This window comes from Mesocricetus auratus, unplaced genomic scaffold (assembly GCF_017639785.1).
Source record: "Mesocricetus auratus isolate SY011 unplaced genomic scaffold, BCM_Maur_2.0 Super-Scaffold_4256, whole genome shotgun sequence".
NCBI classification, from domain to species: Eukaryota; Metazoa; Chordata; class Mammalia; order Rodentia; family Cricetidae; genus Mesocricetus; species Mesocricetus auratus.
Window position 1 is genome coordinate 73929826 of NW_024429182.1, and position 71569 is coordinate 74001394.

The window sequence follows — 71569 nt, forward strand, 5'->3', positions numbered from 1 at the left end:
TGATGAGTCATCAGGAAGACTCCCTTAAGCGAATCGCATGAGTCTCTGCTTGTCGCTAGCAAAACAGAGCCCACCTGAGAAAATGCTGCTACCAAAAATCTTTGCTTCTCTCTGTTCTTTTGTTTCTAAAACTCCTTTAAAGCTTTTGTCATTCTGCATGGAAATTCATGATCCCACTCCTGATCACCATTTTGTAAAGGGAAGCCTTTTCCTTGAGAGAAGCCTTCCTGCCAGCCTGGTTCTAGAGACGCATCAGTCCCAAATAAACACACAGGAGGCTATATTAATTATGAAGCTGTTGGCCTTGATTGTTTCTTACTGGCTAGTTCTGACTTAAGTAATTACCCCATAATTGTTAATCTAAGTATGCCTCTTACCAGAGAAGTTTCCGGGCTTCCTACCCCATGGCGTTACATCTCGACTCTCCTGGATAGACTTTTTGATGCTTATATCTAGATGGTTCATCCCAGAGTGTTTATTATTAAGTACCTGCTGAATGCAAGGCATGCTATCAGTGCTGAGGACACAATGTCACCCCTGCTGGGAACAGGTGTTATTTTAGTTTCTGGGGATACAACCATGACCATACACAGTCCCTCATGGAGTTAAAGGTTCACTGGGGAAGACAGATTTGTCAACTCACAGTTCTGACAGTATATACAGGCAAACGAGTTGAATATATATAGTCTGGGAGAGGAGACCTTCACAGGGCAGAGATACCTGAGCTGATCTCTGAAGGAGGCATAGGAAGTGACCAGGGAGAGAGAGCAGAGCATATCCCAGTTAGGGTCACTGGTTCTGCAAAGGCCCTGGGATGGGGTGTGTGCAGTTGAGGAAGAGAATGTTCTGTAGAGAGCAAGGATATGGAATTGAGATCACAGTGGTTAGAAGGACAGGCCTGTGGTAGTCATGACGTGAATCCTATCTTGAGATGGAGGGAAAATTGGAGAATGGTCACATCAGCTCCAGCTTTGTAACAGTGACACACACCTGCCTCTTCTGCAGCTCAGAGTTCTGCCGGTTGGCAGTAGGACTGGGCTCTGCTTGTGGCTTTCTGCTCTGACTGGGGCTCAGCTCACCTTCATGAGGCTTGTGCTCATCATTCAGGTCCCATCTGGAGTGTGATGGGCTCAAGAATGAGAAGGAGAGGGCTCCCAGGGAATCGGAGCTACTGCACCACCTAGGTTGCTGGTGCCTCCTAGATACCCCTTCTTTGGATTGCTGCTCTTTGCAGGATGGGGAACATTTCACCTTTGTATTGATAATTGTGTGTGTGTGTGTGTGTGTGTGTGTGTGTGTGTGTGTGTTTGTGTGTGTTACTGTGACCACATACTTGACAGAAGCAAATCAAGGGGAAAGGTTTATTTTGGCTAATGGTTTCAGATGATTTGGTCCATCATGGTTGGGGAAGGCATTACAGATTGGCTCCATCTGTGCTGATGGGAGTGTGTGGCATAGACTGTTCACATCATGGTTAACTAGGAAGCAGAGAGCCCAGCCGGGACTATGGGGAGGATATAACCTCCAAAGGCCTACCCCTAATGGCTTGCTTCTACCAGCCAGAACCTGCTTCCCAAAGGGCCACAGCCTTTAAGATTTTACCACTTGCCGAGGGCAGAGCGTTTGACACATAAACTGAGGGAACATGCAGATTCACACTATGCACACATTCAAGGTAGGAGAGGCTGGAGGCGGGCAGGCTCTGTGATGCGGGCATCACGCCAGGGTCCCAGTGTCTCAAGGCTGAGTCAGTCTAAGACAAGACACAGTTACTTATTCTCTCCCCGTTTCCAACAGTCTTCCCTCATCACTGCCTCCCTTGGGATTCATCCCAGAGAGCTCCCACAGGAGGACACAGCCTGAGATGTTGTCTTCTCCCTTCCCACGTGACCCAAGTTTCTGGCTCAGGAACTTGAAGAGGAGCAGGAGTGTGAATCCAGAGAGGTTGGTACTTCAGCAAGGAAGAAAGGCACGGTACCATTAGGGCTGCAGGCTGAGGCCAGCATGAACTTCGGAAGTGAGGCCCTGCTGAGCAGGCCTGTGAGGTCTGCTGGTCGGATGCCTTTCCCGCCTACACGGAGTCTGAGAGTCTCCTTAGTCTGCTAGCCAGCCAGAACTGGCAAACATCTCTCTTCCCAGCTTAGGTAATAATTTAGGAGCCAGCACCCGTGACCACCCATTGCTCTAAGTCCACTGACACCCTCAATCCTGGGACAGAGGGCAGGGAAGGAAAAGTTACCTACTTAATAGGCCTCCCCCCACATTTCTGCTTGGTCCCTATGCCGGGGTGGAAGGAAATCCCTCAGACACATCTGTTGGACACATGTGAGGAAGGATGGGGTGGCCCTATGCATGTGCATTCAGTACTATTTTACTCGGATCCCGAGCCACCCATGACATCACACTGCCCTCCAGACCTCCAGTGATGCTGAAGACAAGGAAGTGGCTGTTGGAGACTGAGAGATGAAGGATCCTCTCGTGGGCTGCCACCCCACATGCCTCAGGCAGGAAGGAGAGAGAGGTGCTGTGCTCAGAGTTCCCAAGAAGTGGTACACTCAGCTCTGTTCATCGGTGGCCCTCTACCAGGGACACTGGAGTCTGTAAATGTCTTTAGAGCAGAGCCAGGGTAGAGAGCTCAATGGTTGTCACGGACTCCAGAGCTAGAGTCTGTGTTCAGACCCCAGTTCCTCCACTTACACAGAGACATCTTATTTGTCACAGCTGCACACTGACCAGGTGGGGTTTGCTGCGTCTAAGTTATGGCGGGCCACCAGCAGGCGAGTGCCCGGGTGCTGGGGAAGTGCTGGATGGCCCTCTGCAGTTGGACAGAAGCAGATCACTGTGTCTTCTTAGGACTCCCCCCCCCCCCCCCGCTCAGTCGACTCCTGTCTTCTCTATGCAGGACACACACTATTCAGCCTGCCCCCTCCCATTACCTCCCTGGCCCTGCAGAGTTAAAGGCATGGGAGGAGAAGACCCAGGACAGCCTAACCCCCAGTAGTCCTGGCTTGAACACAGACACAGTCTGGTGCTGTGATTTAGATTTCGAGTATCCCCTAAAGGCTCAGCGGGGGCACTGTTAGGAGGTAGTTGCATCCCTAGACCACCCTAGAGGGTGATACTGGAGTCACAGCTCCTTCCCCCTCTTTCCTGGCTGCAATGCTGTGAACAGGCCTCCTCTCCTACATGCTTTCCCATAGTGCACTGTGCCGCCAGAGGCCCAAAAAGGCAGGGCCCATGACCACGGACTGGACACTCTGGAACAAGTTGCCTCCACAAGCCTCGTCTCTTTGCTGATTACTGTATTTTGCCACCAATGCAAGGCTGACACAGTCTGGGGACTTTAAAGCCAACTGACTTGCAGTTCACAGAGTGGGGCAGCCTGGGCGGTGCAGTTTTAAACGTTTCCCAGTAATTCTGATGAGCAGGTGTAGGGGACCCATGGGTGTAGGGGAAGATGAAGCTGTGGATTGGGTGTCTCAGTGGATAGGAGGTATCAGGGACTGTGGGACAGTGCCTCACACAGGGACCTGCTATGCCAGTTGGGTTTGAAGAAGCATCTGTGGTGAAGGACATGAAAGCTTGTTACATGGAGAGACAGGCTTGGTCTTGGTGTCATTGTGCCTAAGAAGCCTGTGGCTTCCATGATGAGATGCAGTGTGCTGTAGGCCCCCCCTTCTCAATCTGTGTGCTCATTTTTCTAACGGGGGAGGGGTGGTCAAGCTTCCCTCAGAGTTAAGTGGGGGCTCAATGCTGCAGCTGCGTCTGTGCCCCCCTCAACATTTGTGTGTGTGCATATGTGTTTGCGTGTATATGTGGTACATGTGCAGGCACATGCTCATGCGCGTTTGCAGGAGTGTGTGTGGGCCGGAGGTTGATGTGGGGTGTCTTCCTCAAGATCTTTCACAGGATTAGGAGTTTGCTGGCAGGCAAAGTGGCTGGCTGGTAAACTTCGGGGATCCTCTTGCTCTCCATCTCCCCAGGACTAGGATTGCAGGTGTGTACTACATGGATCCTGGGGGATCAAGCTCAGATATCCATGCTTGTACAACACCACCTTGCTAGCTAACCCATCTCTGAAGCTCCTGACTCCTACATTGAAATGGATTCTCCCAACCCCAGGTACTAGGAGGTGGAGATAACATGAGGTGTTTGGACCACAGGGGTGAAGCCCTCATGAACAGGATTAGCATCTTGGTGAATTATGCCACAGAAAGTGTCCTTGCCCTTCCTCCCTGTGACATTACGGGGCAAAGGCAGCCATCTATGATCAAGTGGCCCCTCCTGTCAGTGCCTTGGACCTTAGACTTTGAAGCCTTTAGGAAACAGTGGCCCAGGTGATTGGCTTGGCAGCAGTCCATGTGGAAGCTATAGTTGGTTCTTCAGTGAGTTTGGGCTGCTTTCCCCGTAGCCTGGCTAGGAAGACACACACAGACCCAAGCATGTGTGACCTCTCCAGACACTGTTTATTGTCTTTCGGGCCCCCTCAACTTTCCTTCTGGTGCCTCCTAGATGTTTTGCTGCCTCTGGCCTCTTTGTGCACCCAGTTGTCCCCCAGATCTACAAGTTTAGCTCGGGGAAGGGTTCCACTGTTCTGAGAAGGGAAGGGGCCAGGGTCTCAGGCCTCCAACCCTCTTAGGTAACATTCATCCATGGCCTGGAGTTGCCACTCCAGCAGTTCCTGGTGGGCTGGTCTCTGAGTCTATGTAGCAGTAACCACATCATTGTGCCACCATAGGGAGCATGGTCCAACCATCTGCACAAAGGGCTGTCCCTAGCTTCCCACTTTTGCTTTTCTAAGACCCACATAGGAACACAAACAGTGCTCCCAGCCTTTGCTCTTGGATGGAACATGGTTTGTAGCTGTCTTCAAAGAACTAGAGAGGGAAGTACAACTCTCCCATGGGTGATGCTCTTTGGGGACATGGGTTCTTTGGCATATCACAAGTTCTCTATGAGCTAGTGGTACTCCCAGATGGGCTGAGCTGCTGGGAGTTGTGAGGGCATTCTCTGTGTACCGTGTCCCCAGGTTGGTGCTTTTGTGGGCAATGCCTGCTATGACAGAGCTCAGCAGGAATGAATTCCCCAAGTTTCTTGACTTGGGCCACTTGTTTCTTCAGAGCACATGGTGGTTGTAGATGGTGTTCATTGCTTGTAATGGGTTCATCATGGAAGGTTCTACCTTCCAACAGTTCTTAAAGCAGGTGTCAGTTGTCGCTGCTTTTCTTGGAGCTGATGGATTTGATGGATCTTATGGATAACCTGCGCCGAGGTTCACGGTACTTGATGCTCTTCCCACAGGTGGTTTTGATACAGTTGGCCCAGCATGGAGGCTTCTTGCTCCAGTTCTTCTTATAACCACTTCCCATGTAGATGGTCACATCGCCTACTTCTCAGCAGATGGTGCTGTGTGTGACTTGTCTGTTGATGGTCATTGCTATTGAAGATACAGCGCCCACTTCTTCAGCTCTTTCTACGTTACCAATGATTGTCCCAGGTCAATCCGGGCTTGTTGGGTCCTCATGTTTGCGTATTAGCAGGAGCTGAAGAGTCTCCTCTTAAAGTCATGGGCTCCTGGGTGGAATTCTCAGCCTGGGCGGGCTTCTCAGCCTGGGTGGGCTGGCTGCTGCTTTCTTCTGTGTCCTTGGCCTTGTCCTCCTGGAGATTTGTGTTGCTTCTTGGCTCACCCTGCTCACTGCAGTCCACCCTGATGTTCTGGACACTGTTAGCCTTGCTGGAAGGCCTGCTGTTGGTGGAACTGAGAAGTCCACTGCTCACCTGGTAGGATAGGAAGCTGCTGCCTGGGCTAAGGAAGCTGATGCTACTCAGGCTGTTGATCCTGCCACTAGGCAGACTGGTGTTGCTTTTCCCCTCCAGCCTGCTGGGTGTCCTGACCTTGGCTCTTCAGTCTTCGAATCTTTAATGCACCTGGAGAGGACTTGATGGACTGCTCACTGCTCTGGGTGCTGTTTACTTGGGTGGTGAGCCTCTTAGTTAGCCGCACAGTTTGCTTGCTCTTAACCAGACTGGCCTTGCTGCTTTCCTCATCGGCTGAGTAGCCACTACTTGACAGGGTAGAGATACTGCATGCCTCTGTCTTAAGGTGTTGTGTGCTCTTCTTGAGGCTCTCAAGGCTGTGGGGTGTTCCCAAGGTGCTGTAGACAATCCTTAGGGGTTTCTGGATGGTTGCTGAATTGCTAGACTCCACATGTGGCTGGAACTCTAATTTGGGTAACGATGGGCTTGGCCTTTGCTCTTGAGCATTCCAGACAGAAGACCCCCCTTTTTCCACCTTAATGGTGGGGGGCAGTGGGATTGGTTTATCCAGGAGGGGGGCCTGGAGGCCTCTGAATGTTCTTTGTGGTCTCTCTAGGGAGAGGCAGCTTAGTGTTTGTTCTCATTGGCCAGTTTGGTTTCCATGGTGATGGCACTTATGAGGCGGGGGTGGGGGGGAGGGAAAACAGTGTTTCGTTGGCAGTAGTTAGTCACATCAGTGGCAATGACCAGGTTGGGCAGAAAACAGGTTCATGGCCATAGCGGGTGTGTTAATCATTGTGACAGAAGACCCTGGAGAAGCTCAACAATTTAGTCTACTATCCTGGAGGTTTCAGTCCATCGTGGTGGTCAGTACTCAGAGGCTGGGAGAACACCTGAGTGGCTTTATCCTTGCCCGTTATGCCCTTCAGGCACCCAAAGGGATGGTGCTGACACTGAGGGCAATTTCCACCTTGGGAACACATGTGCACACACACTTCATTGATATCCTACGGGCTTCTCCATTGAGAAGACTATCCAGGGTGTGGGAACCATCTTTCAGGGACAATTCTGAGGGGGCTTAGGGCCTGCTTTGCCTCTGTCTCCTTGCTGAGGGGTTATGAGGACTGTAGAGAATTCAGTCAGGTTGAGCTCTGAATTCCTTGCCAGACCTCCAAGGTTCTGCCGAGTCAGGCTCTCCCAGCACTATCCCAGGGATTCCTTCCTTGTTCTCATGCACCCAGTCATGCTGGCCACTGCTTTCTTTCATTCTCTTGAAAGAGATGGCTCAGCTGGTAATCTGAGTGATGTAGGGGAGTGGAGACAGGAGGACCGATGGTGTTGGATGGCGACCAGCCTAGCTTCAAGTTCAGTGAGAGACCCTGTCTCTAAGGAGCAAATTTATAGAGCAGGACATGGAGAGTTATAGAGCAGGACATCTTGGCTTCTCCCTGCAACACACACACACACACACACACACACACACACACACACACACACACACACTGTACATACATAGTATTTATTGGTATATAGTTATGCATAACGTCGGGTTTCAGGTGTGTCATTTATTTGACCATGTTCACCCCCTTACTTCCCTCCCCCGCCCTGTCACCACCTCACTCCTTGCAAGTCTCCTTCGCTCTCAGCTCCACTTCCACTTCCATATAAGCTCAGATACACATACACACACAAAGTTTTATGTGTATGTGTAAAGTTTTATTTATCTCTAAAAGTCTTTTTGAGACTGGCTTATTTTGTTTCTTATGATGATCTCTGGTTGCAAACAATACAACTTCACTCTTTATGGCTGAACTCCTCTGTGCACATAGATCAGTATCAGGTTTTCTTTGTCTTTGTCTCTTGATGGGCATCCAGGCTGATTTCATAACTTGGCTGTTGTGGGTAGTGCTGAAATAAACATGAATGTGCAGGTCACCATGATGTCTGTTAAACTTGCCAAAATTTCATGTCACTCTAGTCAGAATGGTTATCACAAAGAAAATAACATGCTGTCAAAGATATAGAGACAGGGGGATCTTCATATACTGCAAAAAATGGAAGTATTACAGTAGAATGTTTGCTTAGTATGATTCCCTGGGCTTGATTGCAACACTGCATGAAGAGCTGACCACCCACACCCAGCTACAGCCCCTCTCCCCTTCCAGCACTCAAAAGAAAACCAAGTTCCTCTCTCCCCTGGAACAGGAGCCTCCAGATAGCAAAGCCCTAAATGGAGAAGGGTGATAGGTGGGACAAGTGACCACAGTCACTTCACAATGCAAATTGGGATTGCAAATTCGACAAGCCACCATAGAAATCAGTCATTCCTTAAAAAACAAAAGCAAAAGCAAAAGCAAAGCACTGAAAATTGAACTATCGCATGACCCTGCTATAGCACTTTTCTTACTTCCAACCCTTCCCTGCTGCAGGGTACACAGCTGTCCCCATGACTCCCTGCTTTTCCTTTTGCCCCCTTTCCTCCTGGCTTCACACTTTCCAGGAAATCTCTCTAGCCTGCCCAAGAAGAGTTCCTAGAGGCCCTCGCATTCTTTATACCTCCTTCTAATCTATATTTGAAGGACATGATGAACTACATTGTTATTCATGGCCAGTTCCCTCCACAGTGTAACGGCTCTGAGGAGGCAGCACCTGCCATCAAAGGACACACAGTGGGATGATTATTAGTGAACACTCATAGTTCTTTATTGAGTAGCCAATAAGATTAAGAAATACATCGAGGGAATTGAGGCAGTCATTAAGTGTTGGGGAGGAATGGGCCTTCCTTCAAGTGAGGACATTATCCTCCCAGCAGGCAGCATGGGCAGGGTCTGAAGCCAAATCCCCAGACTGTACAGAGAGCATCTTTGCTTTTTTTTAAGGGTCTGTGCTGGCTAGTTTTATGTCAGCTTGACACAAGATAGTCATCTGAAGGAGTGAACCTCAATTGAGAAAATACCTCCATAAGATCAGGCTGTAGGCAAGACTGTAGAGCATTCCCTTAATTAGTGACTAATGTGGGAGGGCCCAGCAGGGCCCAGCCCATTGTGGGAGGGGCTTCCCCTGGGCTGGTAGTCCTGAGCAAGCCACAAAGAGCAAGCCAGCATCAGCACCTGCCTCCAGGTTCTTGCCTAGCTTGAAGTTTTGACTTGGCTCCTCTCAGTGAACTGTGAGTCAGGATTTGAAAGTCAAATAAATCCTTTCTTTCCTTTTTAAAATTTTTGTTTTTGATTGCGTTTGGTCATGGTTTTTCATCACAGCAATAGTGACCCTAACTAAGGCAGGTTGTTTGTAAAGGAGTAGGGAGGCAGGAGGTACTGTGTTATGAGGAGATGGTCTGCTAACATTGCCAAACTAGACTAAGGTGCTATATTGTTCCATAGCTCAGGCTGAGGTAGGTGCTTGAAGAGTCCCACAAACATTTCTGACTTAGGGGTGTCTGTAAAAACAATGGATCTCGATAGTATGTGAAATGCCGTAACCACTTGTCCAGCATGTAACCCTTTTCTATTTAGGGCTTTGCTCTCTGGAATGGCCTGTTTCAAGGAGAGAGACCTTGACTTTTTTGGATGCTGTGATGGGAGAGAGGCTGCAACAGGGTATGATGAATCAGCTCTTCATAGCAGACATGAGAGAAGGAGACTACACGCAGAGGGTCTGGGTTCTAACAATAGTGGTTGCTAAGTAGCTTTTAAAGGTGTTGACAATAAATCAAATTTATATGTACAACTTTCAGCACACTACTGCTACACACTTGCTTTCATCAACAGAAGAAAGATGCAAGGCAACTCCAGCCTTAACATGTGTGAGATGGATGACCCCTCTGCTTTGCCTAAATCTAATAGGTCTGGAGCAGGCTGGCTTGCTGTGTTTGCATCACAGGGAGAAGAAAAGTTCTCCTTGGAGAGAGGAGCCTTTAGCATCTTGATAGCCATCAACACAGTCACTGCTAATTGTCACTGTCATCCCTGTGCTGTTTCTGGGAGCTGAGTAGCTTCCATGTTCTGTACAGAGGCATCCAGAAATGATAAGCTTCCCCGGGGAAAGGAGAAGAGAGGGGATGGTCTTCTAGTTGATTGACTTCAGCCTTGTGCTCCCTCCGAAGGGCTGGGAAGTAGAGTCACTTTGTGCCTTCGGTGGTGAAGCTCAGTGTAAGGGACATGGTGGACTGATGAACCAGCCTGCCTTCATCTGAGGCTTGAAAGCCATCTTACAGTAAAGACAAACTAGGTTTATTTCTGTTTATGATTAAGTCTGTTTCTCCAGGATTGGGCCATGCCCCACCTGTAACCTTAACTACAAATGGTTCTGTACTACCTGTTCCAGAAAACAGCAACCATGCCTTAGTTTGAAACGGTTATTATGTCCACCTTGCAACTATGTCTCTGTTTCAGGTTGTTATGACCAACTATGTTCTGCTTCTGCAATCTTGCCTATTTGTCTGCCAAATTCACCATTTGGAAACCCCTACTACTGAACTATAAAAACCCTTATCTACCCTATGGCCAATACTGATCTCTTGATAAGACAGCTGTATACATAAACAAAAAGGGTATGTTTAATTAATTTGTCCATGATGATTTGAGTCAGAGGTCTTCCTCCTTGTGTCTGTGTGATTAACAGAATCCAACAATGTAGACAGTGAGAGTGAGATCCAGCTCTTCCAGGAGCTCATCTGTGAGAAACAGGGGAGAGCACTACATAGATGGTTTAGGGATTCCCTCCTCCCCTTCCCCAACCTCTTTCCTTTCTTTTTTGACAGGTCTCCTTTATCCCAGACTGGCTTCAAGCTCCCTAACCAAACTTAAGCTTTACCTGTTACTCCTGCCTCTGACTCCTGAGAGCATTACAGGAGAGCATCACCATGCTTGGTTTTTATATGGTATTGGAATCAAGCCCAGGGATTCACGTTGGCCAAATATTCTACGGAGCTACCCCCAGCCTCTCACAGTTGCCTTTCCATAGATGAATAACCAAGAGTGCAGACACTGCCAGTGTATGTTCTACGGGGTTTAGTTTTATCCCAAAGGTTCTTATGTTTTCTTATCCTGCTTACTCCTACATTAAAAGCCTCAGTGTAAGGTATCTGGATTGGACACTACCATTTCTCATATTCTGGGGAAGAGAACAGCACTCAAGAGAACTTCAGAAAACTGATCCTCGGCAGCAGCCTTCTAATGAAACACCCATCCCCAACACTGCCACAGAAACACCTGCTGTGTCAGGCACCAGCGTCCCAAGCTTGTTCACTAATCTGCAATAACATCTAGACCCTTATTCCATATTTCTTTACACAGGCATTTATGGGGCTTTCTCAGTGTTAGTGCATTATCTCCTGCCTTTTGTGATCTGACAGTCATGGAGGGAGTGAGCAGATGTGTTATGGGAGAATATAAATGTTAGGACAATAAGGTAGAATTAGTGAGGTGTGTGTGTGTGTAAATGCTTGCATCCATTCCTGCAATCAGAGCAAGAAAGTTGTAGAAGTGGACGTCATATGTAGGCTACAAGGAGGGTGGCAGTGTGTTCTGAAAGGGCTTTGGAATTTCTTCTGAGTGTTCTGGGAACTGCTGAAACATTCCAGCAGAAGATCTGGCTCAGGATGTCCTGTGAAGGACAGTGTGGAGGGCCAGGGAGAGGAGTCAGGAGCTGGGCAAGACTGACATGATCATTTTGGGGCTATAAGAGCTGGGTACCCAGAGTGGCTTTTGCAGTAATCTTGGGCACGAGGTTGCTTGGGGAAGGGCAGTAGAGACAGAAATGGTGAGTCACTGGCCTGCTTTGGTTCAAAACCTGTGACCACCATTGAGGTGACATTTCAGGATCCGCTTAACTTCACCAAACCTCAGCTCCCACACATGGAAAATGAGTGGTAACAGGGGTGTTACCTCTCACAGGGGTGATGTGATTGACACAGCAGTCAGGACCAGCCTGCTCCTTCAGGCTTTACCAAAGATGCTTCAGTTATCATGGAACCGTCTGCTTTAAAGCAGAGTATATGTGTGTGCATATGAATAACACACAGTCGTGTGTGGACATGGAAGTATGTGTACAGGAATACATGTGAGTGTACATGTATCCGAATATTCAATGTTTTATTTTTTACAATTTAGTGAATGTACACATGAACTTTGGGCCATTTTTTACTCCATTATTCTCTCAGGCTCTCACTGAAACCCCTATTCTTCACAACGGTCCCACTCATCCTTTGATCTGTCTTTTTTCTTTTCTTTGGGTCCTTCAGCATGGGAGACAGGTTTCTGAATACCTTCTTCATGCATGATGATGAAATGGTGATGGGACTGATCTCGTGCAGTCTGTCCGGACAGCCATATCTGCAGTGGGTCAATTAATTTTAATTTATTTCTTGATAAATTCAGATATGAGTGCAACGTATTTAGGTTATATCTACCCCCTTCTCTTCCTCTCCAACTCCTCCTGGACTCCTGTATATTCTCTCCCTTCTTCTTTAAAAAAATAGCTCACAGAGTCAAATCAGTGCTGCTTATATGTGAATGTGTTCAGGGCACCATTCACTGGAGTGTGGGAAACCTATCATGATCACTTGGCTTAAGAAAACTGGCTCTCCCTTCCCTAGAAGCCATCAGTTGCCAATAGCACCTCAGTTATGTGTTGGGCCTCGTGAACTCCATCCATACTCAAGTCTTGAGTGGCTTGATCTCGTGCAGGTCTTGTGCTGGCAATAGTGCTGCTCTGAGTTCATGAATGAAGTGACTCTGCCTTTCCCATAAGACATAATATTCCAAAGCAATCTTCCTTACCTTTGGTTCTTACAAGATTTCTGCTCCTTCCCCTGTGATGTCCCCTGAGTCTTGGTCAGAGTGTTATGGAACCTTTCAAACGATAAATCTTTCCTTCAGCACCCACTAATGGGGGTATCTCCCCACCACCAAGTTCTCTACAGAGTGGTCATATACAAGATTCTCTCCTGTCTTCCCCTGATGCACATCCTTCTCTCTCAGCAAGCCCCTCCTGTCCAGCCTCAGTCTGGGCAAGCAACTTCAGCACTTCCTTATCAAATACTAAACATATCCTATGCTCTCCTGTGTGTTCGCTTCAGGTGCTCAGCTAAGAGTAGCTCTGCACACAGTAGGTCAGCCAAGAGTAGCCCTGCACACACTGGGTCAGCATAGGACTGGTACCTAACCCCAGCCTTGGGGTTCCTCCAGTATCACAGCTGGAATTACAAGATGGCTTGGAGGTCTGGCTTTGTGATAGGCACTGTTTACTCCTTCTCTGTGCTGTTTTGTTTGTTCCTCCAAAAGCTTTATGAGGTGCTAGGATTGGCGGCTCCATTTTGTAGGGCAAACAATAAACAGAGAGATTTGGCTGCTTGCTCAAAGCCACACAGCTGATAATTCTGCCCTGTCTGTTTTAGTTTGGATTCCTATCAAGATAAGGCACCAACACCAAAAGCAACCTGGGGAGGAAAGAGTTTATTTCAACTTATATTTTTACACTACAGTCTTGTCATTGAAGGAAGTCAGGGCACAAACTGAAGGCAGGAACCTGGAGGCAGGAACTGAAACAGAGGCCATGGAGAAACATTGCTTACTGGCTTGCTCAGTGTGCTTTCTTATAGCACCCAGGACCACTTTTCCAGGGATGGCACTACCCTCAGAGGCTAGGCCCTCCCGCATCAATCATTAATCAAGAAAATGCTCCACAGACTTGCCTACAGGCAAACAACTCTAGCTTGTGTCAAGATGATGAAGTACTAGCCATAAGTCTTCAGTGCAGTCCACACTCCTAGATAATTTTACTGGGCTACAAGATGTCTTGTCAGAGCATTACAAGTGCCATCTTTGAACCAAAGCAGTGGTTGCCTCTCAGGTGTGCTTGGCACTGAAGAGTCAGCAAGTGGGTTCTGAACTGACTTGGGCCCCTCCCTGCTCCATTTAATTTCTTAGTCCTTTTCAGAAGTAAAAGGAGCAATACCACAAAGACCCACCATGTACTCATGCCTCAGGTCGAGAAAAGGGCATTCTGATACACCTCAGTGTGGTTTGGATTCTGGATGTCTCCAGAGGCCCATGTGTCAAAGGCTTGGTTGTCAGCCACCACGAGTGCTACTGGAAAACTAGAGTCTTCAGGAGCTAGGCCTGGTGATTGTGTGGGAGGCGTGCCCTTGAAGGGGCTGTTGCAACTTAGTCCTTTCTTCTATTTTTAATTCTTTGCAGCTGTGAGCTGAACAGGTCTTCATGTGCTCCTATCATAGTGTATGGTGCAGCAACAGGCCCAAAACAGATGGATCATGGATGGAAACCATGAACCAAGGAAGCCTTTTCCCTTTGAGGGTACATTTTTCTCAGGCATTTTGTCACAATAGCAGAAATCTAACACATACTGCAAATCTGTTTACCCCTTTATATTGCGTGTCTCCATGGAAGACCTGAATGCAATGTTCAGTATTATCATGCACATCTTTATACCTGGAATATGAAAGGAAACCCCCAAATCCACAGGGAAAAGCTTTGCCTGCCATTCATCTTGATGTAAGTGGCGTCCTTTGCATACCCTCCTGCAAATTGCATTCAATATCACACTTATGTGATCATCAGTGGTTATACATGCATCTTAAACTCACTTTCACTGCAGTATCCTGTTGATGAATGCTATCATTTACTCATTCCACTGATGAGCATTTAGCTACTTCCCTCCTTCATGATAAACAAATAACCCTTTCAGTGTCCCCTTTCCACAATGTTCTTCCTGAGGATTTCTAAGAATGTGCTTCCTAACAGAATAGGAAGCTTCAGTTTGCTTTAATTGTACCTAATGCACACAGCACACATGTCTCCACACTCCTTGGGACTAATCTCCTGAGTCTTCAGGAGGTCCAGCTTCAGGATTGGAGGGAAGAACAGGATGTCTGTTGCCCCGTATTTGCTCATAAAATATGGACATTCCAGGATGTCCATGCTTAACTTTGGCTAAATGAGAGGTCACAGAGCTAACTTACTTGGTCAGGGGTGGGAATGGGGTGGGGGAAGCAGTAGCTGGTAGGAAGTCAAAGGTGAAAAGCCACCAGGGATGTCCTTGTTCCTCTTTAAGGACCATCTCACAGCTTCCCATGCCTGGAGCCTTGTAGCTTTTGCATGCTCTCAATCATGGATTCTCTTTAGCGATGGAGGCGGGAAGAGGGAAAGGGAATAGAATTATTGGATGGGAAGTAGCTATAAGGAAAAAGCTATAAGGAAAGGGAACAAGGAGTTGGGAGGGTCAAGGTGTGATGATCTCTAAGGATAATGGTGAGGCCTGCCCATACAGCAGGGTAAATGGGAGCTTGCTTATATGAGGCCACAGGTTCAAGTTCAACTGGAGATTCTGACACTTAGTAGACATGTAATTCTGGGCAAGTTTCCCACTCTTTTTGGTCTCAGTTTGGATTCACGAAAAGGCAGTGCTTGGAAGAAGGATTAGGATCGAGCAGTTTGTCTGGGAGTTGATCCCAAGAGGTTAAGAGCAAGGCACAGCAAGCAAGGCAGGGGAGGAGAGCCAGGCTGGGACCCTAGTGAGGAGAATATGCCACACAAGTCTGGTCTGTGGAGCCTCAGAGAACTACAGGATGTGCCTCATCGACCTGGATGCTGTTCACTGCTGCTGTCCCCATGGAGGAACCAACGGTACTTCTGACTTTTCCTGAGTATGCTTGATGACATCAGAGGAGGTCTGGAGTCAGATACAGGTTAGTTGAGAAGCCGTCAGTAGGAACCCTGAAGATCACAGGACACCAGAGGACTCTGCTCGAGTTGTTTCTTTGTAAATGGGGTGCTGATTGTTGTAGGATGTAGTGAGGGGTTCACTGAGGCCAGTCATAATATACTGAAGATACTCAATAAGTACCAAATGTAGGGCTCTGTACTGTACTACTTCAAGGCCACAGCAAGACCTGTTGAGGTCCTCCAAGGAAACTCTGCCTACCATCGCTGGGTTTGGGATCCAGACCCAGAGAGGCTACACCTTCAGTAGATGGATATAGTGTGTCTGCCTCCCATGTCCACTCAGGCAAGACATATGTACTGACCCAGTGTGTCAGAGGACTGGAGAAAGAGCAGTGCCCCTGCCAGGCAGAGCAGCCACTCTGGCCAGCTGATAGTCTAGCACAGAACACACAGAGAGTGAGCATTTAGGGTCAGGTTAATTTTTCCATTTAGCACATTTGGGAGGCTTCTAAGACATGGATCTTGAAGTTATAAAGCCAGACAGTTCTGAGCAAAGCCGAAAGCCACACACCTGACATGAGTGAGGTCGTGTGTACACAAGATGCCTCTGATGAACTAGCGTATCTGTTGGTTCTCCTCACACTGAGCCACACAGAAGTTTGAAAACCATTAGTTAGACCAAACAACGAGAGAAGCTACTTTGTCTTTTAAGGACTCTTAGTTCCTTGGGGGCAGATGGAGGCCCCAGTGTCCCTGTTCCCGGCAGGCTTTGCAGCAGGCTCCACAGTGTGGAGTTTAGTGTGAAAATTTAGGGTTAAATCCAGTCTGTGTCTCCTGCTAACTGTGCCATAAAATTCTCCATCCATCTCAGCTCTAGTTTCTTCTTTGTGAGACAGGTAGGCTCAGTGTGAGTTGTGACACTCTTGAGCCTGGAGATGTGCATCCTGTCCCTGCTGTGTCCCACATACCTAGGAGAGGCCCCAGCCTTCTGTGACTTCTGTGACATTAGCTGAGTGGATAACATGTGGATGGCTGGGCTGCCCTTGTTTTTATCACTGTTTGTGAGCAGTCTAGGGCAAACTGGACTTGTTCATTTGGGGTGGACTGAATGAGAAAGCAGGGCTGCCCTTTACCTGAGTACCGTGTCTGTGGCCTGGGTGCAGCAGGTTTAGGGTTCAGCCCCACACTAGTGACCCTGTTGAGGGTGCACAGGTTGAAGAGATTCTCAGAGACATGGAGAGGTGCAGCCTGGTCAGGCAATGTCCAGCAATGGCAGTTATTGAGGAAAGACCACAGTGTTGGGGTGGGTAGCTGATTACTCAGACACTATAGGTATCTGAGATTCCACTACCCAGAATCCCTCCTTTGTAAGAGACAAGTTACCTTTGGGGTGCAGATGGGGAGCATCCCTGATCACCTGTAGAGGGGAAGACATCTCCAGGGGACAGTTAATCATCACAGTTCCCTGGCTCCCTTGGCTATCTACTCCGTGTTTCCACCTTGCTCTGTGCCCCCCCTTTGTGTCCATGCCCATACTTCTCAAGGGCTTCAAACCCCCTGCTGTGGCCTGTCCTGCTATCTAGGAGCTCAAGGAGCCATTTCATCAAATTATCCCTCTGGGTTTGCAAAGACATAGAATTCTTGGCAGAAAATGAGCTTTTTGGGGGTGCTAGACACAGAGTGCTTGGATGATTTCCAGCACACCGGTTCCTTTTTTAATGGTCCAGGATGATAGTTCAGCTATTTAATTCAGATGAGGTGACATAATGTCTTTTCTTTGGTCTTACTACCGGCAAGGCGGCCATCAGGCTCCTTGAACCCTCCCTGCAGGACATTCTGTCTTTAGGGTCTGTTTTCTGTCTTTGGATAAATTGACAAGTCCTAGGAAGAGCTGTAGCCTCCAAAAGGAGAAATTGACTGAGAACAGGTCACAACGAGCATTAAGGAATGAAAACGAATCTGTTCTTTTCTCCATTGGATAAGTAGCTGTGCTTGCATCTGTCTCTGTGATCTATGAAATCGGCTGTCAGGGAAAGTCGAAAGTGAACTTCAGCAGAGTCTAGACAGTTTGGGGACAGCGGTGCTGGCCTGGGCAGGGTCAGCAGGAGAGTGGTGCACACTCTCTGGGTGCCTGACCTAGCAGGGACACCTGCACCTCACAGTAGAGTGGGAACCATGTTTCATTCCCATTTCCCAGATGAGGACAACAAAGTTCAGAAAGATCCAGAAACTTAGTTCAGGTCCGTTGGGATGGAACCTGACTTCAGCATGAGGTATGGAGCATATGGCTGGGAGTTTGTGTTGAATGATCTCAAAGTTTTGGTCTCTCCATGCACAGGTCCTTTTATCCAAAGTCAGCTTCTCACACCGCAGAAGTCCCCTCCTCCCTGTGAGGCATCCTCCCTGCGTGGCATCCAAATGCTTAGGCTCAGAGGAGGGAGCACACAAATTTATATACATGCATGTACAGCAGCAGGGTGAGTTGTTACCACTATTTCCATATCTCACACCACATTGTCAGAGCATGGGATAGAGTGCAACCAGCGGACAGTGGGAATCTCTGCCGCCAGGGTCCTCGTTTGCATGGCTTGAATCTGCGCTCAGGTTTTGAACATTTGTTTCCATCTGGTGGCATTGTTTGGGGAGGGGCCTGGCAGGTAGAAGTGAGTCAAGACCCATGAGGAACTTGAGCCAAATAAGCGAACGAGCCCCCCTTTCAGAAATGGTTTCAGGCTTTTGATTGTACATTGGAGAAAACACCACAAATCCTTTCTTTACAATAGATGTCTGGGCTGGAGAAGGGGTTGCAGATGTCAGTATGGCCACCTCTCCTGCTGCTTCCCATGACTCATTCTGGAGCACTTCCCAGCTCCCTCATGCTTTTTCCTCATATCTCCTTCTCGTTTTCTCCTCTTAGACCTGGAATTGTGGGGACAGGCTACTTAGTTCCCTGCTTTATCCTTGGTGCTTGGGCCTGGAGCTGGGAGGGAGAGGGTGTATGTGGATCTCACAAATGTGGGCCCATGTGTCAGAGTGCCAAGTTTTGCAGCTTGTTCATTGTGAATGTATATGTCTAATTTTGAGACAGAGTCTCATTATGTAATCCAGTGGGACCAGGACAGTCTTGAGCCCACTATGTAGTCCAGGCTACCCCAAGCTCAGGATCCTCCTGCCTCTGTTTCCTGAGTGTTGGGTTCACAGGTGTATGCCACTCCACTAGCATCATGGAGATTTAAAATTGACTTTCATTGTTAATAGTCCTATACTAAAGTATCAATTATTTTGGTTGCTAGATTTTTGGTGCTCTCTGAAAAATTTCCTTTCTTGCTTCACCCTACCCCTTCCCTGTGCACACCACACAGTGCCATGGAGCAACAGTCAATACAGATTTGTACAATGAATGCACTCTATGGACATATGGAGACTCATTTCTAGAAAACAGAGATCCCTACACCCTATGGCTGTTCAGATACTCTCTTTGTATCTCAAGGAAGCCAGAGCACCAAGCTGAGCATTATAATTTGGGGACAGCTGTGATTTCTGATGCTGGCAAGTGGGGAGCAAGTGGGTGTCTTGCCCACACCTAATGTTGGAACGTATTTGAACTTGAATATTGAATGTAGATAACAGAGAGAGGGTGTAAGAGACCCACAGCCCCGAAGCCTCCAGGTCCCATCACTTAACCGCAAGAGTACCTCCCCTCTACCGATGACTCTTGCAGTTAAGAGCCACTTGGGTTTAGTGACAGTCGCTAGCTTAACGAGTCCCAGTTGTGTGACCTGACATGCCACGCTCCCACCTTGGTGGGTACCCTGGGCCTACTAGCAGCTTTCCTGTCCTGCTGCCTTGGATGCTTCACTTCAGAGATACATCAGATCTCACTGCTACCTTTGGCTTTATTTCCCTCCAAAGCTGATGTTTTGTTGAGACACATTCTTATAATTAAGGCAAGAGTGAGAAATAACCTCCTATATAATTTAAAACAGTAAAATTATCGATACCTTTTCCAGCCTTGGCTTTAAATCTTTGCCACCAACGACTCCCCTATTAACGGGCCTAATTAAATCCATTTTTCAGCACGTCTTTGGCAAATTCCATTTTAGCAAAACTGTAGGAAGTTCAGTTTGATTTGTCTCTATTCCCCTAGAGCTTGCCTATAAAAGTGAGGGCTGGTGGATGCTTGACTCTGGCCTCTCTGTATTAATTCACTCAATAAATGTTTATTGAGCATTTACTATACGCTGGGGCACCAAAATAGAGAAAGCAGATAGGGAAATGCAAAGATGACAAAGTTCACACGGTCATGGCTGGAGGGGAACAGAGATAATTCATTCACTCAACAAACCTGTACTGGAGTTTAAGGCAGGCTACACTGTGTTGGGTGCCAAGGCTGTGGGGATGAAAGACGGTGATCCTTTAGGTTAGGGAGTGCTCTCAGCCTGGGCTCCTGCTAGTCTCACATGAGGACTGAAAGAGTGCAAATGTCTGTCTCCATAGCTGATCCTATAAATTATCATTTTGTGAAAGGAGTGCTCCTGGGTAGTTGTGATGTTCGGCTAAAGTAGAGAGATTGTCCAGTATGGGAGAAATGACGCTGGCCAGCACAGCATGCTAGACTGGGGATGTGTGTCACAGAAGCCTGGGGATGCCAGTGAGCACAGACTACATCAGGAGCAGGAACTAGCTGCTCACACCTGTGCCATAGCAGCATTGACTGTGGAGGATGGGATATGGCCCTGGGGGCAAAAGAACAGTAAAACAGTGGCCGGGCTTGATCGTGGTGGCTGTGTCAGTGCTGGTGGACAGGAGAGGCCTGCAGGGGGTGATATGGAAAAGTCTTGAGGGTGAAATGTGGTGTTAGCTTTATCATCCTCATGACCCCAATACCTGAGAGAACTCCTTGAAGGAGGGAAGACTTACTTTGGCTCCTAGTTTTGGAGGGTTCTATGATTGCTCAGCTCCATCCACTTGGCAGAACATCATGGCTACAGGCTTGTGTGGCCAAGGAATTTCTTTGTTTCATGGTAGACTGAAAGCAAACAGAGGGAAAAGTACTGGGTTACAAATTTAAGCTGTGCCTCATGTGGCCTAATCCCTCCAGCTGGGTTCTTGAAGTTTCCAGAACCTTCCCAAATAGCACAGCTATCCAGGCTTCAAGCATTTAACACATGGGCCCATGAGGGAACATTCAAATCGTTGTGTGTGCTGGTCAAGGTGGGGAGTGGGGTTGCTTGAGTGACTGGGTGGGTGGTTGGGACATTAGTCAGAGAAGAGCAAGAGAGAAGATTTGATTGACAGCTAGAATCAAGATCTGGTGGGTGGGACCCTGCTCAAAATGGACAAGGTGGTGGGGAGCCACCTGTGACTCATGATGGTAAGGCAGCAACCTTAAGGAGGGTATAAACTCAGAAGAGGAGAAGGTCAGGGTGGGGAGCTTTTAGGAGCATCAGCATTTAAAGGGAGGTTTATAGTATGTGGGGGAGGAATGGCAGGTGGAAGGAAGAGCAGGGGGTGACGTGAAGTCAGGGATGAGAGCGGCACATGTTGATCACTGTAGAGAAACAAACAAAAGGAAAGACTGTATTCTCATAGTTAAGTCAGTTTGGGCGAAGGTGGAGGGCTTCAGCACACTGGAGAGAGGGCAAGGGCGTGAAGCCAGTGGAACACACATAGCGGTCCAGACGAGGGGAGAAGGTGTACCCAGAGAGGACGAGGCCCTGAGGGCATTCTGAGCCTTCACAATCAGAACCTGGAACAGGATGACCCCGAAATCACCACAGGGGGTTGGGAGAAGGAAAACAGAAAAGGAAATCTATGAGATGTAGGATGGTCAGCTAGGGAGCAGTATGCAGAAGCGGAGATGCAGCTTCTTGGGTGACTCCTCCAGATGTGTGGAATATGTACTCAAAGCTGTTCCCCAGGTCCCAGCAGCTGCCATGAATATCAGCAGGATGGGGTCTGGGAGAAAGGCAAGCCCTCAGGTGTGGTGTGCTGTTTATTTGAACTGAGAGAGAAGAAAGGCTCAGGAAACGCAAGACACTTGAAGAACTTATTCTGGAAGCTCAGGAAGTCACAGGACACTCAAGTCCCCTCCCCAAAGTGATCCACAGAAGCAGAGGAGACTCTCAGGTGGAGCTGTCTTTTCACACTTAGTAGGTAGATTTATTGGTTTACCAAGCTAGGTGAAGTTATTTCTATGCTCTGTTGTCAGTGCCTGATCTGGGGTGAGCAGAGATGCTCATTCACATCTCCACAGGGAAAGCACCAGATAAAAGAAATAAAGCTAATGTACATGTAAAGGAGGGTCAGAGGAACTTGGAAAAACAAGGATTGGCCCCTTTAAGAAGGGCTGCTCCTTGGTTATTTTCCTACCCTGGAGGAGATTGTAACTGTTGCGAAGTCTAAGGCTAGGGTATATGATGAGGTAAGACACGGGAAGGCCCTGGAGCCTATGAACAACCAAACCCAGAGCCCCCAGGTCAAGCCCTAATCCTGGGGTATCACTAATTAAGGGGCTGGGAGCTGTTTGTTCTTATAATTTTTTTTCTGTGCCTGGTGCTTTCATTCTGTCCGTTGCCCCCAGGTCTGTAAGGCCCTCGAGTCTGTAACTGCCCTCAGATGGGAGTTCTAACCGTTATTTTGTGTCAGAACCCTGCTGTCTCTGCTACTTTCGCCCTGGTTGACTTCGAGACATCAGATCTCTAGGTGTCTCACCTACAGACCCCTCTGCCTCTCCCGTCTGAGGGAGACTTTTCTAAGACCTACAATTTATTGCCTGTCCCCTTGGTATGACTTCAGCGCTAACGCTACATGACCCCTCCTCACTCAAGACCCCTGTAACACTTAGAAGCTGGATGAAGTGATGAAATGGTAAGAGCCTAGGGAGATGTCTGGGGTGTGGAGGGTGCCAGCTGAAGCAGGGCTTAGCGTGTGCTTTCTGGAGGAGTTGGCTCCTTAGGATTGAGTGGGGAGGGTGGGTGAGAGAGGACGGAGATAGAAATGACATGGACACGGCTCGGGAAGCGGCAGGCTGAGCATGGAATTTGTGACCTTGGGGGAAATGATAGGTTTTTGTTGGTAAGCAGAGGCTGGGGTCCAAGCTCATGCAGAAGTTGATCAGACTTGGTCCCCAGTCCCTTCTTCATCCTCTCCATTTAGTCTGCCATGATAGGGAGAGCGTCTTACACACACCCACAACCAGGATGTTCTGTTTCACTGAGGACCCAGAATCTGCGACCCCAAGGACTGCACTTCGAAATCTTGGAAACACCCAAACAGCCTCTTCCTACTTTTCTCCTTTAAAATATTTGTTTGAGACAGGGTCTCATTCTGTCGCTTAGGCTAGCCTGGAGTTCTCCCTTCCCCAGTGTCCTAAGCAGTGAGCCAGGCTAAATCCTTAGTTACTAAGTTTTTCTTTAAACATTTTGGTTATGGCTGTGCAACAGTAACTGCCAGACCTGAGTGTACCAAAGATGTGGGCTCACCATTAGCTTCCCTTCGGAGAATCCAAGTTGGATTATCTGGAGGGGATATTTTCTTCTTTGTGTGTGTGTAGTGGATGTGTGAGTGTGAGTGTGTTCGTCCATCCATGTGTGAACACGTCTGTGGAAGTCGGGTTGATGTTGGGTGTCTTCCCCAGTCACTCTCCACCTTATTTTTGAGTCAGGGTCTCTCACTGAACCTGGAGCCCACTGACTGGATAGACCGACTGATCAATAAGCCCTGGGTATCCTCCTGTCTCCACCGTCCTCTCAGCTCTATGCCTATGGGGATTCTCTTGACTAGGTACATTGAGGTCAGAAGGTCTGCCCACTGTGGGGAACACATCCTCTGGGCTGAGCTCCTCCAAGTGTATAAAACAGATAGTAAACCAAGAACAAGCATTCAGCGTTTTCCCCATTCTCCACTTCATGATTGTGGTGGTGGTGTGGCCATGTCACACACATCCTTCTGGAAGAACTCCTCTGCCACAGTGGACCTCTGACTGTGAGCCACAAGAAACCCTCTTGGTTTCTGTTGTTTTTGTCAGTCTTTTGTCATAGTACCAGAAAAAGAAACTAAGACCCAGAGTGTTCTACAAACCAAGGGGAGAGAGTTTCAGAAAAAGGCCAAGCCACAGAGTGTGGCACTCCTGAAATGTCAGGCAAAGGCAGACTAAAGCTTCTAACTCTCCTGTTTTTCTGATGAGGAATGGACAGAAGAAATTCTTCTTGAGTGCCACTGCAAGTGAGCAGCATAGCCTCTGTGCCAGCTAGCTATTGCTGTGCAAGGGGGACCGCCACAGTGAAGTGACTCAAACCCACTGAGATTTATGTTCTCTTGTAAGCCCATCACTTGGTTGGGGGTATTCTGCTGACATGGGACAGGCTTGGATGATCTTGCCTGAACTTACTGAAGCCACTGGGTGGACTGGCTGGGGTTTGGCTGGCCCAGGATAGTCTCTGTTTCTGCTCCACGTGCCTCTCAGAATCTAGGCAGAGGGAACAGATGGACAAGGACTCTGAAGTGAGCTTGGCTGTGTGAGGAAGAGGACAGAGGTCCAGTGTATCTGGGACAGTGTGTGTGTGGGGATAGCTCAAGAAATTAGGAGTGGAGAGTGGGTTAGGGGTGGGTGAAGCATAGAGGGGGAGGTGGGACTGGAGAGAGACCAGGAGTCCCTTGTAGAGACTTACACTTTGCCTCTGGTGTTAGAGTTCTTCTTCATGTCTGCCCTTAGTGACTCCAGGTTGGCTTTCTGCTCCTTGGCATTTCTCTTGGCTCTGCTTGGCGGGGAGACTTTGTCCCTGCCATACCTCCCTGATAGTCCCTAATTCTGTGGAAAAGAGAAAGAGGGCCTTTTTTTGTGTGTGTGTGAAATTACCTATGTTAACATGTAATGATTTATTTTATATGAATTTAAACATCTCATGTTTAACAGATAATGTTACACATTTCCATAGCTTAAAAAATATAAAACTCAAGGACAGCTTTTTAGGGTTTAAGAGAAAAACAAACCCTTCCATATATATATATATGTATATATATATATATGTGTGTGTGTGTGTGTGTGTGTGTGTCAGAGAGAGACAGAGACAGAGACAGAGACAGAGAGGAAGTAGATGTGAAAATGTCCAGGGGATAAAGGGAGGGGGTGTCTTGAAAGGGAAGGGTAGTGGGGCATGGGAGGATAGCTCCAAGTACAGTCATACTTGCATGAAAATGGCCCTATGTAACCTGATATAATAAAATGTAAAACATCTAAAATCCAAGAGCAGAGATGGAGAGAGGGAAGGAGGGAAAATGAAGTATCTCAAAGTCCCTGCCTTTCGATTTCCTTCCTTGAGTGGTGCAGGGCAAGTCAGCACTCCTGGCTCAGGTCAGTCAGCCTCATGCCTAAAAGCCCATCTTGCTGAATAGGGGATATGACCCATGCCAGTTCAGCTCATCTCCTGCTTTTAAATAAAGTTTTACTGGGACACAGTTCTACTCATCAACTGTAGTTGATGGTCCCTCTGTGCCACTTGGAAAGAATTCCTTAAGTTTTTATCAGTTGCTCCTTTGAGAGACAGTTAAACCTAGGGCAGAGCAGGAACACGCTCAAGGGAGATGACTGTGCTCCTCCATGAGTTCTCTCACATGGGGTCTTTCCTTCTTTTAACTTATTATTGTTTTGACTTTTATTTGTGTATGTTTGTGCAGTGTGTGTGTGTGTGTGTGTACAGGTAAATATACATGTGTGTTGGCATTTGTGTGACAGCCAGAGGTGGAGAGGTGGACGTTGGGTATCTTCCGAGATGAACCCTCACACTGGCTTTTGAGGTAGTTCCTCACTGAACCCAGAGTTCACTGGTGGCTCAACAGCTGCTGGCCAGTGATCTCTAAGGCTCTGTGGGTCTCACTTCTCCTTTCTCCTCCCCCACTCCCAGCGCTAGGGTTACAGGTGTAACCCACCACACCTGGCTTCTATGTGACTGCTGGGGACAGGACTCAGGTCCCCATGATTGTAATGTCAGGCACTTTATCAAGTAGGCTACCTCAGCAGGTCCTCCCCTCTTGTTTGAAAGACACTAATTGCACCTTGAAGGAGCCACCCTTATGGCTTCAGCTTCATTGGAAAGCCCAACTTATGGGTAACACACGATTTTAGAAAACCAGAAAAATATTCAAGTTTCTGGAAGTCTGTAGCCTATAAAACATCACCTTATGAATGCTGAGGAAGCACACATAAGCCTCTAGAACATCTGACATCTCTGTGGGTGGCTGGCTGGGAGGCCTGAGAGTCCTGGTGAGGACCTCAGTGTGAAACTATAGGCCTTAACTGGAAGCTCTCCAGAAAGATGCTGTGGTGTAGGGTGTGGGTGGGGTCACTGGGTAAGAATTCAGATCTCGTTTCAGTAGTTTCTGCAACTGTGGACAATATACCTGCTTTTAGAAATGCAGAAGAGAAAAAAATCAATATTGCAACTCTCACGGCCAATCACGCCACAGAAGTGGCAATTCTGTCCCCAGCATGTCTGCACGAGTCTCTAAACAGGGCGGCGGAGTCTGGGGTAAGGGAGGCTCGTAAAAATGACCGATGCAGATATTAATGATTTAATCTGCTAACGTGGTGTGGCTGCCTCAGAGAACCCCATTCGTCAGCGCTCAGGACCCACAGAGGAGCCGTGCAAGGGGCTGGTGCAGGAGGTGGCAGGAACGAAGATGAATCACAGAGTGCAATATTGATTTGCCCCGCCTGCAGCCACCTCTGTTTGGAAATATGGAAAGCAAATTAATGAATAAATGAGCTGGCTTGGTGAACCGTGCCCCACTGGGAGCGCTGGTATTTAAGCTGTATACGCCAAACAGTGTCTAAGCAGGGGCTGGGCGCGTGGGTTGGGGGATGGATACATGCAGCTCTGGACGACAGTAAGGCCCGGGGACATTGCCCGTCAGGAGACAGAGTCTAGCTATCTTGCTGCATCCCAGGCTGGCCTGGAACTTACCAGTCTCCTGCGTCAGTTTCTCGAGTGGTGTATGCTGCCAGCCGCAGCTGGTCCTCTCAGTTCCTACCTCAGAGGAAAGGCCTGAATGGGAGGATTCAACTAGATAGTGGATATCTTTCCTGAAGTCACTGCTTAAATAAAATTCCTCCTCGTTTTAAAGACTGTGTGCATGCGTGGGTCGCATGCACACGAATGGACAGGGACGTGTGCCGCTGCCCACACCCTTGCAGACCCAGGGAGGATGTTTTCCTCTCCCACTCTCTCCCATCCAAGCTGGTTGGCCATCGAGCTCCCTGTCTGTACTGCAGTCACATCCACACCCAGCTTTTATTTACTTTTTTATTTTAGAGATTATCATATAATTATTACACATACATCATTTCCTCCCCTTATTCCAAATGTTCCCTTGTACCCTTCTTTGCTCTCTTTCAAATTCATGGCCTTTCCCCCCATTAATAATTGTTACACACACACACACACACACACACACACACACACACACACACACACACACACACACTCCTAAATAGAACATGCCCAGTTTGTACAATGTTACTTGTATGCATGTTTCCAGGGCTGGCCATTAGGCACTGGACAGCTAAGTGGTGTGTTCTTCCCTGGGGAAGGTGATTTGTCACATCCTCAGCATTCCTTAATAGTTTGTAGTTTTTTGCATAGGTTGAGGCCACAGAGCTTTAGGCCCCCCCCCACATTAGTGTATCTGTTGTTCTTGTTCAGCTCACATTTGGGCAGTCATGCTGGTGAGGTCTTGTGAGTGCAGTTTCTAACATTGCTAGGAGACATTGTCTCATAGTAAATTCCCTGATCCTCTAGCTCTTACAGTCTTTCTGCCCTGACTTGCACAATGTCCCCTGAGCCTTAGGTGTGGGGTTATATTGTGACTGAGATATACAATTCTGCATTTTGATTGGTTGTGGGTTTCTGTAATGGTCTCTTGTCTGTTGCAAAGAGGAGTTTCCTCGATGAAGGAGGGTGAGGACTACTCTTACATCTAAAGATTTGGAACTTTTTATGTAGGTGAGGGGATTCGAATTTAGATCGTTTGGCTTGTACAGTTAAGTACTCTTACCCATTGAGTTCTCTCCCTGTCGTAGCACCACTTCATTTAATTCATACACTATATTATGATAATGCTTTTCTCTCCCCAAAGCCCCCCAGACCCTCCCCACCTCCCTTTCACCCAACTTTGAGTTCTTTCTCTTTAAAACCCAAACAACCAACCAACTAAAAAACAAAACAAACCAGAACAACACAAAAACAAAACCACAGAGACCACCCCTTACACACAAAAACCAGAAGCCAAAATATACAAGTAAAGATCAATAAAACAATAACAGCAAAAAAAAAGCCCAAACAACATGAGACAAAAAGTGTACAAAAATGCCGTTGAGCTTGTGTTGTGTTAGCGAACTACTCCTGGGAATGTGGCCTACTCTGAATGTGGTTAATATATCCAGTGACACCAGTGGAAACAAGCTTACAAGTGGGTATCAATTGCAGATAGCTTTTTGGTTAGGGGTAGGAGCCCATGTGTAGCTTGAACCTGTGCAGGCCCTGTTGGCACTACTTTCTAAATGCTGGGAGATACTGGGAAATAATGGCCTTCAAATTTCCTTGTATCAGGCTGGAAGGATGATAACATCTATCTGATTGGGTTAAAGTTAGCTACGTGAGATATTTAGGGCTCTCTGTGGCACATCGTGCCAAAAAGTGATAGTCCACAAAATTTAAAATAGCCATGTCAGACCTGGCACATATTAAATGCCTCTCACTGCTGCTGGTGCTCAGTGTGGGGCTGTGGACAAAGTAAGGTCTCTTGTCTCTCAGAACTTCCCTTTGCCTTTTGCCTATAGGCCTCCAAATGGTGACAGAAGGCACTGTCTTCCCTCCAGTGACCTCTGCATCTTTGTCAGCAGTCAGTGACCGGGCTGGGGTGTGGCCCAATGGCAGAGAGCTTGCCTGATGTGCACGAGGCCACAGGTTCCTGCACAGTAGAAAAAATTCCTCTGGCTTCACTTGTGGGTGTGTGTTTGTGGGTTTACCACATCTCTCTGTCTGTTCAACTGTTCTGTGTGTCGGTCCCTCTGTCTGTGCCACACTGTCTTGATAATGTGTCTCTCTAGTAAGTCTCAAAATTGGGTGGCATGACATGTTCCTGTGTTTTCCTTTCTCGTGTTCCTGCAAGCATTTAGAAACCATCTCAGTGTCTTGCTGGGTTTGGGTAGGGATTGCTATAGATCCGAGTATCCAGGTGGGGAGAGCAGACATCTGTACTGTGTCACATCCTCCTATCTGTGGGCATGGCATACCTTTCCAGACCTTAAGGTAGTTTTCTCCTGTTGCTTAGTTTCCAGCATAGAAGCAGCCCTGGGATATTTTGCTAGATTCATTCCCAAGTATTTCAAAAAGCAATTGAATATGACATTCACATTTTAGTTTATATTTGTTCGCCATTAATAGATGAGGACACAGTTGACCTTTGTGTGTAGATCTCACATCCTGTCATCTTGCTGGACTCACTCATTAGTTGTGTGTGTGCATTTTCAGGCACTTCTGTGTGTGTATATGTGCAGTTTCAATTAGGATTCCCAACATTTACACTCATGTTACCTGCAAAGAGAAAGGATTCCGCTTCCTCCTTTCCAATTTGTACAGGTGGCTATCTGGAGTTTATTATTATTATTATTGCATCAGAATTCCTACATGTAAATGCCAGATTGGGCAACTTGGTGGCGAATAGGAATTGAGGCAAGTTGGAAGGGGCTGCCTCTGGCAGGCTGCATAGAAGCATGGGTTTACATGTTCTTGTATTAAAGGTGATTCTGGTGTGACATTTCCTGTTGCTTGAATGTGAATTATTTAAATATTTAGATACCTTCTAGGCTGGGCGAATCCACCGTGGGCAAGGCTGGCTTCGTGCCACTCTTGTCATGGAAGCCACTTCTGTGTTGGAGGCTCCAGGCAAGCAGTGCCCACGGGGTGTGCCGCAAATGGAGATTTTGAGTTGGCTGCAGGTTTCCAGGCTCATGGGAGGAAGATCACACTGCATCTGGAAGGCCATCTCTGGGACTGTATGTCCCCAGATCATCTGGCAAAGTAGCCCTGTCTCTGGTGGGCTGGCTGTGTGGCTGCTGAGCAGGGGTGGGGTCAGGGCTGCACAGATTCATTCTTCCCTCCTTTTCTCCCCCTCCCTCCATGCTGCACATATGTAATCATGCCACACTGCCATTAACTGTGCCAGGCACTCACCTCTCACATGTTCTCTACACATGCGGCATGGGAGGGGTGTCATAACCTGAGCCTTGGTCTATCAATTTCTACTTTCGTGTGTGTGTGTGTGTGTGTGTGCGCACGCGTGCATGTGTGTGTGTGTGTGTGTGTGCATACCAATTAGTTTCACTATGGTTGCTTACAAGAACATGAATCGGGTTATTTACAGGAGCACAAGCACCTTAGCACTGGCTGCAGCAGTGGAAAAATGCCTCCTTCCCCAGCAAGGTGCTCAGGGAAGGGTGGGGTCTTGTGAGGATCCTGGGCAGGGAAGTCTTCAGGGAAGCTGGTTTAGCCTGGTGGTGGTAGTAGTTTTGCTAATCATGAGCGGTTCAGGTGCAGCTTGGTGATTCAGGTTGGGCTCACAGAGGCAGGATTTCTGTGAGCATAGACTGCCAAGATCTCCTCTGGGTACATGGAAGATTCAGCCTGGCCTAGCCAGACTCTCCCTGTTGAAGAGATGGTCCGAGCAATGCCTCAGGTTTGGTTCACAGCATTGGCTGGAAATGTACCTACAACTTGAAGACCCAGGGCTTGGAGGAGCTGGCACAGATCCAGAACCTGGCATCTCTCTTCATAAGTGGCCAGCGGCACAGGAACACTGCAGATGAATTGTTGCCTCCCAGGATCTTCTGCAACCTGGGTGGGAAGTGAATGGACAGTCAGGTCTCCATTGTGGTGTCTGGATTGCTATGCAACTCCCACTAGCACAGCTAATCACTGGCAAGAAAGTGACATTAATGGCCTTTTCATTCTGTCTCTTTCTCCTGCCTGGGCATCTGTATGTGCAATTATGGAAAGACAATTTAATGCAGACCAATTAATTGCATTTGCCAAATGGGCTTGAAACACTGTACAGGCAGTTTTCCCTGTCGGCACAATGGGTTATGGTGTGCAGAGACGAATGCTCGTGACTGTTGGCACACTGGCCCTGGCTGTCGGTCAACTGTTTGCTTTGGACAGTCAGGCTGGAGAGCTTGCTATACAGTTGACAGTCGTGGTGGGGCTAGGGAGAGACTGCTGCTTCCTTGTTTGCCCACCTCTCATTCCCAGCTTCATCTCTAATGGTGCTAGCTGTGTACTTCTGAGCGCTTGTCGTGGTCCAGGTAAGTGGCAGGGTACACTACTTCTAATCTTCATGTTTGTGTGAGGGAAGGGTTAGTATCCTCATTTCGCCACGGGGAAACTAAGCCACAGAACTGACTACCCATCAGAAATTTGTGCCCCCCCATAGCTCCCCACCCTGTTATGCGTACTACTCAATGTCTCCGGAGGTAAAACGGGGATCCTTGGGCCTGGGGGTGAAGGGTGCTGCTGCTGGTTAGTGTCTCAGATATTACTTACAGCTGTGCTGGGTTCACATCCTGGCTTTGGTAGTAGCTGAATTAGCTTTGAAAAAGCTATGCTATCTTTCTGTGCCTCAGTTTCCTAACCTGTAATGTGGAGGGATGCAGTTAAAATTTCCCTTCTAGAATGTGGCCATAAAGGTGGTGTTGGGATGCATGGCCAGTGCTTGGTAAGGACAACTCACCACTGAGCTGGGTGGTGCTGAGCTTGCATCAGGAAGGCTTTACCTAGAGCAGAAGCTGAGAGTAGAGACTGGGAGAGACTGAGGACTGTGGTAGGTTAGACAGTTGCTAAGAAAGCATTCATGTCCTGGTCTCTTGTGGACCCAGATGACAGTGTTATGAATGCAGACCCGAGAGACAGCTTGCTGGCCAGCTTCTGGTGTTGAGAACAAACCCCTGACTGGAAACTGCTAAGGGGTGAAGCGCTGGTTTTAACTCACAGCTTCAGAACATTCAGCATTGTGGAGTGGAGCATGTGCTGGGGCAGTGCCTCATAGTGCACAGAAAATAACCTGTAGCAGAAAGCAGCTGAGACAAGATACAACCTCCAGAGACAGGTGGCCAGTAACCTACTTCCTCCAGCCAGGCCCCGCCTTCCCCTTTCTCACATGAGTCAGCGTGTTCAGGAGCCGCTTGATGCTCAGTCTCTCACTGTCCTTGAGATTTGCATCTTGGTGCGGGCCCTGACTCAAGCACCTGGTGTTTCTGATCCCATACTGACTCCTCTCCTTCCTTAGGGTGTTCTGGGTCTGTGAGGACTTCTGGCTTGCTCCTTATGCTGCATAAACCTGGTTCCTTTGGTCAGTTACCCTCTATCCTGAGATGACCGCTGAGTCACCAGACATTCTCTGTTTCAGCTCTTTTCTGAGCTTCAGCCTCCAGTCTCCACCACAGCTACATGGCATTGCTATCCTTCCACTGCCGTTCCCCAAACCAAGCCTAGAAGAAACTTCAGCCAAATCAAAGCCTCACTCTCCCACAACTTTGCCTGCATGATCCTCCTGGGTTCTTCTTTGCCTTTCAGTGGGTCAGCCATCAGACTCTGCACTGTAGGAAATGAGGCACCTCGTGGAGAGCCTCAACTGTGAGCCCTGGAGGAGAGGCTAGAGAGATGGGGTCTATAGAGGGCCTGCCGAGGAGTTGGAATATCATGTGGAGGATGTGACTTCTGTCTTGCCAGGGCCTTCAGAGGAGGTGGTGGATCAACTTGACATCCAAGAGCAGGAGCAGTGTACAAGGGGAGATCCTGACCTGCCCCCAAGAACCCTGAACATCCAGGGACCAGACAAGAGCTCGAAGCCCGTGAGACAGTACACAGTTTAATGGGGAGAGCTTTAGTAGGGTTCCTATGTTCCTAAAATGGAAGAGTTCAGATGAAGTTGAATATTAAGCACCCAGAATTTAAGGGGAGCAAGCATGGAAGATACTATAAAACAAGATGACCTTAACAGTTTGCATTCACAGGTCATCAGTTTCCATTTTTCCTGCCCGGTTCCTTCCTCAGGGGAACATATCCAGGAGCGAAAGTTCTCTCTTTTTTTTTCCAGTTTATATTTAGATAAGAAACGAGGTTGCTTCACAAGTCAGTTCCAGGTCCCTCTCCCATTCCCTCCCCTCCTCCCGTGCCCTCCCCCAAACCCCCCCCCCCCGTTATCCCCTCATTCCCCCAGGGAGGGTGGGGCCCTCCATGGGGGTGTACATAGTCTGTCATTTCATATAGGGCAGGGCCTAGACCCTTCCCCAAGAGTTCAGGGTGAGAGTGCACCTCACATTGTTCTATGGGAGTCCAAAGTCCGTGTGTATACTTGGGATGGGTACTGATCTGCTGCCCAAGGCTCAATAGATTCCCTAGGCCTCTTCACTGACATCCAGATTCAGGGGGTCTTGATCAGTTCCATGCTGGATTCCCAGGCTGAGGCCTGGAATTCAAGAGTTAACCTTTGTCTGGTCAGCTGTTTCTGGGGGTTAAACCAGCCCAGTCTTAATCCCTTTGATCATCAGTCCTCCCTCTCTGTTACTGGCTTTCTTGAGTTCAGCTCAGTACTTAACCAAGGGAGTCTGCCTCTTCTTCGATCAGCCACTAAATGAAGTTTCTGTTTCCCAGACTCTCTGGCCATAGGATTGTAGGCTGGCACTCCCCAGATCTATGTCTAAAATCCATATATGAGAGAGTACATGCCATGTTTCTCTTTTTGTGACTGGGTTATCTCACTCAGGATGGTTTCTTCTAGTGTCATCCATTTGCCTGTGAATCTCATGATTCCATTATTTTTTTCTGCTGAATAGTACTCCATTGTGTAGATGTACCACATTTTCTCTATCCACTCTTCGGGTGAGGGACATCTAGGTTGCTTCCAAGTTCTGGCTATTACAAATAAAGCTGCTATGAACATAGTGGAGCAGACATCTTTGTTGTATGAATGGGCATCTTTTGGATATATGCCTAAGAGTGGAGTTGCTGGGTCTTGTGGTAGGTTTATTCCCATTTTTCTGAGGAATCTCCATACTGATTTCCAAAGTGGCTGAACCAGTTGGCACTCCCACCAGCAATGGAGGAGTGTCCCCCTTTCACCACATCCTCTCCAGCATAAATTGTCATTGGTGTTTTTGATTTTAGCCATTCTGACAGGAGTGAGATGATATCTCAGAGTTGTTTTGATTTGCATTTCCCGGATGGCTAAGGATGTTGAGCACTCTCTCAAGTGCCTCTCAGCCATTTTAGACTCCTCTATTGAAAACTCTCTATTTAGTTCTGCAGCCCACTTTTTAATAGGGTCCTTTGGTGTTTTGGAGACTTGCTTCTTGAGTTCTTTGTAAATTTTGGAGATCAACCCTCTGTCAGATGTGGGATTAGTGAATATTTTTTCCCATTCTGTGGGCTGCCTTTTTGTCTTGCTGACTGTGTCCTTTGCCTTACAGAACCTTCTCAGTTTCAGTAGGTCCCATTTATTAATTGTTGATCTCACTGTCTGTGCTACTGGTGTTATGTTCAGGAAGCTGTCTCCTGTACCAATTCCTTCAAGGGTACCGCCCACTTTCTCTTCTAAGAGGTTCAGTGTGGCTGGATTTATGTTGAGGTCTTTGATCCATTTGGACTTAAGTTTTGTGCATGGCGATAAACATGGATCGATCTGCATTCTTCTACATGCCAGTCTCCAGTTATGCCAGCACCATTTGTTGAAGATGCTTTCTTTATTCCATTGTATATTTTTAGCTTCTTTGTCAAAGATCAGATGTTCATACCTGTGTGGGTTAATACCCGGGTTTTCAATTCGATTCCATTGGTCTACCTGTCTATTTTTGTGCCATTACCAAGCTGTTTTCAGGACTATAGCTCTGTAATAGAGCTTGAGGTCAGGGATGGTGATGCCTCCGGACGTTGCCTTGTTGAACAGGGTTGTTTTGGCTATCCTGGGTCTTTTGTTTTTCATGCCAAATTGATTATTGTTCTTTCAAGTTCTGTGAAGAATTGTGCTGGGATTTTAATGGGGATTGCATTGAATCTGTAGATTGCTTTTGGCAGGATTGCCATTTTTACTACATTGATCCTACCTATCCAAGAGCATGGGAGATCTTTCCATTTTCTGAGGGCTTCTTTAATTTCTTTCTTTAAAGATTCAAAGTTCTTACGATACAGGTCTTTCACTTGTTTGGTTAGCGTTACCCCAAGGTATTTTATGTTGTTTGTGGCAATTGTAAAGGGCGATGTTTCTCTGATTTCTCTTTCAGCCCTTTTATCATCTGTATATAGTAGGACTACTGATTTTCTTGAGTTGATCTTGTAGCCTGCCACTTTGCTGAAGGTGTTAATCAGCTGTAAGAGTTCCCTGGTAGAGTTCTTTGGGTCATTGATGTAAACTATCATATCGTCTGCAAACAGTGAAAGTTTGACCTCTTCCTTCCCAATTTGTATCCCCTTGATCCCCCTTTGTTGTCGTATGGCAATAGCTAGAACTTCAAGTACCATGTTGAAAAGGTATGGAGAGAGTGGACAGCCTTGTTTTGTTCCTGATTTTAGAGGAATTGCGTTGAGTTTCTGTCCATTTAGTTTGATGTTAGCTGTTGGTTTACTGTATATAGCTTTTATTATGTTTAAGTATGTCCCTGTTATCCCAGATCTCTCCAAGACCTTTATCATGAAGGGGTGTTGGATTTTGTCAAAGGCTTTTTCAGCATCTAGTGAGATGATCATGTGATTTTTGCTTTTCAGCTTGTTTATATGGTGGATTACGTTGATGGATTTTCATATGTTGAAACATCCCTGCATCCCTGGGATGAAACCTACTTGATCGTGGTGAATGATTGTTTTGATGTGTTCTTGGATCCGATTTGCCAGTATTTTATTGAGTATTTTTGCATCAATGATCATGAGGGATATTGGTCTGAAGTTCTCTTTCTTAGTTGTATCTTTGTGTGGCTTGGGGATCAAGGTTATTGAAGCCTCATAGAAAGAGTTTGGCAAAGACCCTTCTGCTTCTATTGTGTGGAACACTTTGAGAAGAATTGGTATAAGCTGTTCTTTGAAATTCTGGTAGAATTCTGCACTGAGGCCATCTGGACCTGGACTTTTTTGGTTGGGAGACTTTTGATGACAGCTTCTATTTCCATAGGGGTTATAGGTCTATTTAAATTGCTTATCTGTTCTTGATTTAGTTTTGGCAAATGATAGCTGTCCAGGAAGTCATCCATTTCCTTTAAATTTTCGAATTTTGTGGAGTACAGGTTTTCAAAGTATGACCTAATGATTCTCTGGATTTCCTCAGAGTCTGTTGTTATGTCCCCCTTTTCATTTCTGATTTTGTTAATTTGCGTGTTCACTCTCTGCTGTTTGGTAAGTTTGGACAAAGGTTTGTCTATCTTGTTGATTTTCTCAAAGAACCAACTCTTCGTTGCATTGATTCTTTGTATTGTTTTCCTGGTTTCTACTTTGTTGATTTCAGCCCTCAATTTGATTATTTCCTGGAGTCTACTCCTCCTGGGGGAGTTTGCTTCTTTGTGTTCTAGAGCTTTCAGCTGTGATGTTAATTCTCTGGTATAACTGTTCTCCTGTTTCTTCATGTGAGCACTTAGTGCTATGAACTTCCCCCGTAGCACTGCTTTCAAAGTGTCCCATAGGTTTGGGTATGTTGTGTCTTCATTCTCATTGAATTCGAGGAAGTCTTTAATTTCTTTTTTTATTTCCTCTTTGACCCAGGGATGGTGCAGTTGAGCATTATTCAATTTCCATGAGTTTGTAGGTTTTCTGCAATTTGTGTTGTTGTTGAATTCTAATTTTAAAGCATGGTGGTCTGATAAGATGCATGGAGTTATTCCAATTTTTTTTGTAACTCTTGAGGTTTGACATGTTGCCAAGTATGTGGTCGATTTTTGAGAAGGTTCCATGTGGTGGTGAGAAGAAGGTATATTCTTTTTTATGTGGATGAAATGTTCTATAGATATCTGTTAATCCCAGTTGGGTCATTACTTCTATTAGACCCTTTGCTTCTTTGTTGAGTTTCTGTCTGGTATTCCTGTCTAGTGGTGAGAGTGGTGTGTTGAAATCTCCCACTATAACTGTGTGGGGCTTTAGATGAGATTTAAGTTCTAATAATGTTTCTTTAACGAATGTGGATGCCTTTGTATTTGGGGCATAGATGTTCAGGATAGACACTTCATCTTGGTGGGTTTCACCTGTGATGAGTATGTAATGCCCTCCTTCATCTCTTTTGATTGATTTTATTTTAAAGTCTAGTTTGTTAGATATTAGGGTTGCTACCCCTGCTTGTTTCTTGGGTCCATTTGATTGAAAATTTTTTCCCAACCTTTAACTCTCAGGTAATGTCTGTCTTTGAGGGTGAGGTGTGTTTCTTGTATGCAGCAGAAGGAAGGGTTCTGTCTTCGAATCCATTCTGCTAGTCTGTGTCTTTTTATGGGTGAGTTAAGGCCATTAATATTGAGGGATATTAATGACCATTGATTGCTCATCCTTCTTCGATTTGCGATGGTTGTTGTTGGTGGAATTATGTGTGGTATTTCACCCCTTTGTTCTTTTGGATGTTGGTAGAGAGGGATTCTCTAATGCTTATGTTTTTCTGGTTGCAGTTAGCTTCCTTGGGTTGGAGTTTTCCTTCCAAAATTTTCTGTAGGGCTGGGTTAGTGGACACATATTGCTTGAATCTAGTTTTGTCATGGAATATCTTGTTTTCTCCGTCTATAGTGATTGAGAGCTTTGCCGGGTATAGTAGTCTGGGCTGGCATCCATGGTCTCTTAGCTTCTGGCTTTCAGAGTTTCCATGGAGAAATCAGGTGTAATTCTGATAGGTCTGCCTTTATATGTTACTTGACCTTTTTCCTTAGCTGCTCTTAATATTCTTTCTTTATTCTGTATGTTTGGGGTCTTGATTATTATGTGGCGAGGGGATTTTTTTTGTGGTCCACTCTATTTGGTGTTCTGTAGGCTTCTTGTACCTTCATTGGCATGTCTTTCTTAAGGTTGGGAAAGTTTTCTTCTATGATTTTGTTGAATATGCCTTCTGCCCCTTTGAGGTGGGTTTCTTCTCCTTCTTCTATACCTATTATTCTTAGGTTTGGTCTTTTCATGGTGTCCCATATTTCCTGGATGTTTTGTGTTAAGGATTTGTTGGATTTAAGGTTTTCTTTGGTTGATAAATCCATTTCTCCTAGTGTATCTTCAACACTTGAGATTCTCTCTTCCATCTCTTCTATTCTGTTGGTAATGCTTGTATTGGTAGTGCCTGACTGTTTGTCCAGCTTTTCTATTTTCTGCCTTTCTTCAGATTGTGTTTTTTTAATGTCTCTATTTCAGTTTTCAACCCTTGCAGTGTTTGCATTGCTTCTTGCAATTTTCTGTTTATCCTTTCGTCCGTTTGTTGCCTTATATGAATTTTTTGGTTTGTTCTTTCTTCCATTTCTTGCATTTTTTGGTTTGCTTTTTGTTCCATTTCTCGCATTTTGTGCTTTGTTTCTTCTTCCATTTCCTGCCTTTTTTGGTTTGTTTCTTCTTCCATTTTTTCATTTTTTGCTTTGTTTTTTCTACCATTTCTTGCATTTTTTGCTTTGTTTCTTCTTCCATTTCCTGCCTTTTTTGGTATGTTTCTTCTTCCATTTCTTGAATTTTTTGCTTTGTTTTTTCTTCTATTTCTTGCATTTTTTGCTTCATTTCTTCTTACATTTCCTGCCTCTTTTGGTTTGTTTTTTCTTCCAATTCTTGCATTTTTTGGTTTGTTTTTTTCCATTTCTTGCATTTTTTGGTTTGTTTTTTTTCCATTTCTTTGAGGGATTTTCCTATATCCTCTTTTAGGGCCTCTATCATTTTCATGAAGGTGCTTTTAAGGTCATTCTCTTCTGCTTCGTTCGCATTGGAATGTTGGGGTCTTGCTGGTGTGGAGTCTCTAGAATCTGGCGGTGTCATATTTGTTTTTCTGTTGCTGAGTGTGTTTTTGTATTGTCTCTTTCCCATCTCTTCTTCTAGTGGGTGCAGAAAGAGCCCCTTACTGGTCTGGGGACCTGAGTTCCCTTTTGGTGGGTGCTAGCAAGTCCAATAATCTGGTGGTTCTTCTATTCCTTGTCCAAATGCTGGTCCCGTGGGTGGAGAAGAAGAATAGGAATCTGGGGCACTTAGCCTCCTACCTGGTCCCCTGGACCCTATGCTGGGTCCTGTTGTACCTGACCTGAACAGCTACTCCCCTGGACTCCCTGTCTCCTCTGGTTTCTTGGTCTCGTTGGTGGGAGAGAAGATCTGGAGTCTGGGGTGCTTGGCTCCCGCCGGGATTGGGAGCTCTGTGCAGTTCCCAGGCGATCTGCAGGCACTGGAACACAGGCCGGGAAGCTGGCCTGTTTACCTGCTGCTGCTGGAGGAACAGCTCGCGAAAGTTCTCTTGAAAGCCTGCTTTACAACTAATTCAATTTAAGTAGATACTTACAAGACCATGCACAGTCATTTATATGTCCCACAGTTGACTAGTTAGTAGAGAAGGTAGTAGCAGTTTTGTGCCCCCCTGTCTAGGAATTTCCTGAAGAGAGTTGAAGTTGCTCCAGTTCATTGACCAATGACTCTTTTTCTGACCCTGTTCCACGGGCCACCACCATCTCTGCATCCTGGCTCTGGATGGAGTGAGCCACCAGTACCATCTTTATATCTTAGTCACCAGTCCACCACCATGATCTTTTCACTCAATTTCCCGGCTCTGAGGAGGCCAGTTATTGTTTTATGTCCTATTTTTGGGGGTCTCTTTGGCAGATCCTCCTGGAACTAATATTCTAATATAATGACAGTGTCTCTCTCACAATAACTACGGAAAGGTCGTTGTGTCTGAAGCATGAGCCCCCACATGTAGCAGTGCAGTTCACAGAGGATGAGGGCTCAGTGAGCCTCATGTCTGTAGACTAGGGACATGGTCATTTGACTCTGGGACTGGGGGAAGGAGCTGTGAAGGAGTAGGAGCAAACTCCTCAGGAGAATGGAATTGGAGGATGAAGAACAAACACAACTCTCACATGTCCCCAGAAGAGCTGCAGAGGATCAGAGACCAGACACAAAGAGGAACACAACTGGCTGGTGTGTTGTCTTCCCTTTCATGCAGGGCTTCTTGGCATGTGTAACTGTATTTTGTCTTGAGTGAGTGATGTGGGCACAGATCACCAGTAGTTTTTGGATATGAATTCTAGAAGTAGCTGCCTGTGCTCCAGCATCTCACTGTGAACCTTGTGCCCCAGAGGGAGCAGCTCTCCCCTGGTACCCGCTGTGCGGGTGTCAGCTACCAAGTGAGGCAGGAACCTCTCTGGGCAGATTCCTGCAACAGCATTCCTTCTCAGAGTCCCTCCTACAGTTTGCAAACTGAGCACACCCATAGGTATTTCTGTCCATCACTTCAGTCTTTTAAACATATGCCCCATAACCTTAAACTGAGATGTTTAATAACGTAGTGAATACACCACTTGGCAAGCTCAGCAATGGATTCACCCGTCCATGAATATGCTGAGACTCTCTGAAGAAACCCTAATGTTTTCCATGTTCAAGGAAGACATTGTAGTCTGACTGAGGTCAATACCCTCCTTACCTGCTGCAGGTTCTAAATCTTAAATCTTCTTCACTCTTTTAGGGTTCCATCTCTGCTTCATTTGGCCTTGAATTTACCCTAGATGTTTAGTTACAGTGTTTTGTAAATAGGGCAGGCATGAACAATGCCATTTTAACCCGGCTTTGTCTCTTTCAGGGCAGAGGCAATCCTTCAGACTGAATGAGGAAGAAACATAGATGGTCTATCTGGATAAGAAAAAGAGGAACAAGATTCTAGAGAAATGGACAGCTGGCATAAAGTTTCATGCCACCTCTTCAGACAACAACAGAACTTATTTTGGCTGGAGTTTAGGGGCTCCTTTCCTTGTGACCTGTCCTGTTCTGCTGCAGAACTGAGTTAGGCTTACTGCCCTACTGCTGTTCTGGCTGCAGAATCCAGAAACACACCCAGCAGCAGCTCCTCACCAACACGCCCAATCATGGGTCCTCAGAAGCCTACCTTACTCACAGACCTCACAGAATACAATATTTCAAGAGAACCAAAGAAAGAAAAGATGGTCCCAAGAGTTCTGCTATTGACCTCTGGCTATAAAGGGTGTTGTGCCTGGGACCAAGAGACTGACGATAAAGTGATAAGATTCTCCAATGAAACTTTTTGTGACTAAAATAAACTACTTAGAGTCTCTTAAGGTACACAATGTGTGTGGTCTCCATGTGAGGTGACATCTTGTGGGCTCCACAAAGAGGATGAATGTCAAAATCCTAGCTCCTTGTGAGTGCATCTTCTCCCACTGGAAAAGTGCGAAACAGTATAGGTGAGCAAATGAGCTAGCTGAATGGTGTGGGTTCATCATCTATTTCACTTGAGTAAGAGGCCAACAGGGAAAGGAACATGTCCTGAGCAGTATGAATGTAGCTTTGCCATGGAAAACTTCCTCAGACTTTCGGTGCACATCTCTGCATTTCAAAGACTCAGTCAGTACTACATTGCCTGATTGACTGGGTTTGCCCCTGACATAGTAACAGCAAGCACATGCCTTCCCCTTCATTATATACTGGAGGCCAGACTTAGTAGTCACCTACTGACTTAACCCTGGCCTCACTTTATAAGCAAGATGCTTGGTTCTCTGACCCTGTTTCTTATGGAAGGACTTGTAGGACTCACCTGCTTGTCGTTGTCGATTGTGATGCAAAATGCAGTGGCTACCTGTGACAGCACAACCTTCTTGCTACTTGGACATTTCCTTCAATTTGATCTGGTGCTCAACAACGCTCTGGGTTTAGAGGGTCACAGTGGACACCCAGTGCCTGGAACAATAGACACCAGGACCCTTCCCAAAGCACACCTCTCTAGTCTCTTGGTTGTCCTTTGGTCTTCAACAAGGAAATACCAATGACACCTGGAAGTTTTGGAGGCTGAGTACAGCTGTCAAGACCATGAATTGGAATCTTGTCTTCTACCAGGGACTAGTATTCTGTGACCTCAACGTACCCCCAGCAGTGCAGCCACAGAGATTAAACCCCTGGCATCAGGACAGGGTGTCACCCTGCTCATTCCAGGAGGTGCTCCTTCACACTCAAATTTCTCACCCAGTAGGGCCTTGCAAAAAAACTTACTGGCTGTCAGCCCCATGGCTATCAGAGCTTGCTCTGCCTGTGACCTTCAAATGGAAGCACCAGGAACTCCTCTGTGGAAGCTCAGGATGGGAGGAGACACCACCAAACAGTGGTGGAGTAAGGAGGCTGTAGAGACAAACACAGATGATGGCAGAGCTGCTGAAGTGTTGATCAGGCAGGAGGAGGAGGGTGAGATGGTGCTCCACAGGAGGATGGAGATTCCCTTCATCCTGCCTGGAACAGCTTGCTTCTCTGTCTTTCCCCACGAGTTGATTTCCAAGGCAGCATCCCACATTTTCCCTTTGGTACAAACTGGGCCTCCAATGGGACTAGGTTCTCTCTTCTTGTGGCAGGCTATGTCCTGCATCCTCTGCAGAGAAGTATGGCCCTGCTCCTGCTAGCTCAAGGCTCCTGCCCTGTCCAGCACACTCACCCCTTTTCCTCATCTTGGTGACTAGGACACCTCATTTTACCCCTTCTCTCCCCTCAAATCTTCCCCACACTTTCTCTCTTTTACATTGTTTCACCCCCTTTTCTTTTTGACATTCTTCCTCCTGGGCATACAGTTTGTGTACTTCTGTCCAGCTCATCAAAGAAACAGTGTGGATGAGGGGACTAGCTGGTAAAGACTCTGAGCTCAGTTCTGTGTGAGTGTTCAGTCATACATGTAGAGCCATAAGGGGGAAGCCATGTGGACCATATCTCTCTCTAGAAAGGGATGCTTGGGTCCCAGTGAACTGAAGGAGGATGTAACTGTTAGTTCAACCCTTGCTGTTAGAGGAGGGGGTATAGGAGTTTGTGCCATGCTTCTTGTTGGTGTCTGATGGTCCACGGGTGTTTGAGTGCCCAACCTCTAGACGTTCTAGCCTGTGTCCCTCCTGTGGCTCTAAGTCTGCACCAGGTAGAAATCAGCCCCAGTTTTTAGCAAACAGATATTTTTGTCTGTTCTTCATTATTTAAATGAAGATGAAAAAGATGCTGTTAGTGATTTTGGACATAGACAGGACTTACTCAGCACTGAGCTAGCCCTACTGTACCATGACTCTCCCCTGATTTCACCCTTCTGAATCCATTCACCTCATACTAAACCCTCCTCCTTCTTCCACAGACTCTGGCTATAACAACTGTCTGTTTCTGGCTCAACTTTCCCAGATAAGGCGGATGCTGTGAGACATGTTAAGGTTCATAATATTCTATGAGTGGATACCGTCAGTCAGTGCCAGAATGCATTGTAAAGGAAATGCAATGCAGAAGTGGATATTGGTGGCCATGCCTGCCAGATTTCCTCTGGAACTCAATTCTTCTTTTTTGTAGCCCCTTTCCATGGGTGTGTGCTGCTGCTTTTCTTTTGGGTAAGGAGGTAACAACATAACCTTGGAAACATGTTAAGAGTCCACCTCCACACCCACTTCTACCCCTTCTTCTATTGTTTTTGGAGTCTGTGGGTTCAACCTGGGGTTGGCCACTGCTGATGATCCAGGTTATATCAGGCAAGCTATACCCTGTGCAGCCCCTGTCCTTTCTCAACACTCCTTGCAGTTGGTTCTTTCTAGATGAGATAGTGCTAGGAAGGGCAGGTTCACTCCCTCTCCTCTTCACAGGGGAAGGGAGGTTAGAAGGACATGCAGGGCTTGTGTTGTGTGGATGGGTCTTCACAAGTGTCCATGTTTGCTGATAGATGTACTCGTCACTGAATTGATGATAGAATATACTGTAAGTAGCCATGATATCATTATGCCTTTTCTTTCCTATAGTTTCCATGATTTCTTGAACCTTGTAGCCAAAGTAATAACATAGCTTACCCAGTCTGGTGCCTGGGTTCAGGCACACTAATATTATTGAAGGCAAGAATGAGACTTCATCACAGGTATCTCATGAATGTTTCATGTTTGTCCATTACCTTGTGCCCCGGATCTAAAACTCAAGAGGTATTAAATGAAGTCTTCCAAATGAAGGTTTTTGAAAGGTTTCATCAACTCCGATATATATTTGTGGCTGTGATCAGCTGGTGCAGAGTTAAAGAGGCTGAGGCCTTGTATGCTGTGGACCAAATGACCATAGTGTAAATCAGAATGCCAAAGCTCCACCTGACTCTGGAAAGTCCATGATAGCCTCAGTCCTCCAACATCTCTGGTGCTAAATAAGAAAGTGTGCCAATGACAACATCTGACCAGTGGTGACTTTTATGGCCATCAGGACATCTAGAGTATGTGTTTCTGTCTACATCAAAGAGAACATTCTCTGCTTTTATGTCACAATGGGCAATGTTTTTGTCACAGTCGGCAATATTTCTTTTATGGAGGTTCTGAACTGCAGATGCCACCTTATGGGAAATGGGCCACACCTTCTCCTCACTCATACATCTGCATGCCTCTGTGAGGTTGACCATATCTTCCCCCTTCCATACATTCCATGATCAAATCTCTTTTTTGTTTGTCAAATAACTGGAAGAATCTCACAATGTTCTGGTTTAGGACAGCTTCCATGATGTCCATCTCAGTGGTGATATCAGAGGCTTTGATGATGGCCTTGCCCAAGATCCTCACAGCTACTCTGGTATTGGTGGGTACATGGCATGTTGCTTAACCTTTGGAAATGAGCGGTAGGCCAGGTTCTTTAAGATGTAGTTAATTCTAAGGATGTCCTCATCAGAGGGGCTGCCTCCAAACTCTTCCTCTGTTTGCTACCTTCACTGATGGAAAATGGTACTACTTTGCAATGCTTAAAAAATTAAAGGGCCACAAATTCCTACATCTTAAAAAAACCTAATATACTCTTCAAGGTTGCATACAAATAAGAGCAACTGAAACCCCAGAGTAGCAGATGAAAAAGCATAATGAATATCAGAGCTGGGATTGAGTGGACACCAAAGTGACAAAAGAAAGACCAAGATCAAGAAAACTGATAAATCCTTATTTCAACTAACAGACATAATAAAATTAAAGGCAAAAGATGATATCTCAATAGATAAAATGAAACCCCAGGGGACATTTTTGGCAAACTTATACTTCAGAGAGATGACAATACTGGGAGAAATGGGAAAGTTTCTAGACTCATGTAGCCAACACTAAGATTGAACTAAGATATTTAAAAACACTTCAAGACATCAATATATGGAACATGATTGAAGTAAACATATACTCCAACAATGAATAGTTCAAGGATAGTGATTATCACTGAAGAACTCTGTTGACCATTAGAGAAGACCCCGTGCTCCTGAAACTACTTCACCAAATAGCAATGGAAGGAACACCTACCTCTAAAGACATTACCCTTATTCCTAAACCACAGACACGCCAAAACGAGAAAGAGTAAGCTGATTTTCTTGATGAACTTGTGAAAATTGTTATGAGAGTACCAAGTTAAACAACACGTTAAGAAGTGGATGTCTCATGGTCAAGGTGGGTTCAGCAAGGCATGCTGGGAATTCTACACACACAAGTATCCAAGAAGATTCAAGAGAAGAGTCCTATGCTCAGCCACCAAAACAGAATGTTGCCATTTGCTGAGACATAGATGGGCAATTGGCTTATGTTATTTGTAACATGGCATGGATGGGTGGATGGGACCTTAATGTAAAACATATTTTAGGCATATGCAGGGGTCTGATAAGAATTCACAGAACAAGGGAAAATGATCCAATTTTATATGTATGCAATATGTATGCATGGAAGTGTCAGAATAAAGTTCCTCATTTTGCACAGCTAACATGTTTCACAATAAACAAGATGAAACTGTGAAAGAAATCACAATGAAGGAAAATGAACACACAACCCAAAGCAAAAGCGGTAAGAGGGTGAATATGAAAAGAAGACCTAAACAATAAAGCACCATCAGGTGTCTGTCATTTCAATGTTTTGTGATGTCACAAAAGAGTGGACCAATAGCCGCAGGGAAAAAAACCCAATTTGGTTTCATTGACTCCAAGAACTGTATCAGATACTTTTCCCCATGCCTGTGTCCAAGTCTGACAAGCAACTTAAAGGAGGCTGGATTTAATTCACCTCAGGCTTTCAGAGAACAGGGAAGGGACTGTCCTGGGAGGAGCTGGTAGTTACAAAGGTATGTCTGAAGCAGCTGGCTGTGTGGCTTTTGGAAGCCTCCATTTCCTCTGTTGACCCAATTCTTTCTAATAGGTACTAATCCCCCACCCATGGTTTCACTATCTCTTAGCACTGCTACACATTCAGTCACATGACAGGCTGTGAGCCTTTCATAAAGGAGGGCATCTGGACTTTAATAAAAAGAGCATCATAGGCAATGAGGACAGATGAAATCTTTGTTTTCCCTTGGGCTATGCAAGTGGGGATCAACTCACTAGAGTGAATGTGTAGGCTGCTTCAATGACTTTTGCACTCTTTTACATCATATCTATATACATATATATTTTATTTTAGAAACACTCTTATTTACGTATCATTCCCTCACCCTCCCATCCTTTACATCATATAGCTCAATCTCATTTATTTCCCTGCCCGTGCACCCCTCAAAATTTAAAAGAAAAAAATTTTTATCTTGCAAGCCGCAGCATGGCACAGTGAGTCATGCAATAAACTCCTTTGTCCATCTTCACATGTTCGTTGCAAAGAGTCATTGTCTGGTTTGAGGCCTCTGGTTTCTATTATGCTATCAATGCTGGGCCCTCACTAGGACTCTTCTTGGATATCCTGTTGCCCCGTGTTGTGGAGATCCTGCAGCTTTTCATCTGTGGGTCAGCTCCCTTCACGTGCTCCAGCAGACCAGAGATGGGGTGAATGCTGGGATGGGCCAAGCCACAACCCTGGTTCTGGGACAAGGCAACTGCAGGGTTGGTCCTCCTGCCTGTTCTTCCCTGTCCTCACCACCAGGGCGAGCTCTAGCTTTGCCCTAGCTAATTTACCTCTTGCAGCAATGAGTGAGGGGCAGGGCCAGTTCTGCTTTCACATCCTCGGGGTCAGTTCTCCCACACCTAAGCCTTCAGGGCCGGCTCCATTGTGCTGTCCAGGCAAGGTACAGGGGGCCACTCTCCAGCTGGTGAGGAACAGGGACCCCCCCCCCCAATCTTATGACCCCAGGGTCAGCTCGTCCACCTGTCTTAGACATTGATGGCCCGGGGTGGAGGTGGTGGGGAGGGCATTTTTCCTCTGTTCATGAGTAACTGGACAGCTCTCCCTTGTTCACGTTGGGAATGGCTTACCCTCACCTCTGACCACCTGACAGCTCTGCTGTGCTGCCTAGGCAAGGGGCAGGACCTGCTTTCCTGTGTGCTACATCTGGCAAGGGGGAGAGTCAGCTCTCCTTGTCTGTTGCAGGTAATAAGGGGGCATTTCTCTCCCACCTACACGGCCACATTACAGCTGAGGAGTGAGGACAGCTCTCCCAGGCTCACACCTTCTGGGCAGGCTCATCACGCCTCTGCCAACACGACTGGCTGTATTGTGCTGCCCTGCTCAGATGCAGGGCCTGTTGTCCCGAGTGTCAGAGTTGATGGGGTTAGGGAAAGTCCTCCCACTCGTATGACCACAGGTCAGCTCCCTCACCTGCCTCAGGCGTTGGTGGTGGTGGCAGGGAAGGGCATCTCTCCCCAGCCCATGTCATCATATGGCAGAAGAGGGATGAGGCTAGGTCTCCAGTGCTCATCGTCTCAGGATCGGCTCCTCTGTTCTTTTTTTTTTTTTTTTTTTTTTTTGGAAGGAAAGGGTTTATTTGGTTTATATGTCCAGGTCACTGTTTATCTTTGAGGAAAGTCAGGTCAGGGATTGAAACAAAATCTTGAGGCAGAAACCATGGAGGAATGCTAATTGTTGGCTTGCTTGTTGGCTCATGCTTGAGAACTAGCTTTCTTATATAACCCAGGGCCATGTGACATCCAACAGTGGTATAGACCATCTCACATCAATTAGCAATCAAGACAGGCCTCCACAGACAGGCCACAAGCCATTCTCTTCTGGGTATCTCTCAACTGAGACTCCCTTCTTGGGTGACTCTAGGTTTTGTTAAGGAGACAGTTAAAGCTTACTGGACAGTATTCCTAAACATGTCTGAAACAAATATAGATTTGACTTAATTCTTCACTGTTAGATCAAAAACAAATGTGAGTCCATGAGGATTTTGAGAATGTGGCTTAGTTCTCACTCAGGCTTGAGCTGGAAGCCCAGTGCTACAAGCCTTAGTTGGAAGATTGCCAGGGCTATTGAAGGGAAGCCATGATGAAGACCTCAGATTCACCTCCCAAAGATTCTCAAAGTACTTCCTGATATTTTTCCCTTTCAGGTAGATACCTCTGCACATGAAGCATTCTAAAATTACTGACGTACCAACTCTTTTTGATATCACAGAAATATAATGGACAGTTAATAAAATTATTCCCACCCAAAGTCAAGGAAGTAAAAGCATACACTTAATGAAATTTTAGTATTTCCTTGGGAATACAATGAATTCATGCCACCATTCAATGTCCCAACCTCTTCTTTCCTCTTCAGGTTTGCAAATTACATCCATGTCTTCCCAGAGCAGGAAATGGAGATGTAAGCAACAATCATCATCACCCTGGGTTTTCTTTTTTTTTTTTAAAGCTTTTAACAATTATATTGAAATAGCAAAAATAAACAGGAACTGTCCTGGGGAGTGGTCACTGGGGATTAGACAAAAAAGCTACAATGAACTTTGAAAGCTGTGAGTTGATGCTAGGCAGGAATATAAAGGACAGTGGAGAACTCTCCAGGAACAATGGACAAGTTCTTTCCAGAGCACGGTTGCTCTATGGCTCTAACCAAGGAACTCCATTGCCAGAGTAGGGAGACCCTAAAATTCTTTGTTTTGAGACAGGGTTTCTCTGTAGCTTTGGAGCCTGTCCTGGAACTAACTCTGTAGACCAGGCTGACCTCAAACTCACAGAGATCCGCTTGTCTCTGTCTCTCAAGTGCTAGGAGGACTAAAGGCATGTGCCACCACCACCCAGCTTGGCCACTGCCTGGCAACCCTGAAATTCTTTTTTTTTCCAGTTTAAATTTAGATAAGAGACAAGGTTGCTTCACAAGTCAGTTCCAGGTCCCTCTCCCTTTCCCTCCCCTCCTCCCGTGCCCTCCCCCCACCCCCCCCGTTATCCCTTCATTCCCCCAGGGAGGGTGAGGCCCTCCATGGGGGTGTCCATAGTCTGTCATTTCATATAGGGCAGGGCCTAGACCCTTCCCCAAGAGTTCAGGGTGAGAGTGCACCTCACATCGTTCTATGGGAGTCCAAAGTCCGTGTGTATACTTGGGATGGGTACTGATCTGCTGCCAAGGCTCAATAGATTCCCTAGGCCTCCTCACTGACACCCAGATTCAGGGGGTCTTGATCAGTCCCATGCTGGATTCCCAGCCTGATGCCTGGGATTCAAGAGTTAACCTTTGTCTGGTCGGCTGTTTCTGGGGGTTAAACCAGCCCAGTCTTAATCCCTTTGATCATCAGTCCTCCCTCTCTGTTACTGGCTTTCTTGAGTTCAGCTCAGTACTTAACCAAGGGAGTCTGCCTCTTCTTCGATCAGCCACTAAATGAAGTTTCTGTTTCCCAGACTCTCTGGCCATAGGATTGTAGGCTGGCACTCCCCAGATCTATGTCTAAAATCCATATATGAGAGAGTACATGCCATGTTTCTCTTTTTGTGACTGGGTTATCTCACTCAGGATGGTTTCTTCTAGTGTCATCCATTTGCCTGTGAATCTCATGATTCCATTATTTTTTTCTGCTGAATAGTACTCCATTGTGTAGATGTACCACATTTTCTCTATCCACTCTTCGGGTGAGGGACATCTAGGTTGCTTCCAAGTTCTGGCTATTACAAATAAAGCTGCTATGAACATAGTGGAGCAGACATCTTTGTTGTATGAATGGGCATCTTTTGGATATATGCCTAAGAGTGGAGTTGCTGGGTCTTGTGGTAGGTTTATTCCCATTTTTCTGAGGAATCTCCATACTGATTTCCAAAGTGGCTGAACCAGTTGGCACTCCCATCAGCAATGGAGGAGTGTCCCCCTTTCACCACATCCTCTCCAGCATAAATTGTCATTGGTGTTTTTGATTTTAGCCATTCTGACAGGAGTGAGATTGTATCTCAGAGTTGTTTTGATTTGCATTTCCCGGATGGCTAAGGATGTTGAGCACTTTCTCAAGTCCCTCTCAGCCATTTTAGACTCCTCTATTGAAAACTCTCTATTCAGTTCTGCAGCCCACTTTTTAATTGGGTCCTTTGATGTTTTGGAGACTTGCTTCTTGAGTTTTTTGTAAATTTTGGAGATCAACCCTCTGTCAGATGTGGGATTAGTGAATATTTTTTCCCATTCTGTGGGCTGCCTTTTTGTCTTGCTGACTGTGTCCTTTGCCTTACAGAACCTTCTCAGTTTCAGTAGGTCCCATTTATTAATTGTTGATCTCACTGTCTGTGCTACTGGTGTTATATTCAGGAAGCCATCTCCTGTACCAATTTGTTCAAGGGTACCACCCACTTTCTCTTCTAAGAGGTTCAGTGTGGCTGGATTTATGTTGAGGTCTTTTATCCATTTGGACTTAAGTTTTGTGCATGGCGATAAACATGGATCGATCCGCATTCTTCTACATGCCAGTCTCCAATTATGCCAGCACCATTTGTTGAAGATGCTTTCTTTATTCCATTGTATATTTTTAGCTTCTTTGTCAAAGATCAGATGTTCGTATGTGTGTGGGTTAATACCCGGGTTTTCAATTCGATTCCATTGGTCTACCTGTCTATTTTTGTGCCAATACCAAGCTGTTTTCAGGACTATATCTCTATAATAGAGCTTGAGGTCAGGGATGGTGATGCCTCCGGACGTTGCCTTGTTGAACAGTGTTGTTTTGGCTATCCTGGGTCTTTTGTTTTTCCATACAAAATTGATTATTGTTCTTTCAAGGTCTGTGAAGAATTGTGCTGGGATTTTAATGGGGATTGCATTGAATCTGTAGATTGCTTTTGGCAGGATTGCCATTTTTACTACATTGATCCTACCTATCCAAGAGCATGGGAGATCTTTCCATTTTCTGAGGGCTTCTTTAATTTCTTTCTTTAAAGATTCAAAGTTCTTACAATACAGGTCTTTCACTTGTTTGGTTAGCGTTACCCCAAGGTATTTTACGTTGTTTGTGGCAATTGTAAAGGGTGATATCTATCCAGGACCTTCTGGCTTTCAGAGTTTCCATGGAGAAATCAGGTGTAATTCTGATAGGTCTGCCTTTATATGTTACTTGACCTTTTTCCTTAGCTGCTCTTAATATTCTTTCTTTATTCTGTATGTTTGGGGTCTTGATTATTATGTGGCGAGGGGATTTTTTTTTGTGGTCCACTCTATTTGGTGTTCTGTAGGCTTCTTGTACCTTCATTGGCATGTCTTTCTTAAGGTTGGGAAAGTTTTCTTCTATGATTTTGTTGAATATGCCTTCTGCCCCTTTGAGGTGGATTTCTTCTCCTTCTTCTATACCTATTATTCTTAGGTTTGGTCTTTTCATGGTGTCCCATATTTCCTGGATGTTTTGTGTTAAGGATTTGTTGGATTTAAGGTTTTCTTTGGTTGATAAATCCATTTCTCCTAGTGTATCTTCAACACTTGAGATTCTCTCTTCCATCTCTTCTATTCTGTTGGTAATGCTTGTATCGGTAGTGCCTGACTGTTTGTCCAGCTTTTCTATTTTCTGCCTTTCTTCAGATTGTATTTTTTTTTTAATGTCTCTATTTCAGTTTTCAACCCTTGCAGTGTTTGCATTGCTTCTTGCAATTTTCTGTTTATTTTTTCGTCCGTTTGTTGCCTTTTATGAATTTTTTGGTTTGTTCTTTCTTCCATTTCTTGCATTTTTTGGTTTGCTTTTTGTTCAATTTCTTGCATTTTGTGCTTTGTTTCTTCTTCCATTTCCTGCCTTTTTTTATTTGTTTCTTCTTCCAATTCTTGCATTTTTTGGTTTGCTTTTTCTTCCATTTCTTGCATTTTTTGCTTCGTTTCTTCTTCCATTTCCTGCCTTTTTTTGGTTTGTTTTTTCTTCCAATTCTTGCATTTTTTGGTTTGTTTTTTCTTCCATTTCTTGCATTTTTTGGTTTGTTTTTTCTTCCATTTCTTTGAGGGATTTTCCTATATCCTCTTTTAGGGCCTCTATCATTTTCATGAAAGTGCTTTTAAGGTCGTTCTCTTCTGCTTCCGTCGCGTTGGAATATTGGGGTCTTGCTGGTGTGGAGTCTCTAGAATCTGGCGGTGTCATATTTGTTTTTCTGTTGCTTAGTGTGTTTTTGTATTGTCTCTTTCCCATCTCTTCTTCTTGTGGGTGCAGAAAGAGCCCCTTACTGGTCTGGGGACCAGAGTTCCCTTTTTGGTGGGTGCTAGCAAGTCCAATAATCTGGTGGTTCTTCTATTCCTTGTCCAAATGCTGGTCCTGTGGGTGGAGAAGAACAGGAATCTGGGGCGCTTAGCCTCCTACCTGGTCCCCTGGACCCTATGCTGGGTCCTGTTGTACCTGATCTGGAACAGCTACTCCTCTGGTTTCCTGGTCTCGTTGGTGGAAGAGAAGACCTGGAGTCTGGGGTGCTTGGCTCCCGCCGGGATTGGGAGTTCTGTGCAGTTCCCAGGCGATCTGCAGGCACTGGAACACAGGCCGGGAAGCTGGCCTGTTTACCTGATGCTGCTGGAGGAACTGCTGCTTCTCTGGACTCCCAGCCTCCTCTGGGCTCCTCTGTTCTTTCCTCAACAGGGTCCGCCCCGCTCTGCTGTGCTGAAGTTCAAGGCTTGCTTTTCCATGTGTTGCAACTGGTCAAGGGGTCATCTGGAGGTGGTAGGGGCAAAGGGGAGGGCATCTTTACCTCGCCACCACCACCTCACTGTAGAGGTAGACGGGGGGGGGCAGAACTAGCTATGCCCTTCTCTCGCTCTCAGGGATGGCTGTCCTGCGCCCATTTACAGGGTCAGCTGACTTTGCTGCCCGGGTAAGACTCATGGCCCATTCTGAGTATGGCAGTTGGTGAGGGGTTGGGTCAGGTGCCCACCTGCTACTGGTGGTGAGGAGTAAGGGGGGGAGGGCAACTTTCCCTCACCAATGCCATCACATGGAGATACATTCTTCCATTCCCATGTCCTCAGGACCTTCTTGCCCATGCCCCTGCGCACAGGGTCAGCTCCACTGTGCTGCCCAGGTAAGATGTAGCACCCTCTCTCCTGAGTGCTTCAGTCAGTGAGCAGTGGGACCAATTCTCCCAAGTGTTGCAGCCAGTGGAGGGCAGGACCAAGTCTGTACAGCCCTGTCCTCTTGGCTCTTATTGGAATAGGGCCAGAGACATCAACAGAGACCGTGGCTGTGTCAAGCCAGGAACCCAGACATGGGTCCCAGCAGCAGCCCAGGCCCAGACATCACCTTGGCCCTGGGTGGCAATCAAACCGCTCACCTCAGTCCCCTGCCTTCTTCTCTGACCTCTTCAGATACATCCCTGTCCCCAAGACCTGAACCCTTCTGTCTCTGTCTGTGTCTCTTTGCCACACCACATGACTCCACACCGTATCAGACCTCTGCTCACCCTAATAGTGCCCATCTGGCTGGTTCTGCAAGGTGCTGGGGGGCCTGTGCTTTCTCCTTGGAGCCTGGGGCAGTCAGCCCACGCCTGTGTGTGGGTCTCCTTGTCCCACTCAGTTCATCATGACACTGGGCTGGACCATGATTCCTCATCACAAAGAGATCACTATACTCCCCAACCACCTGGCACCATAGGCTCCTGTTGGGTACGTTTGACTGAGTTCCACCCACCTTGACTGCATGGTGTGGGGTTGGGGTAGGGGTGCTGCTGTGGTCTGGTGGTGGTCTGGGATCAGAATCCCCAGCCTTCACTAAAATTCTCTCTCTGTCTCTCTCTCTCTCTGTCTCTCTCTGTCTCTCTCTGTCTCTGTCTCTGTCTCTCTCTCTCTCTCTCTTACACACATACACACACATTCCTAAATAGAACATGCTCAGCTTGTACAATTATTACACATACATCATTTCCTCCCCTTTCCTTATTCCAAATGTTCCCTTATACCCTTCTTTGCTCTCTTTCAAATTCATGTCCTTTCCCCCAATCAATAATTGTTACATACACACACACACACACACACACACACACACACACACACACACACACACACACGGCTTATATTTTCCTATGAGCAGTAGCACCGAACCAGATGGATGCCCCATACTTTATTTGTAACCCACTTCTTTGGTCTCATTGGCTTTTCCATGTCACGGAAGGCAAGTATGTGGCCAAAGTTCCTGTCACTCAGCAGGACTTCTCCATTTGCAGCAAAACACAACTCACTTCCTTTTGAACTTTAACCCCATATCCTCATGGTCCACTGGAGCCTTCCTCCAGCTCCTTGCCTGAGCTTCTTCCAGCCTCTCCCTTTGCCTGGCTCCAGAGGTACCCACACTTGACACCTCTGTTAAGGTGGCTGTCACTTCCAGGTCCCAAGGTCTCTATCAAGTGTCACTTGCTGCATAACGAGCTGCTCTTAAACTTAGTGCTTAAACAACAGCAGTGAGCTTTGCCTCAGTGGTTCCCCTGGCTGGAGGTCTCTTCTTGAGGATGCCATTTCAAGTAATATGAGGTTTCTTGGAGGACAAAGCTCACGCACATGGCAGCAGGCTGTTGTTTGGGGACCTGTCATGTGGTTGTCCTCTCCAGTCTTCATTGTCCTAAACCAAGAGCTCCAGACAGGGAATGGGTCAAGCAAATTACAAGTCCCACAACCTGTCCATTCTATATATATATACATATATATGGAGCCTGGCTCAAACTCAAGGGTGACACGAGGAGCAGTTGGGGGTGTGTGTTACTGGGAACCACCTGCAAGGCTTCACATCATGAAAAGCATGCTCATGTGTTGTGACCACAGGTAGGTGAGGGGCTGAAACAGATGCTGTATCCAGTCTGCCATCCCACTTGCAGGTGAGGAAATAGAGGCAGGCCACTGGTTTGTGAGCTTGGTCTTGGCTCTGGCCCCTCTGGCCAGGAACCCCTTGGCTGCCAGCCAGACTCCATTGCTTTCTGCTTCTTCCCTACCACCCTGCTCTGGAATGCCAGCCTGATTCTGTCCTTCTCGTCCCTTTCTTTTTACCTGTGATCATTGGTGTCCGTTTCATCATGCTGACAGTAGATGCACAGGTTAAGATACACGGGACAAGGATAATATAGGTTAATTTTATTCAGGGAGAAGTCACTTAAATGAGAAACCGATAACCCACAAGTTCCAGCTCTGAGGATCATTGCCAAGCTGCTCTCTGTGACTTTACCAGAACCAAGACCTGACCAGAACCAAGCCGAGAGCAAGCCTGTCCCAGACCCCAGGCCAAATCCCACAGATGAGGCTAATTGGGTCTCTCACTACAGTTGACCATCCATGTGTGCACTCCAGGCATTCTTTTGTGCTCCTTTTGTATCTCCATTCTTGTCTTGTTGTTGATGTCCTACTGTGTTTCCTTCTCTGACCTTGTCTGATTTGGGTTTTGTTTATGTATTGTTGTCTGTCTCTCCTTATTTCTACTACCGATACCTGTGTGTCACAGTCTTTTTCTCTGGATCTTGTCCACGTTCTCTGAGGCCACGTCACACGAATCACACCACCTCTGCTGTCCTTCAACCGGGAGGCAGTCCTTATTATTTATGACACTGCCACTTGTTTGTCATCTTTATGACATTGAAACAATGGACTTGAGCCTCTTCTTGCTGGCAGACAGGGCCTCCCCAGTTTTGCCCTTCTCTGTAAAGGCTTACAGAACCTTCCTTCTTCTATCAGCCTGTGGTACCCATCTCCTTCACAGAGTGTAGGCACCGATGCTTCAATCACAGCAACATTAGAATAACTACCTTAAACCAGTCATTTTATGGGGCCACATGAAGTCTAAAGAGACCGGTCCATCCAAGGTCACATATGGTACCCGCAACTCATGCCCTATCAAGCTGTCATCTAGAGAAACATCTCCAGTAGTCTCTGAACAGCAACGCCCAAGTTTGGGCAGAAAGTAGAGGCAGAACAAAAGATAGGGAGAGGGAAAGGGTGAGAAAGAGAGAAACCTTTGGAAAATCCGTTTTCAAGGAGATCTGGGTGGGCAAAAGTGAGAAATTGGTCTCCTAGGGAGCTGGAGAGTTGAGTTAAATGGCCCAGTGGTGGCCTCAAGGCCCTTGGCATACGTCTTCTGGAATGACGGAGGAGTGAAATGATGTAAGTTGTGGGAGGACCCTGCTTGCATTGGTTTCCATTGGTTCCCGTGCTGAATCTGACCTGGCAGCGAAATGTGTGATTTTTCTAGGAAGCATCACTGAAGAGAATCAGTAAGGGGAAGGAAGATGTTGGGGAAGGGAACGGGCAAGCATGATGTTTAGCCCAGTCCATGGTGCACATCTTGGGCTAATTCCAATCCGGGGCCAGGGAGCAGTGTCAGTGGCTGTCATATTTACTCCCTCAACTTACAGGTAAGGAATCCTGGGTGTCCATCCGGGTACCAAAACTTAAGTGGTCCCTATGACTTCCTGGCTGCTGAGGCCTTTCAGTTTCCCAGGCAGAAGGTTCTAGCAGTCTGGGACAGGCTTCCTGCAAAGGGATACAATAGTGTTCTGGGTGTGAAAGCCTCATGGGACATTAAGGGCCAGCAGCAGAGGGGATGGAGGAGAAAGAGGGCAGAGTCTCTGGGGCAGGACCCTCTGTCGGCAGGTCACACTGGATTTGGGGCACAGGCTCCTACGGGATTGAGGGGAAGTAAGATGGGGATCCTGTGACTCTGTACACTGGGAGATGTTCTTACCTGTAGAGGTTGCTGCTCCTTATCCCCTAACACTCCTGGGTGAGCCATGAGCATCAAGATGCAAAGCCCATGAGCAGAAGTTCACCAGCCAGCACTCCATGAGACATTAGTCTTAGCCCCAATCTAGAATCAGTCACTGAACAGCAATGAGAGCAAGAGGCCTTGAGTTGTATTGTGGATATCTCTGCTGGGACCGCCATTCAATACAACTAAAGCCTTGACTTAGTCTGGGCATGGGAATGGGAGCTGCTTTTTTGACTGTGTATTCAGTACGGCACGTTGTGTAAATCGGGGCAAGTTTTCTCTGCTGGAAGCATCTGGCACAACTAGCACAAGGGCATCTCTGGTGTGTCTTTTGGGATAGTCAGTTCTGAGTCACAGCACAGGATTTGACGAGGGGGAGAGAAGGGACAGATTTCATCTCACTCATCCTGTCTGCCGGGCACCATTGTGCACTGTACACACTGTACAACTCTACTGCCAGCCTGCAGCTTTTGACCAGTTGCAGGGAAACAGATCGTGAGACTGCTGAGGGCAGTGGTGAGGTCAGGATCATTTACTACTGGTATAAAGTGGGCATTTAAACAGAACCCGCTGAAGAAATGAAGGAACGATTTTAAAGTACCTCGTAGATGATCTGGTTTGTAGCAGCCAGTCAACTGAGTGAAGCCTAGAAGAATCATGGGAACTGACATGACACCCTAGAGAGAAGGTCAAGGCCAGAGTTAGGGGGCATGCCTGTGATCACAATGTTTGACAGTCTGAGGCTATGAGTTCCTGGGGGCATGGGGCATATAGACTCTGTCTCAATGATGACAATAGTAACTACACAACCAGAGAAGTAAATGAAGAAGAGGGTGAAAGAGAAAGAGGAAGAAACCCTGTTCGGATTTGGGATCTACTTTTAATGGGCTGTTATGAGCATGGGCAAAGTGAGCCAGTGAAAGACCCAGCTCAGTGTCAGTCACATAGTAGTTCACCAAGGAACGACAGCTGCAATTATCATTGTTGGTGGTGACAGCGCCCAGAGGCTCTGAGATGACCTCTTTGGAGAGCTGAGTAGCCTTCTGGGTTTCTTATTGCCTTGACTGAAAGTCTCATGAAAATGTCTCAGGAAATACAGTCATGTGTTGCTTAGAGACCGGGATTTGTTTTGAGAAATATGTTGTAAGACAATGTCATTGCTCTTTGCATCCTGTGGAGAGCACAGCACATATCTGGGATGGTTCAGCATACTACACACAGCAGGGTGGTATATGCTATCATGTAAGTGGTAGGTCAGTTGACAAAATGTGGCCCAGCAAAATGGCTCAGAGGATAAAGACACTTGCTACAAAGCCTGAGGACCTGAGTTCCATCCCTGGGACACACATGATGGTTTTTGAGACAGAGTTTCTCTGTGTAACAGCTCTGGCTGTTCTGGAACTAGCTCTGTTGACCAGGCTGGTCTTGAACTCACAGAGAGAGATCTGCCTGCCTCTGCCTCCCGAGTGCTATGATTAAAGGTGTGCGTCACCCCGCCTGGTGGACACACATGGTGTAAGGAGAGAACAAGATGTCTTCTGACCTCCACACATGTGCCCTGTGCCCACATGTATACATGCACATACATACAGACACAAACATACATGCATGTATATATGTGAAATAAAAATTTTAAATGTGGCACACACAACTGTAATAGTTGAATGAATCCTGTTGACTACAGTTGTCCTGAGCAGGGTGATTTGACAAGATGCTCTCTGGACTCCTCGTCTCTTCTCTTCCCTGTCCCCTCACTATGGCAGGAGAGAGCCAGGGGCAAGCCTGACTTCGTTTGCGCCTTCTGTCCAACCCATTCAGTGACTGGTTCAGAGAAGACCATGTGATCTATTCTGGGCACTTTAAATGAGAGATGAGTTTACTGGGCTTCCAGCTGGAGCCATCTGAATGTCTTGTCTGGGCAAGGGCACTCACTTTTGTTTGAGAGAATGAGGTTGGGAGTTAGGGGTCAGAAGGGACAATGAGTAAGAGCACAGGCTGTGTGCTGGACCCAGTACAGACAGGCAGATTTTACTGAATTAATCCATTTGATTTTCCTGACTTTGTACAAACGATTGTGATTATATCATTCTTAGACGAGGAAACTGAGGCTTATGTCTCACACCTGACCAACTTTGAGTTTAGCCAGCCAGTCTGGAGTTTACGCAGCCTGGGACAGAGCACTAACTGAGTGGCAGATGTGAGACACCAAAGATCCACAAGAAATTGCACATAGGCTAATTTTAAAGACGATTAATCTGTAAAACTTGGCCAACGTATGCACTTGAAGCTGCATGCAGGGGCAGCTGGCAGGTTCCTTCATCTGATGGAGACGAAGTGGCTTGCCTCTTTCTGTGATGTGCACTTAGGACTGTTCTCCCGCATTTGCACAGCCTGGGCTTTCCTCATACACGTTCAGTGTGTTGTATGAAGCCCAGGTGGGGAAGGGCTTGCTGTCTTTCTCTGCCTATGGGCTTCTCTTATCTGTTAATCTTGGTGTGTCTTTCTCCAGTCTATTCTCCCATCACACAAGGACTTCTCCAGCTTCTGAGTGAAGGCGGGTGTGGCTGGAGACCTTATGTAGGTGGCAGATTCTGCCTTTGTAGGCCTGGGGATGCTGAAGTGCCAGACCATTTGTAGAGTACTGCTGTGCATAATACTAGGAGGGGCAGGCAGTAATGAGACACGAGTAGAGGTAATTGTGTCTATCTGCACCTCTTGGCCACTACCATAGTTTTAGGGTGAGAGCATTGACAGCTTGGAGCTACCCTAAGGAATCAAGCAGTTTGACATCTATTGTCCCTTCTACTGCTGGGTACCTGGAGTTGATGTCACAGGCTGTTTTGGGGTCCTGTCTCCCCTGCAGCTCTTTGTGTCCTGACTAGATCAATGCACCCTCAGGTTCCCTGAGCCCAGGACTCTTTGCTGAAGCAGAGGAAGGAGGCAGGGGCTGCTCTGTTAGCCTCTCTCACCTCAACCTACCCAGGTGGGCAAGGATTCATGCCTGGAGAAGGAGTGGTTCTTGAGGGTAGCTGGATGCTTGTTGAACAGGCAGAAGCTAAGCGCCTAGTGGACACTCCCAGGCCTCCTTGCTCTCTCACCTTGGACAAGGAACCCAGTCTCTTCTTGCCTTGGTTTTCTCAGTGTTGGTGCCCAAAGAGAAAGCTGCTCCCTTGGGTCCATACATGCCTGCATTTTCCCCCATTGTGTGCAGCCCAACCCAACCCATCAAGTCCACTTCTGAAAATTTCTCTCAATCCTTCCATGTTATTTCCAGTTATTCAAACGCTGCTTAGTTCTCCTCATAGGGATGTGCTTTGGTTTGTTCTCAGCTCTTCTCCTCTGAGCTCAGCACAGCACAGCACAGCACTGAGGCTGGGGCAACTGAATGAACAGAAACTGCTGTCTGAGTCTGTGCCTTGTATCCCGAGAGCCACGTGACCTCAGGAAAGGAGCAGGTCTCTGATGATTCCCATCAGAGCTGTGACAATGAGTGAGGGCAGGAAAGCCCCTGGTGCTTGTCCTTCAGGCTGGATTCTGGCTGTATCCTCACAGTCTTCTGTCTCGGTGGAGTTCCTGTTGCCCAAAATACAAATGTTTCAGGGGTGTCATCTGTGTTTCTGAACGTAGCACGGTGTTGGGAACACAGTGAAGCTCTTTATTAATTTTTCATTAATTTATTTATTCTGTGTGTTTTTCACATATTTCTTGATCCCATTCATTCCCCATCCCTTGGCATCCGCTGTCTATCCTGCATGCATGCCCCCACCCCATAAAACAAAATGCAAGAAAAGAGTGAAGAAAACAAGAAAAACAAAAAGAAGAGAAGGAATTAAACATCTCGCCATGGAAGCTGTGGTGCAACCCAACAAATCACACTGTATACCCCTTTCTCTAAACATCTCTACTTGCAAGTGTCCATTGCAAAGAGTCATTTGTGTGGTTTGCCCCCCTGGTCTCCAGTAGATATTCTGCTGGCTCCCTGTGCTGTGGAGATCCTGCAGCTCTGGGTCTGCGGGTCAGGTCCCTTCATGTGCTCCAGCAGATCGTAGATGGGGTGGATGTTGGGGCAGGCCAAGTCATAACCCTGGGTCTGGGCCTGGGCAGCTGTAGGGTTGGTCTATCAGATGGGAAATGGGGACAGCCGTCCCATGCTCACAATTTCAGAGCTGGCGTATCCACACCTCTGCTAACAGGGTTGACTCTATTGTATTGCCTGGGGAGAAGAAGCTTCAGCTGAGCAACTGCCTCCATCAGATTGGACTGTGGAGAGTTTTCCTGATTGATGCTTGCAGGTTCCAGCTCACTGTGGGCAGTGCCACCTGGGCAGGGGGGCCTGGGCTGCATAAGGAAGCAAACTGAACTAGCAATGGAGAACAAGGCACTGGGCAGCACTCCTCCCTGGTCTCTGCTTTAGTCCCTGCTTCTAGGGCCCTGCCCTGACTTCCCTGGATGGTGAGCTGTGATCAGGACTGTTAAGTCAAATACATCCTCTCCTCCCAGTTGCTCTCAGTCATGGTTTTTATCACAGAGACAGGAAGCAGACTAAGACAGGCTCTTAGAGGCTCGTAGTCAAAGCCATGTTCAGAAAGCTCATGCGCTCTTTCCTGAGTGGGAATGGGAGTGGGAGAGGGTACTTCAGGCTCCAGGATCTCACCTGTCCTGGAGCTTTCTTCATCTACCTCCTTCTTGGCTACCTTTCCTTCCATGTGCCCCCTTTTATCTGCTTATCCTCACAGAGCCCCTCCCCACTGGAAGAAAGATAGCCTTTAACCCCAAGGAGGCTGGAGAATGCAGTTTGAAGCTTTCACAGCCAGAAGAGTTTTAGAAGTGAGGAAACCCACTAGTGCTTCCATCCTAATTGAGTGAGTTATTATCTTTTTCCAATTTTATGCAGAGGACGATGGAGACTCTGAGAGAATAAATAATTTCTTGAGATTCCAGGCCCAGGGCTGTGCCCCTCATCTGAGACTCTCCGGGCCAGCGTGTTATGCTCTAGAGATACACCTCACCCTAATCTATTGCTGTAGTATTTATAACAACGCAGCCACAACTCATTTTTCTTGCTCCAGTGAATCAGCTACTGATACTTCTGATTCCCAAGGGCAAAATGCCACCTGGATCTCTCTGATCTGCCTGTGCCCTGGGAGCAGTCCTCAGGTCTGCTCTTTGCCTGAACGCCCCCTCCCCCCACACCTTATGGCCCACACTGCCTGATATACAGCAAAATGAGTTTGAGATTTAGAGGCAGAAAAAGGTTAACTCTAAATAATGATGAGAAACTTAAAATATAGAGCCAGAATGTTGCTTTAGTTTTTATAGGTTTTAAATAATTTCACATCCTTCCCTGAAGGATTTAGCATAACTCAATGAGAAAATTGCGTTCGGATCCTGTGGGCTGCTTTGACGTGACTGGATTGCAATGAGTGGAGGAGAGGCAGAGCTTTTCTTACAATGAACCTGACAGCCTGAGCTCAGAGAGACATGACCTGGGAAATGCCCTGGCTTCCCCTGGTCCACCATGGAGACCCAAGCAGCATAGGCAGTGTCCCAGTTGGAGTGAGATGAGGCAGGGTCAGGGTATGTGTCTGGGCAAAGAGAAGTTGGGGGAACTACGTGTTCAGTGCTGCCCAGAGAAGATGCTGGTACCTTCCCATCTTCATCCTTTTAGCTTTGGATTGACACCTTTGTGGAGTGGCCAGAGTCCTTCCTTACTATTTATCGATGGTATGAATTAGGTCTGTTCTTGGGAGCAGTTAACAGAAAACTTAGGTGTGGTATGACTGGGTTTTGTCACCGTGATCAAATACTTGTGAACAACATAATAGAACGAGGGTTTCAGAGCGCTCAGTCCTTCATGCTGGCTCCACTGATTCTGGGCCTGTGGTGAGGCAGAGCTCTGCAGCAGTGGGAATATGGGATGTAGCTACTTAGCCTTGTTGCAGATAGGGAGCAGAGAGGAGGCATACAGAAAGAGTTCTTGGCAAGACAAAGCCCCCAAACACATGCCCCAGTGACTTAGTCCCTCTCGTATTGTCCCCCTTCTATTTTTCATGACCCCCTACTAATGACTTCCTATTATGAGTCCATCAAATCACAAACTCATTGATTAGGCCAGAATCCTCAGTGTTTAATAGTCTCTGGAAACACCCTCCCAGACACACCTAGAGGCATAGTACAATATGTATATATGTGCTGTGCTGTGTGTGTGTGTGTGTGTGTGCATGAGACTGTGCATGCATGTGTGTGTATTTGTGGTGCATGTGTTTGTAGTGTGTGTGTATGAGATTGTGCATGCATGTGTGTGTGTGTGTGTGTTTGTGCATACGGTGCATATGTGTGTATTTGTGGTGCATGTGTTTGTAGTGCATTGTGTGTGTTTGTGGTGTGTGTGTGTGTGTGTGTGTGTGTGTGTGTGTGCATGGGTATGTGCAGATTCCTGTGCTTAGTGCTTACAGCGGTCAGTTAGAATGTCAGGTGTTCTGCTCTATCATTTTTCATTGCATTCCCCTGAGCTGGTCTCTCATTGAACCCATATCTAGGCTTGAGTCTAGCAAGCCCAGAGTCCCTCCTTTCTCTGCACTCCAATAGAGTTGGGTTATAGGTGTGTGCACATGGATGTACCCAACTTTTTTTGTTTTAATTTGGGGCTGAGACCCAGACTCAGGCCCCTGTTCTTGCAAAGAGGTCCTTGGGCTTACCTTTGACTCTGCTCTGTCCCTCAAATATGTCAATGAGTAAATAATTGGACCTTTATGGAAGGTTGAGAAGGTCCCAGTTAGTAGTCTCCACCCCCTTCTTTCTCCTTTCTGTTATTTCCTGGTGAGGGTGTGGCTTTCTTTGGACACCACCGAGTTCTTGCTTTTGACATATTGAGCACCCATGTCACAGTAGGCACCTCTACACACCACATCTTGGCTAGTTGTCACAGCACTCTGATGAGGGTGGTTTTACTGGCATCCATCTGTCAGATGAGAGGGAGACATTTGCACAGGATCTCAGAGTGAGCAGGAAACAGTGGACATCAGGTAAAGGAATGAACAGGCAGATGGTGAAGACATGAGCTTAGTGGCCGTCTTTAACCCAGAGCAGCTGTTGACAAGGTTTTGAGAGTCACAAAGTGCCCCAACATAGCTTTCTTCCCGGGACTCTGGGTCAGACCTGGGATTCTTGTGTCAGGCCACTCTCCCCAACCCCTTCACAGCTACCCCAAGTCTTTGCTGTTGCAAGCCGGGAGCTCCCACAGCAGGAGGAAAGCATTACACATGATTCACCACAGTGCTCTTGCTTTTGGGACTGCCCTCTTTAAAAGAAGCCAATTTATTTTTTATTCAAAATCTATACGAAACAATTGAACAATAAAACTGTCAGTCCCACTGTCTCTTTCAGCTGGGAAACACGATGGCCTCTGAAATTATCCACCCCTCCCCTTTCCTCCATCCCCTTCTCTCCCCTCCATCCCCTCCCCAACATTCCTACTCCCCCTCCATGCTCTCCCCTCCCCTCCTCTTTCTTCTATCCTCTCCCTCTCCTCTATTCCCTCCTGTCCCTTCTCTCAACTCCTCTTCCCTCTAGCATCTCCATCCTTCCATAAATATTTTTGAACAACTGTGCAGTGCCATGGCTTGGGCTAGATTCTGATTTCCCCTCCATAACCTCCTCCTGAGTCCTAACTTCTACCAGATTATTTTGGTCTTCGGACTTGACTCTCAAGCCCTCAGCCGTTAAAGGGTTTCTGAATCTTTGGACTCTCTGAAAGCACAGATGGCAATGCCTGGAATAGCTCAATAGTGGAGCACCTGGTTGTCTCTCTACCTCAACTCTGGAAAAAAATCTACTGCATTTTATGAAAGTGGAGACCTGGGTCAATAAGCCAGCTCTGCCCAAGATCTATACACTTCAGGGCTTGGCTGGAGAAAGATGCCTTCAACTGACAACCATCATGAAGGTTCTGCTGTGCACCCTACCTCTGGAATGGTCTCCCAGGAGAGAACTGAGTATTAAGCATCATTCATTGCCTGGACTAATGTGTAGTGCTCAGAAGTTGCTCAGTGTAGTTTTGGCCAATGACAGAATAAAAGAAAGACTGGATCCTGATTCTAGTGCCCCAGGGACCCCCAAACCCAGAGTTCCGGGGCTCCATTCTATGCATAGAGTTTTCTGTTACTGGGAGTGTGGGCCCCTGACTGGATAATGACTCTGCGACTGTGGGGCAGGCTGGGAAGAAGGCTTATATGTCCCTGGGGCACCGCGGTCCATTTGCTGGGCCAGGTGAGGCACTCAGGAGATGGAGGACATCTTTGCAGGTCACTTCTTTATGCTGACCTGAGGCAAGGCAGGCGCTGCCTTCCCAGAACTGGGGAACATAAAACCCTGCCTGCTGACAGGCTGCTGCCTGCAGTGCTTACCAGGTCGCTTTGCCTCGTGGATGTCATACGTCATTGGTGCAGCCTCCCCTGCCCCACCTTCAGGAGCGCTGAAGGGCAAAGTGGGCTCCGGGCCAGCTGAGAGGGGCAGATGGTACTGTAGACTTGTGAGACTCGGGGACCCTTTTTCATGCTCAGCAAGTGGGGGGCCGTGTTGGGCACAGCCTGGAAAATTCTATCGTTTTCTCTCTCGTTCCATTTCTGTGGTCCAGCAGGGAAGGGTCTGAGTGTCTAGGAGAATGAGAGCCGATCAAGTGATACGGTGAATGTAAAGAGTTTGTCAGTGCACTTAGATATGTGGTGTCTGGGAGGGTCCAGCTCCAAGGACTAGGCCTGGGAGCTAGCCAGGGCTCGGATCCCAACTCCACCTCTTTCTAATTGGGCTACATAACCCCTGCCCCACTGACAAAACAACAGCATTAAAGAGTACTCTGTCTCAGGGATGGCATAGGCTATTGATTCTGCCTCCTTAGCATCTACAGGTGAAGTGCTGAAGGGCAAAGACCAGCAATGTTTGGGGCTCTTTTGTGATCTTTGTAAAATGAGAAATCGATAGTACCTAGCGCATACAGTTGTTTTGACAGTTCAATGAGTTCACATGGGGAGAGCTCAGAGCAAGGGCTTGTGTATCAAAAGTTGCCCATAAGGGTCTCGGTGTCTTCCAAGGCTTCCTCTCATTCCTACCCCCACATGGGAACTCTGTCTGCTCTTCAGTACTAGCACTTTTAAAAAATATTTTAGGAATGCACCCTGGCTTCCATTTCTTATCTCCTCTTCTGTTATGAGATCTGGGTGGTAGCTGCTTGAAGTCACTGTCCTGGACAGAGCAATGGCCTTTCAAAGATGAACATAGTCTAGCCTCCAGTGATCTGTGATATGTGACTATATATTGCAAGGAGGCTTTGTAGATGGAATTAAATGACACTGACTTGAGGAGATGATCCTGGGTCACCCCAGGGGTACTTATGCAATCACAATGATCCCTTTAAGAAGAATACAGACAGAGAAGGAGGAGGACCGGAAGAGGAATGAGAGTTGTGAGGCTAGGTTTGATGCTGTAACAAGGAAGGCAGTAGCCTGTTAGAGCTGCAAAAGGCAAGGAAGTAGGCTGTCTCCAGGACCTCCACACCTTTCAAAGCCCCAGTATTGAGGAAAGTTTGTTATAGCATCCATAAGGACTAAATATAGTCACCCAGCAGAAGGGAAGGGCATCAAGGGAAGTCCCTGGGTCCCGATGGGCTGGGCTCCTCACAGGTTTGTTGGGTGACTGGGTGAATGCTGTGGCACCTCTGAGTTTACTTTCTTCATCTGCACAGTGGGGTTGCTGCTGTTAGAAGCCCAAGCCCTACCATACTATAGATCCTTAAGCTAAAGACTGGAGCTGGGAGCTGCTATCATAGGAAAGAGGCTCTGGATCTACCTTTTTCCAGCTGAGCCCAACCATTCCAATAGCTCCCTCTCCTCTTGCTCACTCCAATGGCTGGAATGTCGTCAGAAGGCTCCCCTGGGCCATTTTGAGGTGCAAGGGCTGGGATGACTGTTGCATATGTCAAGTGGAGGCTTTATTTCTTGCTCTCATGGTGTCCACTGAGGCTTCAGCACTATTCAACAGACAAACTGGTTCCCATACATGCCCTCCAGGATCTTCCCAGTCCTGATAACAGTTCTGCAAAGTCACTCAAAATTGATAGGAAGGTAGCACATTGTGACGTGGTCACTTCATCCTCACACCAGCCTCTAGTCTACAAATGTCATCAAGTGTCCATTGTGTGGCAGCCACTAGCACAAGGGAGATAGTACCCCGCTTTGCCCCTTCCTCTCCCTCCCTCCCTCTCTTCCCTTGAAGCTTAAATTCTAATGGACAAAGAGAGACAATGAGTAAACAAAGAGGGGCATGAATACTCAAGCAGATGTTACGGTTCAGCATCAGGGAAGAAACTAAGGCAGGTCATGATGAGAGAAGCATGACTTGAGGCTATCTTGCTAGGGAAGATGTCTGAGCTGGACCCCTACAGGAGACTGTGTGGGTGGAGAAACTCTAATTCTCTTTGTCAGTGTGAAGCCCATGGCTAACTTCCTGCGAACAGAAACATGCAGCCTGGTCTCTGCACAGCAGGTTTGGTGGAAGAACAGCCAGAAGCTAGTACTTGGTCAGTCAACCCCCAAATTGACTTTCCTGGGAGCTGCTTGGGGCAGGCTCTGTGCTCACTTGCCATCTGTGACGTACCTTAGAGGGGAAAAGAGTAAAAGATGAACTCATGGTATCTAGGGTGTCATTATAGTCCATGGACTTCCTTGTTGTGGGCCTATGAAACAGTGTGATGCTAATGTCAGTTGCCAACTTGACAGAATCTAGAATCACCTGGGAAATGGGCCCCTGGGCCTGCCTATGGGATATTATCTCGGTTACATTAATTGAGGTGGAAAGACCCATCCACTGTGGGTGGTACCATTCCTTGGCTAGGATCCTGGACTGTATGGATGAAGAAGAGGGTTGAGCAGCAGCAGTCATTCAGTCCTCCTTTCTTCCTGATTGTGGATACAATGTGACCAGCTGCTTCAAGTTCTTGCTGCCTTGACTTCCCCACCCTGAACTATGAAACGAACTTCCCTTCGTAGGTTACCTGTGTTGGAACATTTCATCACAGCAATAGTCAAGACTCAGCATTGTATCTGCAAGAGCCTGTGGTGGAACAAAGCTGCTTATCTCACAGTGGCCAAGAAGCAGGCAATGGTGTGAGAAATAGATCAGTTGGTAGAGTTCATGCATGAGACACTTCAATCCTCAGCTACATAGAGAGTTTGAGGCTAACTGGGACTGTCTATAAAAACAAAAAGAAAGAAAAAAATTAAAAAATGAGCAGATAAGTGGTAGGAAGGTTTAGTTGGTGGTGGAGCCTTCCAGGACACACCCAGCACCCACTTTTTCTAATGAGGCTCCATAGTCTCAGTAGTTTTACTACTTCCCATAGTCTGTTCAAGTTTTGAACCTATCAGTGATCCAATCTATTGATGAAGTCAAAGTCTTAATGGTATGGTCTGTCCCACAGTTCCACACTGGGAGCCATGCCCCATATATATGAGTCTGTGGGGAAACCCCTCATATCTGAACCTCAATGGGCTCCCCTTAGGGCTGAGGGAGTGAGCAGTGCTCCCCCCAGGAGAGATAGGGCCTTCCGTACCTATGATTCAGCTGCTCTTGGTTGTAGGGGAGAGTGTTCCTGACTGCAGGGCCTGCGTCTCATTTTCGGTGGTGGTGGTGATTATGTGACTCTGGACTCATCCATGGGCTCAACATTGCACATGGGGCACAACCCACAGTATGGGGCTTACAGGCCACAGTGTGGAACCAGAGGCCCTGAGCTCATCCCTGCTGCTCCATGGCTGTGTGACCTTGGGTGGATCTCTGAGCCCTCTTCGTCTCTGAGTCCTCTTCTCCCTCATCTTCCTCACTGGGAAATGGGCTGAATCCAGTTCCTTCCTAAGGAAGTTTATTGTTCAATGCATGGCTGTTTATGACGCTTTGGTATATACTCTGCTTGGCATGATAAATGCTGGTGTGTGAATATGGGCGTGCACACTCACGTGCAATATCCTTGTTGGAAAAACACCACTGAGACTTCTGACATCAGAGTCAAAAGAGAGCTGCAAATTACCCCGTTCAGAGATTAACTGTTGGGTTTGAAAGAAAATGTTCATTCTAAAACTTTAAATTTATGTCCCCTTCCCGGACCTCGCTGCCCACGGGGGAACAAAAATTGATAATATTTTAACATTTCCATAATTATCATAAGAAGAGTTATAATTACACTTTGTGTTTTTCCCTCTCCTAAAGGTGTTAAAATGTTAATCTGTTCATTTGAGATATGTCAGGACTGTCTGGGTATTATTTTAGGTTTTAAAAATGTCAGGAGCCTCTTGTCCCCACTTTGTACCTGCCTGACTCAGCAGGGTTGGGAAGATGAGGGGTAGAGGAGTCTCTAAAACACATATTGTTTAAAAGACACCAGAATGAGATCCAATGCCTTGAAGGCTAATTTAAAACAAAGATTAAAAAGACATTTGACAGTAGTAAATGGATAATTAAGTAAATAAACAAAAGTCAGGGCCTAAGAGAGTGGTAAGGGCTCAGGCCCCCAGTCCTTTTGGAGGTGTGGTAAACAAGAAGGAGGTCTGGGAGGAGCCACTGACCCAACACTGGGAACTCTGAAGACAGGGGTACAATCCCCTCCCTACGTGCTCCCTCTGCCACGGTTTTCAATCTTAAACAATTTCTGAATTTGTCGTGCCACCTGCAGCCCTGTTAATCATGTTGCAACCCAGAACACAGTGCAGCAGAAGCAATTACTGTGAACACAGTTGTATTGTCATGGAGCTTGGCACTCGGCACCTGGGGCTGACACTGTTTCTCCCTGTCCCCTTTCTCCACCCCACTGTTACCTAGTATCTGGTGTTTGTTGAAATGGGCAGCCAGTCTCAAGAGCTGGGATAGCCACAGGACATCATACCCTTGCTTGGCCTTGGTCAGCTGCCTGGGGGAAGATCTTCCATTGTGCACCTTGAGTGAGGGCCCCAGGTAGGGAAGGCTTTGAGATCTTTTGAGAAAATGGTAGAGTTGGGAATAAGATGCACTTGGGTTTCCATCTTGGCTCTTACAGTTGGCCTTAAAAATGTGACTTTGTTCTGTGTACTCAGCTGTCCTGACCTGCCTAACGTGTCCGTCCCCACCCCCCACCACTAAGAAAACCTCCATCTTTGTTTATTTCTTAAGATGGGTTTTGACTGACAGAGCTTTTGTGAGTGCCACCCGAGAGGCACGTGGATGCAGAGCACCCTATGGTCCCAGGCACTTAGGGAGAGCTTGATGGATTGTGAGGAGGTTTCTGGCACTTGACACACAGCTCAGAGCTTGGAGTCTGGAGGGCTTGGAGCCCTGATGGCGCTAGGATGGCCACAGCACACTGATCAGTATTTCTGTTCAGGGTTTTTCTTCTCCTTTGCCTTCATGCATTGAGACATATCCTACAGCCTTTTATTTCTAACTTTTTCTTCCCAGACAGAATCTGACTAAGCTGCTCAGGCTAGCCTGTGTTGTCCAGGCTGGCCTTGAATGTGTGTGTGTGTGTGTGTGCACACATGCGCACACGCATGTGCACATGTGAGCATAGGTGTGTTCATGCTATGGCACATGTGTGAAGGTCAAACCTCATGTGTCAGTCCTCACCTTCCATGTTGAGACAGGATCTCTTTTTGTTGTTTGCTGCTGTGAAGACCAGGTTAGCTGCCTTATGAACTTCTGGGAATTTTCTGGTCTCCACCCTCCATCTAGGCTGGAGAAGTTCTGGGATTACAGGTTTGTGCTACTACACTTGGCCTCCTGTGGGTTTTGAGGATTTGAACCCAAGTCTTCATGACTGAAAATCAAGTGTGTTATACATTGAACTATTGCCTGAGCCAAGGCCTTGAACTTTTGATCCTTTTATGGGCCCCTGGAGAGCTGGCTACTCAGTGCCCGTAACTTCTGCTTTGACCTTAGCCTACTGTGTCCCCCTGAGGAACCAGATCCTGTCTGTGACTCTGAGAGTCAGCACCCTTTCATCCCCCTTAGGGGACTCACTGGAGACTGAGCTCTTTTGAGTCTGTGAGACATGGGGTGGGGACTATTGGCACAACTGTCTGGATTCAGTCCCCCAGTCACCAGTTCTAGGGGTGCTGCACTATCTGGTGGGTGCCCAGCACCTCCTGGCTACAGGCACTGTGAATGCCTTTGCCATAGTAGCAGGAGACCAGGCCAGCTGTCAAGGATCTCCACCAGTATCATTAGCAACATCAACTACAGCAAGTGCTGTGGGGTTTGTCTCCCTCACCTCTCTCCAGGAAGGAATGAACTCTGGCTGAAAGGACCTGCCATCAGTGTGGCACAGACATGGGCTGCTGTTTCGAGTGACCCCTTGGGGAACCCTACAACATCACACTTCCAGTTTTTAGGCTTGAGCTGTCAGTGAGGTGTGGAAGTACACACTTGTATCTCAGCACTCAGTAAACTGAAGCAGGAGGATCTTGAGCTAGGGGGCTTAACCTGGGCTACAAAGTGATGCCTCATCTCCAAGTACCCTCCTCCTCCAACACCATTTCCCCAAATTTTCACAGAAGAGTCACAGCCATGTTTCTGCTGACCATACCCTACCTAATGCCTTAATTCTCAGAAATAAGTCATGAACTTTGTACAACACTATTAACTAAACCACAGACCTTATTAGACTTTGCCATCTACCTCCATGAATGCTTTTTTTGTTCTCACTTTGCATTTTGGCTTTTCACTTGCTATATTGTCAAAGCAAACACACAGAGTCACGATGGACCTGGCTGGGTGAGCTTCCAATGCAGCTTGTCTGGAGCCCCTTAATCTTTCTGCTCTGCTCCCAAGTTGCACATAGCATCTCCTGGGGAGTCTGCGGAGTCCCCTCTGCCACCTCAGGAAGTCACTATCCTCGGATGATAGCCCCTCACACGGCAGGCCCATCAGTGCAAATGCTGGCTCGGGCAGGCTATAGTTACTTGTTTCTGCAATGGTCATACTGATCCCTGATCCACTGTTCCTGTCCCTGTAGCCCTCTGTGCCTCAGTTTCCTTCTCAATTAAATGGAAGGGAAATTATATA

At 46.9% G+C, this 71569-nt stretch overlaps 1 protein-coding gene and 2 long non-coding RNA genes across 3 annotated transcripts; 1 reads left to right on the top strand and 2 right to left on the bottom strand.

The window, feature by feature from the left end:
• Positions 1-4447: 4447 nt before the first annotated feature.
• On the bottom strand, positions 4448-6401 carry LOC101822349. The gene is given in 2 exon segments (XM_005139302.2): positions 4448-6371; positions 6373-6401. Coding segments are annotated over 2 exon segments (555 nt in total). The 3' UTR covers positions 4448-5845.
• Positions 6402-7370: 969 nt separating this feature from the next.
• On the bottom strand, positions 7371-21986 carry LOC121143277. Its single transcript, XR_005880479.1, has 3 exons — positions 21813-21986; positions 20361-20469; positions 7371-7665 (listed from the first exon to the last, which is right to left on the bottom strand). It is a non-coding gene; the product is annotated as an uncharacterized LOC121143277 (long non-coding RNA).
• LOC121143273 lies at positions 21861-40756 on the top strand. Its single transcript, XR_005880473.1, has 2 exons — positions 21861-22310; positions 40260-40756. It is a non-coding gene; the product is annotated as an uncharacterized LOC121143273 (long non-coding RNA).
• Positions 40757-71569: the final 30813 nt, after the last annotated feature.